The sequence below is a fragment of the Neopelma chrysocephalum genome, unplaced genomic scaffold, assembly GCF_003984885.1.
Source record: "Neopelma chrysocephalum unplaced genomic scaffold, ASM398488v2 Primary Assembly neopelma1_98, whole genome shotgun sequence".
In the NCBI taxonomy this organism is placed as follows: Eukaryota; Metazoa; Chordata; class Aves; order Passeriformes; family Pipridae; genus Neopelma; species Neopelma chrysocephalum.
In genome coordinates, this window is record NW_020897761.1 from 639,328 (window position 1) to 709,064 (window position 69,737).

The 69,737-nt window shown below is 51.2% G+C and overlaps 2 protein-coding genes and 2 long non-coding RNA genes across 4 annotated transcripts in view; 2 read left to right on the plus strand and 2 right to left on the minus strand.

Moving 5' to 3' along the window:
* Positions 1-3,387, minus strand: part of KIAA0040 (KIAA0040 ortholog) — an 8,925-nt gene extending 5,538 nt beyond the window's left edge. Inside the window, exon 1 of the mRNA XM_027694839.1 lies at positions 3,349-3,387. The gene's annotated coding sequence lies outside the window, so the exon portion shown is untranslated. The remainder of the gene's footprint in view (positions 1-3,348) is intronic.
* Positions 3,388-12,160: 8,773 nt separating this feature from the next.
* Positions 12,161-44,932, minus strand: TNR (tenascin R). The gene is made up of 21 exons (XM_027694766.1): positions 44,437-44,932; positions 41,233-41,709; positions 40,518-40,781; positions 39,572-39,687; positions 36,939-37,089; positions 34,085-34,354; positions 32,208-32,393; positions 29,334-29,423; positions 28,958-29,221; positions 28,026-28,292; positions 27,797-27,916; positions 27,134-27,277; positions 26,363-26,482; positions 25,920-26,063; positions 25,204-25,334; positions 24,076-24,208; positions 20,995-21,146; positions 19,949-20,045; positions 18,996-19,157; positions 17,485-17,648; positions 12,161-17,033 (listed from the first exon to the last, which is right to left on the minus strand). Exons 1-21 carry the CDS (start codon positions 44,930-44,932, stop codon positions 16,914-16,916), a joined length of 4,068 nt encoding a protein of 1,355 aa, XP_027550567.1. The 3' UTR covers positions 12,161-16,913.
* On the plus strand, positions 13,145-19,942 carry LOC113973084. Its single transcript, XR_003536127.1, has 4 exons — positions 13,145-13,202; positions 16,112-16,298; positions 19,114-19,298; positions 19,718-19,942. It is a non-coding gene; the product is annotated as an uncharacterized LOC113973084 (long non-coding RNA).
* LOC113973085 lies at positions 22,513-32,195 on the plus strand. The gene is made up of 3 exons (XR_003536128.1): positions 22,513-22,666; positions 31,348-31,466; positions 31,911-32,195. It is a non-coding gene; the product is annotated as an uncharacterized LOC113973085 (long non-coding RNA).
* Positions 44,933-69,737: the final 24,805 nt, after the last annotated feature.

Sequence of the window (69,737 nt, forward strand, 5' to 3'; positions counted from 1 at the left end):
GCCTTTTCCACCCAACTTCTGTTGCTGAGCAGCTTCCCAGCCTTGGGAAAGCAGCTGCTTCCCACATTCCCTCATTCCACTCAACAGAGGACAGTAATATCATCACCATCCCCACCTGAGAAATCATGGGCTACCACTCAGAGACTCAAATCCTGTCCATCCTTTTCCTACCCCCTGCCTGGAGCCAGTGGAGAGCATCCCAGATCTGCTTTTGCTCACAGAGGAGATAAGCAAGAGGCACTTCTTAAAGCTGCTCCCTGTCCTGACCTTCATCCTCTCCGAGGCTTTTTTTTTGGGCAGCTGTAGTAAAGGTTAAACTGCAACACAAACAAACAGAGCAGCTTTTCCTCAGCCTGAATCATCCAAGTGGTGCAGGTTTGCCATTTATCCATAAATACCCTGACAGCTCATTATCCAGGCACGAATACTGGACGCCTATGATACACTTGACTCCAAAAAAGAAGTCAAAAAACCAAACAACCCCAAAACAACAACCGCCTTAATTTCAGACAAAACAGGATGTGCAATTTTATTCCTGCGCAGAGCTGCTTTATATTTATTGCCTCTAAACTTCTGGGGAGGGAAAGAGGGCTGGAACTTCCTTTTAAACTTGTAATTAATTGTTTGCAGAGGAAAAAAAGCAAAAAAAAAAGGCAAAGCCCTTTGAAATGTTTCCACTTTAAACCGGAGCTGAATGTGCCGCAGAGGCCCCAGCTGTTTGTTCCTGGGAAGTGCCCAGCTGGGGACGTGTGGCCACCCCAGGCCAGCCCGGATGTGGCTGAGCATCCCTTGGAAGGGGAAGGTGGAGGTACCTGCCACCACCCTGAGCAAGCAGTGCCCAAACCCCAGGGCCATCTTCCAGCATGGCCATGCAGCTGCTTTTCAAATGCTTTTTCTTTTTGGTGCGTGCATCGCTTTTTGTTTTGTAGATGAAGGGATGTCTGTGTGCTAAAGAAAGGAGTTCTTCATATTTTAAAAAAAAAAAAAAGGTGGGGAGGGGAAAGTAGAAAAACTGGTGTCTTTGGAGCCGGCAGCTCTAAGGGCAGAGGGGTTACCCAAGGCCACCCACTGCCAGCTGAAAGCCCGAGTGCACAGTGAGGAGCTGCATTTAGGAAAAATCCGTGCTGCTGCTCAGTTTGGTGCGACAGCAACATTTCCCCTTAGAGAAGGGATGAACGGGGACAGCTGCCTCCACACTGTGGTCCAGGATGGGTGTGGACCGCCAGCCCAAAGCACATGGAGCTGCCACTGGGAGGCCAGCTGGGTTTTGGGTCAAGATATGGGCCAAAGAAACAGGGCCAGGGAGGCACTGGGAGACAGGGCTGTGTCTTAGGGAGGGCAGTGAAGCGCCCTGCTAAATGAGCTCTTTGTTTTTGGGCAGCCGGTGCTGGCAGAGTCAGGGGAAAGCTGACATGGAAACTCGCTTGGGAACTCCTGTGGCGAGGGATGGACGGCTCCGCCTGACAGCAGCTCTGCATGGTGAGGCTCTGTGCCACTTGTGTAAGTTTTAATCCAACACGAGGTCCTTTAATCCATGTTGGCTTCGAAAGAGCCAGTTTGCAAGGGTGGGGAGCATGTGCCACTCCTCCGGAGTTACGGGCGGCCGTGGGTGGAAAACAAGCTCCCTTTGAGGGCTGGTTTGCGATGGCACCGCAAACCGTCGGAGGCGCACAGGGCTCGCCTGGCTGAGGGGAGGGGTAAAGGCTGCCAGCCCGAGTGTGGGGAAACCAAAACAGAGGGGTTGCCTTGGCAATGCTGGCTTGTCCACATCCTGTGCACTGCAGAGCGACCGCAACCGGGGATGGAGGTAGAGTTTGCAGAAAAGCTGCAGTTTGCTGGAAACTGCTACGCGGGGTCACCATGGCAGAGGGGAGAGAGCTAGACGTGTTTTAGGACCTGATTTTGCTGGTTAAGGTCTTTAGGCTCAACCCTCAACAGGCTCTTATGTTTGTATGAATTTCCCTCCAGCCTAACAAAGCTCAACCTGCTCCTCTCAGCTGAGATGCTGCCTGGCTCAGGCTGCTCTGAGGTGCCCCCTGCACCCATGGTGAGAGCAGGGGTAGCTCCGGGGGACAACTGACAACTTGCTAAGTAGTGCAGAGCAGGAATCACGTTATTAATCACAACCATTTCCTTCTGTTACTGGCTTTATGTCAGCTTTATACCGACTTTCCATGGCACTGACAGCTGTGGGTCAGTCTGGGAGAGGCTAATTTCTCTGTTGCAGCCTGTGAGCTCCCTGATACACCCAGCAGAGACACAGCTATGCTGTCACACGAGTGGCATCTATTTTCCCCACTTGCACCTGCAGACTTAAAGGAAAACTGGATGAAACCTGACACCGAGGGTGTGCAGTTTCCTTAGCAGGGATTGCACGTTGCTGTTTCGGAAATGGTGACTAAGAAGAGTTTTGCCGTCGATCTCCCAGAACCCACAGCAAGCTACGGAGACCTTCCTCAAATGTAAAAAGCAAACACGACCAGCTCATTCCCACCACCATCAAACCTTCCTGCCAGAAGCCACACGTAGATTCTTTCATCCCCTAAGGGGAGCGATTTGGAAAACTACTGATACGGATGTTGGATAAGAGGGTTAAAGTGAAACTATTTTGCAAGCTGCTGCCTGGAGCCCACTCGGCATCACCGGCTGCACAGGCGCGGCTGCCGTCGGCCCGGGATCGCGGCGGCTCTGGCCAAGAGACCAGCTTTGAGTTTAGGTGAGCGCCACTGTCACCCCCGGCAGGACCGGGAGCTCCTCTGAGCCGTCCCGGGCTCCCCCAAACTACGGTACAGGCAGAGCAGGCGGGCAGCAGCCCCCACCCCTGGCCCTCGCTGGGGTGGATCGCGTGTGGTTTTGGTCACAAGAGGCTCAGAGGGCCGTCGGAGAACTTGTGGCTGCCCCATCCCCGGAAATGTTCAGCGCCAGGTTAGACAGCAGGTTGGAGCAACCTGGTCTGGCAGAAGGTGTCCCTGTTCCACGGCAGGGGGGTTGGAACCTGGTGGTCTTTAAGGCCCCGTCCAACCCACACCGTTCTAGGATTCTGTGCTGTTCAAAATGTGTGGATGCAGCCTCCAGCTCCGGTGCCCCGAAACCCCGGTGATGGGCAGGCCGCCCCTGACACACCTTCCCTGAGAACTTGTCGCTCCTCATCGCCATTTCCCCAGTGCCACCGTCCCCACCGCCCCTGCCCAGGTGCCCACCCCACTTCACCCCGCGAAGAGTTGTCCTTAAAAACTTATTAAAAAAAAAAAAAGAGGAAAGCCGTGGATTTGGGTAACGCAAAGCCAAGGATAACGCCCAGGAAAGCCCAGCCCTGGAACCCCCCTCCTGGGTACCCCCTCGACTTACCTCTGTGCCGCAACCCCGTCCCGGCAGCTGCTCCGGCGGTCGGAGGAAATGGGACGGCCCGTCCCGTCCCGTGGAGTCCCGCCCGCCCCCGCCCCCGGCCCGGCCCCGCCGCCCGCCCGGCCCCACCTGGGGCTGCCCCCCCCGCCACGGCCCCGCGTGTCCCATCACGGAACCCCAAAACTGCGAGGGGAAGGGGCACACCCCAGGCGGTGCCAGGCTGGGGGGATTAGGCTGGGAGAGAGGCGGGGAGGGGGCACAAACCGGCCCCGAAGCTGCTGGGGAGAGGGAGGGAACCAAGTGTTTCCCTCGCTGGGCTTTGGTGCAGCGCAGGTTTGCCAAGAAGCGTTTTTGGAGGACAGCAGGGAGGGTTGCGGGGTGGCGATGCTGCTTCTGTAGTGGGGAGGACAGGGTAGAGCTCCAGCTCCCCAAGAGCGGTGACAGGAGTGCCACTCTGTACCCTGTCACCACTGCCACCCTGTACCCCATCACTGCCACCCTGTATCCTATCACCACTGCCACCCTGCATCCTGTCACCACTGCCACCCTGCACCCTGTCACTGCCTTCTTGTACCCTGTACCCACCTGCACCCTGCTGCTGCCACCCTGAACCTGGTCACCCCCCCACACATGTTGTCACCCCCACACTGCCCTGATATCCACCCTCTGTCCCTGGAAGGGGGACACTGCACCCAAGCAGGAGGTGATGGAGCATCCCCATGGGAGGGGACACCCCGGGGGCTGCCCCTACACCCAGCAGCACTATGGGTGCTGTACATCCATGGATAATGAAGGATGTTTCAGCCCAGGAAGGGGGTTAGTGGCGGCCTTGGCAGTGCTGGATAAAGGGTTGGACTCGATGATCTCAGAGGGCTTTTCTGACCTAAATGATTCTATGATTCAATATTTTTAAACTGTCATCCTGGTTCCATTAGGATTTCTAACCCCACCCTTCACTTGCTGCTTTCTCTCCATCTCATTTCTTTTTATCTCCACGTCGGGGATATCCAGGAATCACCGGATCCCATCTGCTTTCCAGTCCGGGGCTGAGCAGCCTCCATGCAGCGTTGTGCTGCTGACAGCTGGGCAAGCTGCGACTAGAAAAATGTTTTACTGGAATTTTTTCTGGTTGGCTCGAATCCTTTTGGATTGCAAAACCCCCACACTTGCCCTCCTTGCCCTCCTTCATGCTCCAGAGCCAGCAGCTTTGCTTTTCTGCTTCAGCCTTGGCGCCGACTTGTCAGGCTGGGGTAGCCAGGGCTGCTTGACCCTTCGAGGCTGCTGGAAAACAGCCCCGTGTTCCCAGCGCTGTGCCTTGGCAGCACCAGGACCAGTGCTGTGGTGGGAATAGGAGGGAAGAGGGACAGAGAGGAGGGTGGAGGGATGGTGGCAAGTTGTCTGCCAGCCTCTGCTGCCCTCCTTCTGGGGCCAGAGGGGTGAGAGACCCCCAGAAACACACCTTGTAGGCTACAGCTTGTGCTAAGCACCAGCTTGTAGCCTTTGGGAAGGTATTTGTGTCCTGTGGGAAGCACCAAACCTTTTTCCCTGAAGAATTGCTGCTTGTTAACGCCGTGAACTTTTCCCTTGGTTCGATGTTGCAGAATGAAGATCCCTGGGCTTTGCATCTTGTTTGTGGCTCATTGCATCCCAGCTTACCTCACTCTGGCTCACCCCATCCCATATCTCCATGTCCCAGCTTCCTGTCCCCTCATCCTACCCCAGCTCACCCCATCCTGTCTGTCCCTGCCCCATCTCACCCCATCTCACCCCATCCCACCTCTTTCCCCCCGCTGAGCTGCAGCCCTTTCCTCGTTTGCAGGTACCAAATCCTTCTATTAAAACCACCTTCCCAGGGCACACAGGAGCCACCTGGGTGCTGACAGTCACCTGAGGGGACACCTGGCCCCTGTACAGCACCAGATGGGATAACAGCACCTCTGAAACCCTGCTCACAGGATCACCTGGAAATCTTTATTATCAGAGCTCTCCAAGGGTGAGCATGGCTGGAAGCACCAGGCTCGGGGTGCCCATCCCTGGGGTTGGGTGTTGAAAGCCTTGTCTGTCCCCAGTGCCTGGGAGATTTGCTTTGTTCCCTGGGCAAACAGCCCTGCTGGGGCTCCGGCTTTCTTGTCACTAATTTAATTTGGCAGGGGCCTCACCGAGGGAGGAGCTGCCGGTCTGGGCACCTTCCCCGGATTTTTGGGGGCCCCTCTGAGCACGGTGCTCCAGCAGCCTCTTGGCTTCAGGCAGGAGCATTGTGGTGATGTGGCAGAGGTGGTGGGCACTGACAGTGCTGATGTCTTGGGATGCTGCTGCCTATAGAGGAGACTCTTGATGCCATCGAGGATAGTGATACCATTAAGCTGAGTTGGGAAGCACTGGATAGACTTTAAGGAAACTTAAAATTAATGCAAGAATATACAAATATAATCAATCAGACCACTGTCTAACCCAGCATGCTCTTCCCCATAACTGACCTTTAAAGGTTGCTTCCAACCCAAACTGTTCTGTGATTCCACAGTGGTCCATAGGAGATGCTTTGAACGAATCTAAACACTATTTGATGCCTGACCTTGTGGATATCTTCTGCAGCAAGGAGTTCCGCGGCTCCTTCCCACGTGGAGTGGATAAAAGGTACGTTTTGGGGGGGATTTTTGAACCTGCCACCTCCTAGTTTTGTTTGGCATGCAGCATATCTGGGCTCCAAGGAATAGTGCTTTGTTTCTCAGAAACTTTACTGGGCGGGAGGAAGCCGTGACTCAGGCGCTGATGAATCACTGCAGCTCCTGACTATGCGTCTCCCTGCTTGCTGGTGCCCCTCAAGCACAGGAGCCCAGTGAGCCCATGCCAGGCCAGCTCCTGTCACATCATGGGATGTCGGTCTGAGCCCAGGCCTGGGACCGGCCGAAAATCAAATCCCACCTCCAGCCAGTTTTCCATCCGTCCTTCCCCAGCTCCTTATTTCCATGTAAGATGAAAGGCTTTTCCATGCTGAAAAGCCCCCCTAATAATTTCCATTTCCTCCCAAGTTCCTTCAACCCCTAATTTAATGTGGAAAACACTACTCATTTTGCACTGAAAATAGAAACACTCTCTTGCTTCCCGCTCGTTTCATTGGATTCAGCTGATTTATTTACCAGTTTGCCCCATTACACAGCTGGGAGCTTCACTCCTGCCTTGAAAACAGTCAGCTGGTACCCAGGGCCAGTTTATTTGGGCTTTTCTCAGCATGGTGGGATGGGAGGAGAAGCAAAGTGACTGCAGACATGATCACACCTTTCTTCCCAGCTGCTTCCTCTGCTCGTGATTTCTGTTTGCAGACACTAGTCTGGCTTAAAGTAAGCAATGGAAAACTCTGCTCCCGGAGAAACATTCCTCTCATTTTTCCCCTATGCTTCTGCTTTTTCCCCTCCCTCTCCCCCTCCCACAAAAAAGGCTGCAGTTTAAACACCAAAAATAACACACGCCTTGTCGTGGGCTGGATAAAAATAGCAGCTCTTGGTATTTACTTTAGCAGCAGCAATGGGTTTTCTGGCTTTGGAGGAGAATGGGGAGTAGGGATGGGATGGGATGGGATGCAATGGGATGGTGACCCTTGGAGGGGGGTGGACGACAAAAACAAAGCTGATATTTTGGGGACAGTTGCTTCATCCTCTCCTCTCCCTTGGTTGGTGCCTGTTGGGCTCTGTCCCCTCTGAGAAGGAGGGAGCTCTGGGGGTGGGTGGGGCTCAGGTGTCCCAGTCCCACCTGAGTCCCACCTTGGGCTAGTTTGGGGCTGCCCTTAAGTGTTGGAGCTCGGTCCCGCGTAAGGAGTGATGTGGAGAAATGCTGCTCTTAGCGGAAATGCCCCAAAACCGGTGAGTTTTTGGGGTGCCTCTTCCCCACCCATCACCTGGGAGGCTTTGCAGCTGGGCTTGCTGAGGTGTGTCGGGATCTGTCGAATCCTCCCTCCCTAGGGGAGAGGAATGCTGGGGTGGGGAGCGAGGTGGGGTCCTCAGGTGCCTTCTCAAATCCTGCTTGATGCTTGTGTTGAGAAAGTTGGGGTGCAGGGACCTGCGAGGGGCTGAGGAGGAGGAGGGTACGTGTCTGCTCAGGGCGTGTTTTGGTGTTCGAGAGGAGAGTGATGGGGCTTTGTGTTGGTTTAGAGCTGATTGTTTTGTGTGTGTGAGCCTTCAGGAACTCCTTCCTGAGGAAATCCTACGGGCAGCACTGGTGGCAGGCGAGGGGGAGAGGAGACACCCCAGGAGGTTGGAAAGCGCCAGGCGTGGACGAGTCCCGGCAGTGTGACGTGGTGCCTTCCCGTTTAGGAATGGCTCAAGGATCCTAAAGGATCCTTGAAGGCCAGGGGAGGAAAAACCCATTGGTGAATGGGAGTGCTCCTTTCCTCAGCATGGAAATGGGGTCACCAGCAGCATCCAGAGGCTGGATTTTGTGGAAGGTGTGAACCAAAGGCAGAGGAGTGAGTGACACTCGGGCACAGCCCGGTGCCCCCAAGGACCAGTGTGTGTGCCCGGCTGTGGGAAGTGGTGGCTCATGCCTCCTCCTGGAGCAGCCGCTCCTAGGGGTGTCCCATGCCCGACGAGTGTCAGATCTGATCTGCCCAGGTTGATTTTTAGGTGAAAAACTAGTGGTGCCAGCTGCCCTCTCTGGCACAGTCCTTCCTTAGGCTCAGCCCCACAATGCTGAGGAGGAATCAGTGGCTGCCCCTTGGTGCTGGCTGAGCCAGGCAGGGAGAGCCAATCCTGCTTTTAAATGATAAGCAGCTGCCAAATTATTGGTAGTATTTTGATTATTTTTATTATCTGTTCCCCTCCATAAGCCACTTCTATGGGGGAAGCTGTTCCCAGGGATCTGTGGTGAGCTGATGTCCCTCGGCTCAGGAGAGCATGAGGATTTTGGCTGGTGGCACTGGAGCGGTTGGGATGTTCTGTGCTGCCCTTGGGGCTTAGCTCCTGCCTGGGAATGGGACTCTTTGACCTTTGCCCTTCACAGTTCAAAGTCTTCCCGCTCCTCATCTTGTTTGCTACCAGGGGCTGCGTGAGGAGGATGCAGCTGGGTGTCAGGGCTTGGTGGGCCCTCTCCCACCCCCCAGGAGGGAACCGAGAGCAAAATGCAAATCGTGGTGGGTGAAAGAGGGGAAAAAACACCCAAGACCTTTCTCCTGGGGTTGTTTGGCCTCTTTCTGCCCCTCTGTGAGGGAGGGAAGGTTCCTGTATTTGGAGGGGAAAAGTCCCCCTCAGGAAGGGGGGGAGAGGCAGCCTTGGGTTGAGGTTGAGGAACCGATACGAGGGGTAAACAGGTGGATGTTGGCTGTTTTTGACATGACTGGAGTGCAGCAAGGGGCTGTGGGACCAGGAGGAGGGACAGAGCCTGTCCCCAGGAGCAGGGGGACAGTGCTGCCAGTGATGCTCCTCCAGCCCCATCCCCTCTGCTGCTCCTCTCCCAGCTGCCTGCTTCCAACGCCTGCTCCTGAAATTCTTACAGGGAGGATTTCCCACTTCATCCCCCTCCTTCTCTTGCTTTTAGGGAGGATTTTTCTCATAACCGTTTGCAGAGTTACTTCCTTCAGCCCCCTCTTTTGTTGTGGTGTCACCAAATGCAGGGGGCAGTGTGAGGACAAGGGTGTGTGTTGTGGTGAACAGAGGCAGCTTGTGTTCCCACCACATCCTGGTGTGCTCTGCCCTGCCGGCCAGCAGCCCTGCTGGGCCCTGCCGAGGAGCAGTGGCGGGGGATAACCTGGCTGGGAGCAAGAGGATTAGCCATGCTGCTGGGAATAAGCCTGCTGTGGGAGGGCTGCAAACCTTGACATCCCTACTGACAGCAGAAAGCAATCCAAAACACTGGGAGGGAGAGAAGTGCTGCTGTAAGGATGTCCCTAATCACAGACAGGATCTTGTCTCAAATATGATGTATTCGATGAGGATTTTTTAGCAGCCTTCCGTTGCCTAACGGGGCTCTTAAGAGAGCTGGAGAGGGACTTTGGACAAGGGCCTGGAATGACAGGACAAGGGGGGATGGCTTCCCACTGACAGAGGGCAGGTTTGGATTGAATATTAGGAAGAAATCCTTCCCTGTGAGGGTGGTGAGGCCCTGGCACAGGTTGCCCAGAGAAGCTGTGGCTGCCCCATCCCTGGAAGTGTCCAAGGCCAGGTTGAATGGAGCTCTGAGCAGCCTGGTCTAATGGAAGGTGTCCCTGCCATGGGCAGGGGCTTGGAACTAGGTGATATTTGAAGGTCCTTCCCAATCCAACTCTAGGATTGATTCTATGCTTATTGAAACAAGTCAGAAGCAGAAAAATTGCTGGCTGTAGTACAGGGAAGGGGGATAAGCCTGTAGGCTGCTACTCACAGCACTCCTCATCCCAGGATGAGGGGACAAATCAATGAAATTTAAAAGCCCCACATTTAGATTTGATTAAAACAGATAATTCATAATTTTTTTTTACACTCTACATGACTAAGCTTTAAAGCCTGTAGCCCCGGGAGTTTAAAATCCTCATTCCCATTTTTATATTTTTAAGGGACGATAAAAACATCCAGTCTTACGAGGAGGAATTAAAATCTGAAAATGTTAAAGATGGTGCTATAAAAATCCCATCCCTCAGGGCATAAAGCAACTGTGAATTTGTGGCACAAGGCTGCCCCTTCATCGACCTGCTCCAGCCTTGCTCCTGCAGGCATTGCCCCTCCTCCTGCTGTGCTCCTGGTTAAGTGTTTCCCTCAGGGTTTTGGGGGCTGAGGTTGCAGGTTGTGTTGTTGGGAACGTGTTGCTCGAGCTCTGGGTTTGGGATGGATGCCCAAGGTCCTTGCTGAGGACCTTTGTTCCACCAGCAAACATCAGCAGGGTGTACAAAGTTCCCGAGCATCGCTCATGCAAGAAGGGGACTTTGTGAGAGGGCTGTGATGAAATATCTCTGTATAAAGTGCAGCTGGGGGGGGGGCTGCGATGCTCTGCAGGGCGTGAAGTGCCCGAGGAGGAGTGTGGTGTGCCTGGCAAGGCATGCTCCTTGGAGAGCCTGGAAATGTGAGATCCCACCACGTGTGGTACTTCAGGACCGTGTCTAGATTATAGCGATGGCTTTGACCTGTGCAAGGGCAGAGGGGGCCAGAGCCATGTGATGGGGCAGGAGCTCCCCATTGTAGGGAGCAAAACACCTTCCTGGCTTAAGTAAAACTTGGGGCACTTAGGAAAGGGCTTGTGCCAGCCCTCACCCCCTTCTCATCCCATCTGAAACGTGGAGTTGGGCTGTGAGTCTCATTTTGGGAGGTGGGTTATGGTCCAGAGGGATGCTCTAGCTCCTCATGCACCTGCCTTCTCTGGGTACCAACCTCTAAATGATATGTGCCCACCTCTTGAGATTGGTTATTGCAATGGGAGGACTGTGTGTCCTCCAGGTGAGCTTTTTTTGGGGTGCTCTGCAGGAAATGGAGGTGCTGGGGGCCTCACTTAGCCCCAGATGTGCTGAATGGGGGGGGTACAGTGGAGGGTACTGCTCTCCTCTAAGGGACCATAAATGAAACCCCCTGAGTTAGGTCAACTGCTTGGCCAAGCTTGGCGAGACTGGGATGACAGGTACTGGTGCAGGTAACCCTTCCTCCCCATCCCAACCCCATCTCCATCCCTCAGCTCCTCCACCCACAGGGGAGAGCCCCTGGGCTTGCCTGAAGGGTCTTCCATGGCATTGACTCCCTTCAGACACAAAGAAGTTCATTTAATCCGGACAGTTGAGTCCATCAGGCTTCAGGCTTGGCTTTGGGTGCACCGAGGGTCGTGACCCCACGGTGGGGGATCCCCAACACCCACAACTTCCCTTCTTTGTGTCTCGCAAATCGGACCGAGAAAGAGAAGTTGAGAAGCTGCTGCAAAGCAAACTCCCCTGTTTTGTCTCTCTGAAATTAAATTTAGAAAATATTGAAGTGATCTGGCGGAAGAGCTTCTTTCAGGCTTTCTCATCCTGTCTGGCTACGTGTCAAACAAGAAAACCTAAGATGAGGAGGTTTAAATAAAGTCTGTGTGTGAAACGAGAGGAGAGTTTCAAAATCTTCTGAAAGTCATACTTGTCCCAGCGAGTTTTGCTAATCAGCTTTGGGGTTTTGTTTGTTTTTTCTTTTTTTGTTTTCCACTGGGATCATGTTCCTCTGGATCTGTTTTTTTGGTGGGGTTTCCATCACGTTGGGAATAGATTGCTGTTTAAATTGGGAGAATGGCTGTGACTGAAGATTTCAGGGTTGTTTCTCTCCACTCCCAAGCATTCATACCACGGCTTTGCTTTCTCTGGCTGGAAACTGCAGAGCCAAGAGCCTCTCTAGCTCGTGGGAGCAGCTAAAATTATTACCAAAACATCTCATGCTGGGCTGAGGCCAAAATGCAGCTTCTTGCCTTCCTGGGGTTAATGGATTGGCTGCACTGACCTGACTTCATGGTCACTTTATTGCTATTTTTTTAACAGGATAGTTGGGGCGGGGGGGACTTGGGAGCCTCTGGTCTTGCCTTCTGCCCAAGACAACCCTGGGGTTGGATGGGGTTGCTCAAGACTTTCTCCAGCCACCTACAAGGATGGAGATGCCAAAGTTGGGCTGCGCCAAAACATCCTCTGTTCTTTTTATCCCACTGCATGTGCTTGGTCTCTCATCTGGCTCTGTTCCTTCAGGTTCGAAGGTGAATCTGTGCCAACAAGCCCCCCACGCTCCTTCTACCATGGGATAACCAAGGATGAGGGACAGGACGTGCATGTCCTCTCTTGGCATGTGATGCTGCTGGGCTTGGATGTACCAGGGCCCTTTTCCCACCCCACTCTCAGACAGGCACACAGCTCACTCCTTCAGTATCTTTTATTAATGTATAGAAAATGCATTAAAAAAAGGAACTATACATAGCCTAAGAGCGGTCAGGACTAAAAATACTAGTTAACAATGGTTAACAAGCGTCGATCCCAATCTCCGAGCTACGTTCTCATTACAGGGTGGGGAGGGTTGTTTAATATATTATTTATTTATATTATTTATTTTATTTATGCATTTATTTGCTTTCCTCTTCCCCCTCATTTGGTTGCATTGGTTTGTGTTTGAGTTCATCAGAACTTGTCCAAGGCATTTCGTTGCCTCTTTTCTCCCTCCGTATTTATGGTTTTAAATTTTTTGTTAACATATTAAATGAGTTTCCAAGGTAACACAGCAGACTGCTTGTTTGTTTGTTTAGGTCTTTGTGTCACCCTCTTTCTGAGAAGCCACAGACATCTGGAGAGCTGCAGGCGGGGTATGGAGGTGGGTCTGGGCATCGGGATCTCCCCAGGGAAGGGCCTTTCCCTTCCCCTTAAGCCAAACCTCCCCTCCGGAAGGGGCAAGGAGCTGCCACCACCATCAGGGTTTAAGGAAGGGGGAAGGTGACCCTGGAGGGTGCTGGTGGTCCCCAGGGGGCTCTCTTGGATTTAATGGCCATCCCAGGGTGCTTGGTTTGAAGAAACAGGGATGGGCTTCTTGCTTGGCCCCGGGACAGAGCCCTTTGTTAGTGGGTGTAAGCATGAATTAAAGGGGATTTTTTGGGTGAGAGCTCTTTGCTGGCAGTGTCTGGTAAAGTCAAAACTTGTGGGTATTTCTGAGGGGCACAGGGCAGGGGGTGTGTGGTCACCCCAAGGTGCAATGGTGGGGACATACCAGGAGGGCAGCTCTGGGTTGGGATGAAGGGCATGTGCTGGTGTGGTGATGCACCAGGCAGGTATTTTGGCTCCTGCTGTATTTTGGCAGGTCACTCTGAGCCTGTTGTGGGCACGGGGACACCATTGGCTGAGCCCTCACCTGCCACACCACAGGGGATGAAGGTATGAGCTGTGCTTTGCACACCCTGGCACTTCACCTGGGGTAAGCATCACTTTGGGAAGGAGGGAAGAGGTTGGGGCAAGGGTGCATTTGATCTGGTACTATGCTTTGAGATGCCCATGGTAAAGTACTGCAAAGATAAGGAGTAGAAGCAAAGGCTTCTCCCCAACCTTTGTGTGGATACTCTTCTAGTAGCCTCCTGCCAAAACCCAGCTACCCTTGGGGAAAGCCTAACCTCTCTCCTCAAAATTATTAATTTATAAATTGCTGTCTTAAGGATCACTTTGCTAAAAGCAGCTTTTCCTTTCAGGACATTTCTTTTTCTCTTTGGTTATGTTTTAGTGCAGTGTGCGTTCGGAAGGAGGGCTTGGAGAAGGGAAACAGAGGGAAATGAAAACTGGGCAAGAGATGAGAAAGTCCCATGGTATTTCCTTGCAGGATTTTGGGGTTAGAAATAAGAGCCAAGAGGGTCCTGGGTGCACGTGGTGTTCTGCTGTGTGGAGGACCTGATGTGCTTCTTCCTGCCTCCTGTTGTGTGAGGTGGCATCTCGTGGTGGATAGAGTGGTTTGGGTGACAGCTTCAGGTTCCTTTTTGGGCTCTGGGACAAGCCTGGGCCACCTGAGCCCAGGATGGCACAGCAGAGCCACCAGAGCCCAGTGATGGTTCACGTGCTGGAGCCAAGGTCTCTCAAGATGAGCACTGCACGGGATCCAGGCTTGGTTTCTGGGAATTTCAAGGCCAGACTTGTCTGATTCGGGAATGAATTCAGAGAAAGAGTGAGGGATGGTGAGGAGAAACTGTACTTAATCACCTGCCGTTCTGTAGCGTCAACACTAAGCACAAATTTGCTTGAAACTGCTGTCAGGAGCTTTGTCCAAAAAAAAAAAAAAAAATTCATCAGGTAGTGATGAAAAAAGAATTTCTGGAAAACTGTGTCTTGTTTGTGGACAATGTGAACAAGGGACAATGGCCCAAATGACTGGGTCGTTGTTGCTGATTGTGTGCCTGGGCTTGGGTGGGGTTATCATCAGGAGAAAACCATGACGTGTAGAAGTCTTTGCTTTAAAAGACTTAAGCAACTGTGTTTCACCAAGATAATGGAAAGACAACACCCTGGAATCACATGTGAGGTCAGGGGCCAGCACTTTATATATGTGGCATTGGAAGGTTGGATATTGTCTCCAAGAGTGTCCTTCATACTCAGCTATGGAGTGGGGTCAACTGGGCCAACTCATCCTGGTTTACAGGACTTGTATCTCTCCCTCCTTCCTTGTGTCTGTCATCCCTTTTATATGTCAGTAAACCTGTGTAGCAAATAATCAGCCTTTTTGAGGATCTCCTTTTGAACCTCCTGGAAAAGCTTGCCATGCTTTGATTTTCTGTTTGAGTCATACTTTTGAGAAGAGAGGTTTCTTGCCTTCAGCTTGTTTATGAATGATGAGCTCCAGTGTTTCCACTGATGTCTCTTCCTTTCACCTGGGTAGGTAAGTAAACAGCACCATCCAAAACAGGTGATGAATGCCATCCACTGCCAATCTCTGCTCCTAGTTATAACCACTGCACTGTGCAGCTTTTCTTAGGACACTTCTTGACTATAAATTCTTGATGGTGTTGGGAAAAATTGCTCTGTTGGTCTACTAGGAGGCTTCTTAGTTTTTAGTCTGTTCCATCTGCTGCTTTTTGTTGGCTCTTGGGACTTAAAACAGGGCTGGGTGCTCAGGATGTGTGACATGCTGCCATCTGTGACACTGGCCATGTCCTGCAAGAGATCCCATCATCTGCAGCCTCTGACTGACCTGTTCATCAGCTGGTTGACTTGTTGCCTGATTTAGTGCTGATGGGAAGTAAGAAGAGATGCCTCATTTACATATGAGATGTTGCTGAGCTGCAGCATCCTCTCTCCAGGTCAGACTGCGGCTTGTAAGCTGGCCACAGAGGGGGCTGGACCCTGTATCTAGTCTTGACCTTGGGGTTAGCAGTGATTCCATGTGCCAGTGCGTGGCACGGACGAGGAGGCTGCATTCCCCACTTAATGCCCCTCTTCAGCTCTGCAGCCGTGGTGAGTAACGTCAGAACATTCAGGAGTGCGGCCGTGAAAGAGACACTGGTCTGAATTATAACCCACTGCAAAGATGCCTTTATGTTGCCATCTGGAAAACGTTTTTGAGACAAAGCAGCTTCAGTGTGATAAAAAGAAAACGCAGTGTTCAGCATTTGTAATGCTCCCTTGGCTGCGAACCCAGTGATGAGCTGCATTGTCCTTGGGCATGGGGACGCGTCCCTTCTCCAGGACCAGACCAGTGACAATGCCCAGCATTGATCAGAGCCCTCGGCAGAGGGGTGACTCGAGCATGGTGGCCATTTGGGCTTTGTGGAGGTGGTGTCAATGACAACAGAGCACAGCCAGAGCTACCTGAAGGGTCCATCTTCCTTGAGGCAGGAGAAGTTAAGGATGGGAAGAGCGAACTCATTAATTCTTCCAAGGGCCTTGAAGTGCTCCAAAATCTGAATGGACTAAGCCTTTCTTCCAGGAGGGGAAACAGTTGATTCCCTGTTAGAGAGATGGCGATACCAAGGCACTGAAATTTGTGTCCCTCTTCTGATGGCATAGAAGAGGGATGCTGTAGGAGAAGGAAGGGAATGTGAATTCCTCAGCTTGCACTTCTCTTCCCTTGGCTGCATTGTCATCATTCCCTGTGTGCGTGGAGGTCCATGAACAGGAGCACCTGGGCTGTGACAGCTGTTGGCTTCAGCCTGGGCTGTGGTTGTGTGGTAACTTTTGGTTGCTGCTCCTTCTCTGAGACCCTTTGGTTTGGGACCAATGACCTTGGTGAGAGAGAGCATGGCAGAAATGTAGAAATAGCAGAGGAAATGGGCCTTAGGCTTTGGGGCCACAAGGAATGATTTTTCTCCCAAGTCTTCTAATTTAAGTCCTTTCTTCTGCATCAAGCTCAGAATAACCCGGGCCAATGTGCACCTGGAGCGGGACGAATTCAGCTCAGAGGAGTGGATAATGCATGTTGGGGCTGGTGGAGCAGCTCTTGTTCCCCTACACCCCATGCCCACAAGGATGACTGTGGCTGTGGTGGGACCAACACATGAGCTGTGGACTCTCTGGAGTTTGCCTACATATGCAGGTATTTGCCAGACCCTCTGGGTGGGATCTGTGAAAACTGGGGAGGGGGTGAGCCTTGCATTTGCTCATCCTCGCTTGGTCTCCGTGTATTCAGAGGCTGCCCACAGGGGAGAGACGGGCCTCTGCCTGCTGGAAGAGTTGTGTCTACAGGATGGCATGAAGCCTGGGACTTCCCTGCCAGGAGGGGACACAAGGCAGGGAGAGGATGGGCACCCCTGGCCATGACTGGGGTGGAAATGGCTGCACCAAGGTCCCTGTGGGGAAGGTTCCTGCCACAAGCCCCATGACAAACATTCTAACAGGGTTTGCTGGGGATTTCTACGTCTTTTAAAAAAATATCAAAAAAATCTGTCTCTTTCTCTTTCTTCTCATGTTAAGGGTCAGAGTATTGGGTTAGGGAGACTGGAAATTTGGTATTTCTCTGGGACAGATGCAAAGCAATGAGGTCTTCCCTTTCCCACGGCCTTTCCTTGTGCCGTGGTTCCCTCCAGCATTTGTGAGGGGCAGGTTGCTATCTCAGACGAGTAGTAATTTTTTTTTCCCTTTTCATATTATAAAATACAAACAAATGACAGAAAAGGTCAGGTGGTGGGAGGCAGGAGGGGGTTCAGCTGGCTCAGAGCTGTAGGGACCGTCGTTTCCTCCCAGAGATGTTACGGTGGTTGTAAGGTCGCATCTTCATTTCCACAAAGGGGATGGAGAACTCGTGGCCTTTCCAATGGTACCAGTTAATCCCCTGGCAAGAGGGAGAGAAAGGCAGAGGGTAAAGAAAGACCCTAAGAAGAGACTAGTTTCTTCTAAGGAAGAAATTAGAGTGGGAGAGGAAGGAAATAAGATTGACTGCTGTAGAGAAGCCAGAAGGAAGAACTTGCTACAGCAGGAGCAAGAAACTCTCCTGCTGCTATGGCTTGATTGGTTTTTTTTCCCTCACTGCTCAAAGGGTCCTGATCAAATTTCACGTAGGTATTTTTTTTTAAGGCAACACAACAAGATGCCACAGCAAATGACCATGGCAGCCACTCTGAGGCACAAAGCATCAGCTCCCTTTGCTCCAGCTGGTGTGGGGCCACCCCAGCAGTGCCCCTGACCCTGGTGCAGTGACCATGCAGCCCCAGCCCTAGCCTAGGCTTGCTGTCTTGCGTCCCTAGAAGAAATGCCCGGGGGTTTCACGGCGGCCCTGCCCTTACCTGGCTGTGCCGGGACTCTCCGTACTTGCCGTTGAGGTTGGTGCGGTGGCAGTTCTTGTACCACCAGGCCCCTTTGTAGGACATGGCACAGTTGGTCACGGCAACGTCATTGTCCCTGTCCTTGGTGGAGAAGGGGCGGCCCTGGTGATAGGTGAGGGAGTCCCCTGTGGAAAGAGCAGCCGTTAAAGGTGATGGATTCCGAGTTATCTGGTCTTTTCACCAGGAAATTAGGATATTCTGGTTACGTGGTAGCCTGCCAATCAATGGCTCAAGCAGCTGACAGTCTGGGGCTAACATTAACTGGAATTGCTCACAACTGGTTCATCTGAGGTCCTCTGCTGTCTGTTTAGGATCAGTGCAGACCATAGCAAATCTCAGAGGCTGCTTGTCTTTGTCAGATAAAGTGCTATATGGGTTTGGATCTGAATTTGAGTGTTCCAGAAATTAATTCAATCCCAGATTTTGGCATCCGTGATTTCCTGAGGCTTGGCTCTGCTATATAATTTCAGGATGCTTTCAGCCTCCTTCCCTCCTGGTAGCCAAAGGGAGTTTTTTTCTCCCAAAGGAGACCCAGCATTTATGTCTTGAACCAAGATGCTTGGCCACCTTTTCTCCCTTTGGATAAGAGGAAGAAGTTTTGGGAAGGTGTGTGATGTCATATTCCACTAAACACACCAACCTCATTTTACCTCTTGGCTAAGGAACTAGAGAGCTGCTTTTGGGTGAAAGAAAAGTCGAAGTAAAATATGGTCATTATTACAACTGGGTGATGTACTTACAGGAGACATTCTTAATACACTCCTTGGTGGTCCTGAAAGTTTCCTGTCACTTCTCTTCCAGTGGCTACAACCAGTTATTGAATAGGAAAATTCCTGCACCTCAGATGTGGTGTGGGGTTCTTTGCTAAGTACATGGTGGTGAAGTTTTGTCGTGGAGGCCTGTGCTGGGCATGTCTATCCCAGCTTAAAGGGCTGCAGTTGTTCCCCTTTCCCCCTTCTTGGGGAAGAAACCCCCCCGTGCTCTTCCTCCATCACCCTCTGTTTTCTGGTGGGCAAAGCCTAACTCTCCTGCATCAACCAAGCAAGCAGGTGTGCCAGTGTCCTTGCAAAGCTGGCCAGTGTTTGGCCTCTACGTGAGGAAATGACGCAGGAGCTTTCAGATTTTTCCATAGCTGTGGAAAGGCGATAAATACACCCTCCAGCATGGCATCAATAGCCAGCTGCCGTTATTGCCAAGTGGGATGACACCTCTGATGACTGACCTGGTTATTTGAACAGCAGTGTCTCTGATATTAAATATCTAATCCCCAATGGAAAATTCCCTTTGTGTACTTAGTGGGATTTATCAGCCTGGTTTACATGATGGACTGCAGGAAGGCAGAAAGGACTGTGGGTTTGTGTCTTGCTGCCCTAAACAAGTCAGCCTTGCAACAACATTTGGGATTTCCTTTACAGTCTCAGACCCATGGGCCCCAGGGTTTCCCCAGATCCTTGCCAGCCGTGAGGCTGTACCTGAAGTGCCATTGTACTCCCCGATTCGCAGCTTGTACAGGCTGCGGGCGTCGCCGATGGAGAACTTGTCGTAGTAGGCGTAGGCGGCTTCCTGGCCGTCCCTCATGTCGATCCGCAGCTCGTAGCGCCCCTGGGACGTGATCTTGTGGATGTTGTCCAAGCCTGTTGAGGCAAACAGTGAAACACCTGGTGAGACCCGGCGCCTGGATCCGCTCCGTGAGCAAACAGGGAAAGCTCTAAGCAAATAAGACAGCTGTGGGAAATGAGAGCGAGGAGAGGAATCAAAGAGCAGCAGCACTTCTGGTGAGTCTGTGTCTCTCCTGGCACTGCTGGGGCCTGAGCTCTCTGTCCTCACTCAAGTTTCACCTCTCTGCGCCTAGGAGACATGAGTTCAAGGCCCAGGTTTAGCTTTCTCCCTGCTGCTGGAGCTGGGAACCTTCAGCTGTGGAGCCCTGGTGCTTCTTATGTTGCTGTTAACCTCCTGCCCAAGCCAGAGTGTGTTTAGGCTGCAGGGCTGGCCTTGGCTCCTGTTCAGGTTTTGGGGGAGCACACTCAATTTTAGAACTGTGCTGTGACTCCCACTCACTCCTTTCCTACTTTCTTTGGAAAATTGGCTTGCTGGCCAAGGCCATGAGCTGTAGATGTCACCAATGCAACCTGTAGTCATGGGATGATGGGGTTTGGTCCATGAAAAGTCCCAGTGTACTCCTCTTCTCTTCTAGGACGAACAAGTTAGGGAGCTGCTGACCTTCACCATGTGCTTTTACGTGACGTGTCCATGAGTGTCTTCTAATGTGAAGGGCAGGGAATGAACAGAAGGAAAACTGTCTGAGGGAGAGCGTAGAGGAATGTGGTGAAAGGCAGGGAGCCAACAGCTGGCACGGGTGAGCAGCACAGTGCACAGGGAGCTTGGGTTTGACACCTCGATGAAAGACAACCAGTGAAGGTCATACCCAGCCAGAACTCATCCTCCAAGTTTCCAAAGCCAACCCGGTAATCTGCCCATTTCCGGAAGAAATCGGTCAGCCCGTTCTGCCGCCGCTGGAAGACCTGAGGTGGAGGAAGACCGGGGGGAAAATCAGTGTGATGGAGATGAGGAATGCCTTTATTTTGTGTGTCCGAAGCCTGATAAAGATTATACTTCATCATTCCATTGTGCCTTTCAGGGGAGAAAATTGCAACGCCCATCCAGTTAGTGTTAATTGCAGCCATGCAATTAATTCATGTGCAGATGGAGAAACAAAAGAGGTGTTAGATAATGTCCAAGGCAAATCAATGTGAGAATAGGAAGGAATTGGCCTTTGAGCTTTCTGCTCTACCCAACACATGGTGCCTCTGGTTTTCCAGCACATGATTCTGCTTTCAGCTGGCTATTTCTGTGATATCCAAGGGGATGCTCTGAAGCAGAGTGAGATGGAGGGAAATCTACTGGCTAGAAATCAGCATTTGAGGAAGTCCATTTTTTTTTTGGTTTTGACTATACATCTAGCAGGGTTTTGTGTAATGTGTGTGTAAGTAAGTGTTTGACATGAATAAGATCAAAGCACCATGGCATTATTTACTTATGCTGTCAGTCCATCTACGTCAAGACAAGCAGTGTTTGTGCAATTCAAAAGCCAAAGAGGCATTTGTTTCTAAAGTGCTCCTGTGCAGACTCAGCCGGGGTGATGCCTGACACCCTCCTACTGCAGGCAGCGTGAATCATTCCCCGTGAAAGCTACCGGCCATTAATTTCATTTCTAGAACAATAAATCAGCTTCAGTCACAGATTTTGCTCTCCAGAAGCACTGCAAACATGTCAAATAAATCAAAGGGCATTTCTCCAAGTGTAACTATTATTACCGGAGCGTGGGCCATTCCCCATGGCGTGGGAAATGAAGCGTGCGATATGAAGCCTGCTGTCGTTCCCGCGCAGCGTGGGGCTTGGCTCTGCTGGTAGGATGAGGCTTGGCTGCTCTGTGATGGGGACAACATGCAGGACAAGCCCACAGCTACTCACAATCCAGCCGCCTCCGTCGGTGGTCATGTCGCAGAACACCGGCACCCTCTGGCTGAGGTCCCCGTTGATGGAGATGGTGTAGACACCGCTCAGGGTGTCTCCGTTCATCAGGTGCTGGGCACAGTCCTGGGGGTTTGCAAACACACGTCCTCCTGCAAAATTTAAAAAGAAAAAAAGGCAAAATTTAAGCAAAGAGATGCCTTTTCCCCATGCCTCAGGCTCCACTGGTTGTGATCCAGGTAAGGCCTAACTTGGCTGCCGTGTCCGGAGTAATTTGGTGAGGCAGTGGGACTTTACACCTGCCATCAACATGAGAGGACTTAATGGAAAAAAATGAGTGCATAAATTAATTATCTCCCATATGTCCTATATTGGAGAGGTGCATGGTAACATCACTATGAATGATGAGGGATGTCACTTCTTGGACCATCTTTGTGCACCATGTCTGAAACCCTGGGGTTTAAGCTGTCACCAGCATATTTAGACAGCTGTGAAAATACCAAAACCTGTTCTCCTCTCAGGATTGCCAGCTCCAATCAAGTTTTATGACTTTACTCATTCCAAGGGGATCCTCCTGATTCTCCATGCCCTTGGAAGTGACGGTGGACTTATGCTGAGCTAATTTTCACTTGCAAGTTGGGCAGGAATTAGGCTGTGTGAGATGCTAGAGACAGGCAGCATGGGCAGTGTGACGGTACTACGGGTGTCCTCTAATGAGGAATCATCTCATTTGAGGGCCAGAGTTTAGGACAGTCTTAATTATGAGACCCCCTCAGTATTGGAATGTCAGCTCTGAGCACAACTTTTTCTTATTTGATGCAAAAGAGGGAAACACATCTTTTTCTTTGCTGTTGTTGCATAAGGATGATGGAGTAAATAAGTGCAGAGCTGGAAATGTGGATGTGGCTTTCAAGGATGTCTCAGTCACACATTGACAAGGTGTGAAGGACCTTCAAATCTTCAATGCTCTGTTTGTCCATCACAATTGTGTGGTGCCCCATAGGACCAAGGTACAACCCTTGTCTCTTGCTTCCCACTTGGGTGTATTCCCCCCTCCTTGTGACCTGAAGACTTGGAGGTCATTGCTTTGTCCAAATGTTGAAGATTCCCTATTTTTTTCCATCTCCATGGTCTGTAGTCCAGTGTCTGGTGAGACATTGTTTACATTTTATAGTATCCAACAATGAAAACTTCTTCAAAGACAATGAGTTTGGGCTCCCCTGAGCTCTGTGGAGATTGCTTGTTTCTTAATTTATATTCATATCTTTAAGAGCCAAGGAGACCTTGAAAGACATTTCAAACCACTATAAATTATAAATACTGTATCTGTTTCTTCCTTTTGTCTCATCTGTGTACAATTCCCCAAGAACCTTATGCAAACATGAAACAAAAGAGGCCGAGCTATTAATATGTCAGAGGGAATAGAAGAACCCCGGGATGTGTACTGTAAGCAGAAGGAAGCAAAACAATTTAAATTAAGCCTGGATGTTTTTCTTTTTTTTAATTTTTTTTAGTGTTTTCTTGAAGACAAGTCCTTGTTCTCAGCAAAGTGTCCTGATGCATTGCCAGAGTAAACTGAATCCCAGATCTTGATGCTTCACTCAGGGGTGTATCCATGGATTGCATTGCCTTGGTGATACTTCCTGGGTGCTTCTGTCTCATTGATATTGGGGTAAGTGGGGAGAAGCTGGTTTCTTGCTGATGCTTTTCTTCGTCTTAAAAGCAAATTGGCTGCTGCATCAGCTGGCAACAGTGACTCTAATGCTGCTGAGGTCTGATGTTTGTGTTTGACGGAAAAGGTGCTCTGCTTGCCTGCTGTGACTGGATTTCTGCTGCTTTATCCCAGCTGAGAAGTCACCCCCGTGCAGCTTCATCCCTGACTCCCAAACAGCCTCAAAGATTAGATGCATATGTCCATCACCTGCCTGAATTGCACTGGCCTTATGTGCCCATGTAAGAGGCAAGAATAACAGGAAAGCCTGTTCAATAGATGCATTAGACCGGAGTCTTTTCTTCTTTTGTTGATGTAAGTAGTTGCTATTATCTCTGAAAAGCAGGTGAAGGGACCTTTGCATGTAACTGAGATGGGGAGGTGTACCCACAGCCGATTCAAAGAAAACTCTCCTAACTGAACTGGCAGTGCAGATCAGAAGAATTTTGGTGGATGTCCTGTATAGGCTTCTCAGTGCTTTTGAAGCCCAGGAGAAATGGGATTGGGTTCAGCCTTACTGTCTGTAAGTGCCCTGGCCTAGCCAGGCTTTTCAAAGAGGGTGAGGGACATTTGCTTTGCACTATTTCTTATGTGAATTGTTGCAGAGGGTGGGAGCGATGGTGACTTTCTTTGTAAGCTTCATTCTTGCCAGTGTAAGTATTCTGTGTGTGAGGGCTGTGGTGACTGTGGATGCCTTTGATTTGGAAATCAAACCATTCCCATTGCCTTAGTGGATTGTGAATTCTCTAGCATTAGAGTGGGGAGGAATAATGCAATTAGATAAAGTCGGTGGATTAGATAAAGTGCTGGCCCTGCTGTCTGTGACCTCACTGGTGATGCTGGAGATGCACCTGCGTGATGTTTCCAGGGATGCTTCATCCCTGGAAACTTTCAAGGTCAAGTTGGACAGGGCTCTGGGCAACCTGATCAAGTCAAAGATGTCCCTGCTTATTGCAGGGGGGTTGGACAAGGTAACCTTTAAAGATCCCTTCCAACCCAAACTATTCTATGATTCTTTGATATTTGTGAGTGATTGGATCATGTCTACAGTGTGGAGAGACCCAGCTGGTCTATTCACTGCAAGAGCTTACCTGTGGATACGTGATGTTGACTATGCATTTGAGGAGGGGCAAGGACAAGGCAAAGGGCCTGGTAAATGGGTTGGGTCTCGTGTTTGTGTTATAGATCCTTCAGCCATTAATGTTTTGTAGCGAGGCAGCACTGTGGGGCATGGCACTGTATGTACCTCTCCGTGGATTGCTATGGGGTGCTGCCTGAGGAGGGAAAGCCCACAGAAGCAGTCTGTGCCTACCAGCATGGTATGTGTGCTGACCTCCACCTTCCCAGGTGGGTGTGGCTCAAGTGCTCACCTGTGGTGAAGGTGGTGGAGATGACGCCGCTCCGCACGGCGTTCTGGGCAGCTTGCAGGCGCACAGTGTACTCCGTGGTCTCCGACAGCCCCTCCAGGCGGATCCACGTGTCCTCGGCATCCACAATCAGCTCCTGTACATGGGTCCCAGAAGGAGGCAGACACCAAGAGCAACAGATGAGAAAAGCGGTGGGGAGCCTAAAGAGCAAGCGAGGAGGGAAGGGAAGCCACAAACTACCGCAGCCCTTGGTGCCTGGCCAAGGAGCGTTGCATGGCTGCTTACACCCCTGGGCTGAGTCAATGAGGGCAACGAACACGGTCAACATTTTGGGATGGTTTGGGTGGGAGAAAGCAAAATGGTTTGGACACAGGCAATTTAAGTGTTTGCAGTCTGTGTGCTCTGTTTACCGACTCCGTTGGGATGTGCGTGCCCTCAGTACGGGGCATGACTGGTGGCCTGAGCAGCACAAGGAGCAGAGCAGGCCAAACCTGGTTACCAGCCAGTTTTGACTCCGTCGATTCCTGTCCTGTTAATTTTTCTGGTTGTTGGCCAGTGCCATGCAAGGTTATCGAACCCCTTCTGCAGAGCCACTGTCCCCTGGCTGCTGTGAGCCAGTCACGCCAGCAAAGGAAATGAGACTGGTGGCAGTGACGTGTTTCTGATGGCATTTGTAGCAGCTCTCCAGACAGGCAGATGTGGACACACTCATTAAATAATCAAATATATTGTATTGTGGGATTAATTAGCTGTCTGTGCCTGTCTTCCTTTTCACGGGAAGGGCAAATGGCATTTTTAGCATCTCTGTTTGCAGGATAATTTTCTCCTGCCTCAGCTTGCTTGTGTTTCACAAGCTGTGAATTTCCCCTGTTCCTCCAAACTTTCCAGGTATCCCCTCTATGCTCAGACCTGCAGGTGTGCATAATCATTTTGCCTTAGGCAATTTCTTCTTGCTTTTTCTTATTATTTATCTAAAGTATCTGCTTATGCAGAAAGTAATGCCTGCCCTTCTGGTCTCCCTGAGCCGGTGAGCACCGTTGTTTTGCTTTGTAGGGTTTCTCCTGGTTGTTTCTCCATAGTCTTGTTATTCCCTGACTTAATGAGCCTGTTTCTTTGTGAGGACTCACTCACCTTCCGGCTGCCGTCAGGGGATCTGTAGGTCATGATGTAGTTCTCGATCTCTCCCACGGGAGGAACCCAGGAGAGCAGGGCGCTCCGTCGGGTGACTTCACTGGCGGTCAGATTTGTTGGAGGATCCAAAACTGCAACAGTGGATAGGGACCCCAGGGAAGGGAATGTTCTCACACACAACCACCCCAGTCCCATTTCCCAGCTCAGTACACTGGGATTCAACCTCGCAACACAGAGCTACAACCCAAAGTCCACCCTCACCCGCAGTTTCAAGACCTCATCACCCCTCCCCAGCCTTGAACAGAGCTCTGCAAACCCTCTAGAAGTCCTCTGCCTGTGTGCCACCTCAAGGGTAACAGCTCTGAAGTTAATGTCAAGCTGCTTGTGAGCAAAAGGGGTTGTAGAGCTCTTCTGGACTATGGCCTTGGGCTAGAGAAAAACCTGGTCAAGGGTATTCTCAGGAAACCACATCCAGGGGAAATCGAAGATAGAAAGGAGTTGATGGATGTTGAAAAAGTGAAAACGATAGCAGATGCTTGTTGATTAAAACTCTGTTCTTGTGTTGTGCCCAGCGCTAGTATTTGGGTGTCCTTTTGGCACGTGGCTACTTCTATGTCCACCGTATGTGAGAAGAGCTTTGGCTCAGCCTGGCTGGCTGCTTGTCCTGGGGTGGGTGCATGGCTGAGGGTGGGAGGTGGGGAGGGGATTGTACGTACGGGTCGTGAAGTTGGTGCTGATGGTCTGGCTGGTGAGAGGCCCGCTGGTGGCGTACATAGAGACCATGTAAGTGGTACTGGGCAGCAGGTTGGTCAGCTGGTACTCCTGGCTGTCTCCATCCACGAGAATAGTTTCTCCTGCAACTGTAAGCCAACAGGGATAGGTTCAGGTAAAAGTTCCATGTAATTCTCCAAAATGTGCCTCTGGGTACGATCTCACGAACAGAAGCACTTCTAATGCTGAAACACCATAAGCTGCAGTGCCACAGCTGAGCTGCAGTGGTGGTGTTCAGCCTGAAGGATAGTCTTATTTTTCCCACTGTCCCTATAAAACCCAGAGTAAGGGCTCCTTCCCTACTCTCTCACCTGAAGGGTGACTGCCAAACCCTGGGCTTTGGGATGGGGGAGAGGTGGAGGTGAGCTGAAACAGAGCCCCAGTGTACCTGCATGGCGGGTGAGGACGAGGATGTAGCTCTCCACCTCTGACAGCGGCGGGTTCCACTGCAGCAGTGCCTCGGTGGGGGTGATGTTGGTGGCCGTGACCCCCAAGGGGACATCCATGGCTGCATGGGGGAGACATTCAGAGAGTCAGAGGCATTAAGAGACTGAGCTATGAACTGGAAGGGCTTCTTGTGGCCCACTGCTCATGGTCTTGCCCTGCTGCCCAGGCACATGGGCCTGCAGGGGAGTGACTGCTGCCTAGGCTGGAGTGCAGAGGGGTCATAGCTTGTGCTACTCTGCTACCTGGGCTGCTCCTCCTCTGTTTTCCTGATGCACAGCCTGGGATATCAGGGATTTTCTTTAGGTTTTGAGGAGTCTGTGGATAGTGGAGGGTTTTATTCTTGCAGCAGATGCTGTTTGTGACAGGGCTTCCCAAGGGATTATTTCTTAAAATCTGCACTCCCTTTAGGAAAGCTTGTCATGGTGGCCCAACATTGTGTTTCTGGCTTCCCTGTGGCTGGTACACAGGTTTATCACTTTCCCCCATGACTACCCATGAATATTCTGGAAAAGCTTTGCTAAGACATATTTCAAAAGCCCACATTGGGCCCTTGTGAGCTTTGCTTATCATCCCGAGCTTGCATCAGGCTGGCATGAGGTCCAGCTTGCTCTCAGTCGCCTGATTACTAAGGCAAGAAGGGATTGCCAGCCCCGCCCGGGGCTGGAGCTGTCACTGTTTGGTTGCTCCCTGCCCACCAGGAGCCCCTTCCCACCTGTGTAGGCGGTGATGGAAGCCAGCTCGCTCTCCTCCCGGCCCCGCACGCTCTTCACCCCAATCTCGTACTTGGTGGCGGGCTCCAGGTGGTGCAGGGCGTGCTCGGTGACATCCTTGGGGAGGGCGGTGCTGTCTGTCCTCCCTGCAGGGATGGAGCCAAGAGCTTTGGCAGCAGGGCTGGCCCCATCCCTGGGGTACAGGAGGTGCTCGGGAGGGGAGGGCAGTGCCACAAGGTATTGGAGATAACTGGTTTTCGTGCCTGCAGGTGCTCAGCACTCTGCTGGCTTGGCCTTTTCAGTATCATAGGCAAAACTGGGGCCAAGGAAGATGAGGTAGTGGAAGCAGATGAGGGAGGTGGGATTTCAGGATTGAGCCCTGAATTAACCGTCCCTGTGAAGCACACACTGCAGGGGGTTGCTCCCTGTGCCCCTCTGTGCCAAGCTGGCCCTTGGCTGCAGTTGTCCCTTCTCATCCCCAACCCTGGCACCCCATCCTCTGTCCCTGTAGCCTTTTGTTCCATGCCAGTTATTGGTGGCTTTTACCAGGGCATGGGATGCTGTCTGGGATGAGGATGACCTGGTGGCTTGTTCATGCCAGCGGATGGAGGGAGGGTTGGCAGCTGGGAGCTCAGGGCATGAACAAGAGTGCTCTGATCCCTTACCTTCAGCAGCACGGTAGGATATTCTGTAGTGGTCGAAGGCAGCGATGGGAGGGCTCCAGTAGACCATCATGGACTCCTGGGTGACGTTGCCCACCCTGAGGTCCTTCGGCGCATCGATCCCTGGAGAGATGGAGCGCAAAGCAAAGCTGTGGGAGGCAGGTCCACTCCTTGTTCCCCTGCCTGCCCTCCCGGTGGGGTCCCGTGCCTGGTGGGGGGTGTCCTGTGGTACCTGTGGTGATGGAGCCCACGACAGGCTCGGAGCTGACGGCGCCGTGCACGGCCACCAGGGACACCAGGTACTCGGTGGAGGGCTGCAGGCCCGTCAGGCCGGCGTGCCGGCGGGTGCCGTCCAGGGTAACCTGCTGCGCCTCCTCCGCGTCCCGAGGGCTGTAGGTGAGGATGAGGCGGTCTGCAGGTGGGGATGGGTCACTCCACGTGACATTGACACTGGAGGACGTCAGCTGGGAGAAGTGGAGCTGTGTGATGGGCCGAACACCTGGAAGGCGGAGAGGAGAGATGCAACTCCAACCATCTGCAGATCCCGGCCTCCACGGTGTTCCCAGTGCTTATTTGGGAAATACCCAAGAGAGGTGGCAAAGCTGGAGCTCTGGGCTCTCCACTGACTTGAAGCTGTGCTGGCGTCAATAGGCAGAACCAGGAGGGGGAAAATGGTGCTTTCATCAACCCTGCCTGCAAACACCCTCCATCCCAGACCCATCTGGTAGGTAATGGAGCTGTCCTACTGCAGATGGTATGTCTGCAGATGGTTGTCTGCACTTCATGACTGCAGACTTTTCAGTCAGAGAACCTTGTGAGTTCCCTCGAGGCTTCATTTCTCCTTCTTTTGGACATACAGACCACCCTGACAACAGAGAACAGCATGGGCTGTCTGTTCCCCCAGTCCTGCCTTGTCCTTTCAGAAGCCTCCAGCCAGGCAAGTGTGCTCAGTGCTGCTGGCCAAGGGGACTGTGCCACCACACTGGTAGGACCATCCTCCTTTTGAGGTCAACAGATCTGCTTCCATGTGGACACACTGACCCCAGCTCTCATCCCCATCACCGCCCAAGGGTTTTGGTGCTGGGGACATGGTGGGCTGGCAGAGGTGACAACACAGGGTAGTGGTCTGTGGCCTTGGCCCCATCCCAACTTGTCTGTCTTTACCTGTGAAGGCATCCACGGTGGCCTCCAGGCTCTGCTGCCGTCCCCTCTCAGCGATGATGGAGATGGTGTACTCCGTCCCCGGCTCCAGCTCTGAGAGGGTGAGCTGTGACTCGTCCCGGGACACTGTCACTTCCGAGGCCATCCCTGAGGCAGGGGTGAAGGTGACACGGTAGTGGTCGATGGGACCCGAGGCTTTGGTCCAGGCCAGTGAGATGGACGTCTCTGTGGAGGCTGTCACCACAAGGTCCCGGGGGCTGTCAAGCTCTGTGGGAGAGGGTTGGTGCAGAGCTTTGTCCCCATGCACAGACTGTCCCGTGGGGACATCTGAGCCACAGGAGCCAGCTGTGTGTGGAGCAGGCAGTGGGGCCAAACTCACCAGTCCTGGCGTTCATGGTGGCCGGCACGCTCTGCTGGCTGTCCATCACGGCCGAAATCCCGATGCCGTACTCTGTTCCCGGCACCAGATCTGCCAGGGAGCGCAAAAGACATGAAGGGGTGTGAGAACAGCACCTGGCAGGGTGACCTCAGGGTGCAACCCCCCCAGCTCCCAGAGCTGGGGACATCCATGGCACCCCTGGGGTGAGCAGCCCTCCCACAGGTCAGCAGTTCCTCCGTGCATTGCAGAAGTGCTGAGCCTTCTTTAAAAACCCTGTGCCTGCCTTTGGACAGGGAATTTGGATTATTTTAGCTCAGAAACAAGACATTTTTAAAAGTTGTTGCTGAGGTCTGCTGTAATTGCTGGCAGTGAGACAGAAGCTCTGTGTGTGCGAGCTGAGATGGGAATGACAAAGTAGCTATATTTGTTTCCAAAGTGATGCAACATCGAATATTGTCACAGGGCTGGTGTCTTGGAAAGAAATAAATTATGCAGAGTAAATGAAATGCACATTAATTAGGAAAGGTGCAGTCTTCCTGGGAGCTGAATCAAGCCCTGCTCCTTGGGGTGGATGTATCCTGCAGTGCCTCTCTTAAGGGACATGGGAGTTGAGTTCATCCAGTTCCTTTCCTGATTGCTGTGATAACCATGTGGGACATCTCCTGCCTCTGCCTGTCACTTCTGCTTGGCTGCTGGTGGCTCTATTCCTCTCCTCCCTGTGCTTCCTGATCTTTCCCACAGAGCTAAAAAAGCCATAAACCCTCCAGCCCAGCCTCACCCTGCCTTGCCCAGGAGCAGCATCCCCTGGAGCCACCAAAACCTTCCTTGAGAGGTCAGGAGAGAGGGAAACCCTCACCCCCTGCTCTTCTCTTGCTACAGTGCAGCCTTGGTGATGGGGGGAAGATGGACCCACATCACTTATAGGCCCTCCCCAGTAAGTGTCAGAAGTATCCTGGAAAGGAGGAGAAGAGCCTGGGAGAAATGGGGAGGAGAAGGAAGAAATGAGCAGGAGCATATAAACCAGTCCTTTTTCTCTGCCATCTCTTCTGGGTAGTGCAATGTTATGGATACTTCTGTGCAAATGCTGATTTTTAAGAGAGACTATGGGGCAGGGCAAGGCTTGCTGTAGCTTAAATCTTTGATAAACTCTGCTCAGTGCCATTCCTCACTGCTTTTCCTGCAGGCAGATGAAGGTGATGGAAGGAATTACTGATTGTTTTCATGTCATGGATCCCATCAGGTCCTGGCTGGCTGGAAACACACCCCAATGTGTTTTGCACCCCATAGAAGACTGGAGGACAGGACTGCTCTGTGCATATCGCAGCTATGGGAGAGCTGAGTGCCATCCACTCTACAGCTCTCCTGGCTTTTTTTTTTGCCAGCAGAATGATTTTTTGGGTTATTTTATGCTATGATTGGATTTTTTTTTAATTGGTTTGTTTATTACCCTGGGAACTGGAAGCAATGCACTTAGGTGATGATGGAGGCACTATGTAAAAATCACTCACTGCTATTGACTTAAGCCTCTGCATCTCTGCAGCTTGCTCTGGCAGGATTTCTTGCAGCCCTGCCTGAGTCTGGCAGAGACTTGGCACCTTTTTTAATTTTACTGAGAAAAACAAGAGCCTTCAGGCTGCCACGTCCTCCAAGGCAAGCTCAGGTTCTGCCATGGGTGTCGTCACAGTTTGTGTCACCGGTGCCGTGTTGTACCTCTGCCCCAGGGAGGGCAGTCTGGCCAGTTTTTAATGCTTCTTCTCACTTGGAAAGCCAATAAATGTCCTAGAGGAAAGCTAGCAGGAGTCCAGCAGCCAGCCTCCGATCTCATCCCACTTCTCCATGTGTGTCCTCATCAGGAACGCAGCAGAAACTGTCCCTAACATTTTTCTTCTTTCCACATACCACGTTTTTCAAGCTATCTGCTCTAATTGCCTTCCTGCCCTCCAGCCTTTCTCGTGACTCTGCTGCTGTGCCTGCAACTTAACATTCGACTTTCCTTCTGGACTTACTCCTATAGCTCCGCGTGGCAGATTCCTGAGCCCTTGAAGGTCCCGGGAGGGCAGAGAGTCAACATGGAGGAACCTGATGTCCTGCCATACTGAAGAGCTTCAAGCTGAATGAGTGAACTTTTTTTGTGTAAGTAAGTCTTTTCTTTGCTCAAAAAGTGCCACCAGAGCAGCAAATCCATCAGGCAAGCAGTTCTGGTAGAGAAAAAAAAAAAGGAAACCAGATCTCACATGGTGCTTCACTGTGTTGCTGCACGAGGTGTTTGGGGCTTTCCTGGCAGTGAGAGGTGGGTGGTGTTTGCAGCCCCTGGTGGCACCCCCTGTGCTGGCCTGAATTGTGTATCACTTAAAGGACTTGCTCAAAAATAGCATCCCTAGGTTTGGGTCTGCTTTGTGCCTGATCTGGAAAAAGGCAACAAATTCTGGCAGCCTGGCTCCCCATCACTGCCCACAGGGCATCATCACCTGTGTCTCTTTCCCAACAAGGAAAAAAAGAGAAGGGTGAAATAATATTTCCCTCTAGATCGGCCTAAAAAGGCTTCTTCTCTCCATTTCTCACTTTGCTCCTTGCCAGCTCTGTTTGGCACCCGGAAAGATCCTTGCTGGAGGTGCATGACTTGGAGGTGCCCGATTTGGAGGTGCGTTACTTGGAGGTGCATCACTTGCGGATAAGCAGCACCCAAATCCAGACCCACACAGGGGAAAATGAGCTACATCCCAAGGAAAACCTTCTCTCCAGTAAGCAGTAAACTCCAAAACAGCCTCAAACACATGCCAGCATAAGGGCAACGGCGTATCAGTGCTGATTTGGGCTCTCCACTGCCCTACCTGCTTGAGAGGAGGAGGAGGGGGAGGAAGGGCGCACACATACCTGCGAGGGTGGCGCGGGTGGTGGGACCGGTGTCGCGTGGCACCAGGACCTCGTGGTAGTGCTCCCCGGCCAGGGTGCTGTAGACCACCCTGTAGCTGTTGGCCTCGGCCTCGCTGTTGTCCCAGGCGAGCTCGAGGCTGGCGGGCGTCCGCGAGCCCACCCGCAGGTTCTTGGGGGCATCGATCTCTGCGCGACACAAGGGAGAGAGGCACCGTCTCACCGCCAGGAATGCACCCCGGAGCCTTGGCACGGCCCGAGGGTGGAGGGGCACCTGGCTGTGATGCCTGGGAGGTCCCATGGGTGGTCCCTCCTCCCCAGGGCACGGGAAGGGCTGGGATATCTGCTCTCACCTGCTGCTCAGCACAGACCAGGAGATGCTGCCCAGGTGAGCGGTGCTGGAGCACTCACAGCATCCTTAGTAAGTTGCTTTGGGAGCTAATTCCATGTTATTTGGAAAACTGTTTTCCGCCCATAGCAGAGTAAGGGAAAGTGAGGCAGTGTGAGGGCTCTGTAGCAGCCATGCACTGGCCTGAACTGCTCTTAGAAGAACCTTGAGCATCTTTACAGGCTCATTCACACCCAGACGTTGCCCAAAGTGTTTGTTTATTAGTGCTGCTGAGGCTGTGCACCAAATCTGCTCTGGTTTGCACAATAAGCCCTCTGGTGAGCGATGGGTTGGGGCTGGGCACCAGCAGACAGCGGGTAATGGTGATGGATCTGAGTTTGGGGGGGATTTTTTGTGTTGCCTTTTAGAAATAAAGCGAGGAAGGCCAACGCAGCAAATCAGTCGGGGCGAACATCTCTTCCGAAATATTTATCTATAGAGATATTTACACACACAATTCACACACCACGGTTATTACAGTAGGAGCCTCGTATCCACCAGTAGCGTACATGACAAGTAATTTATATACCATAAACCAGCATGGAAATACACACTCTGCCTCCTCCTTTATGGCACGGTAAATTAAACCCGTTAGGTGTCTGCAGGCTTAACATTAATTAAAGTTTTACTGACCAGTTAGGCTGTTTAGAGAAGATATAAAATGAGATAACCATGTTTCTGGCTGGGCTGCTTTCAGCTGCTTGACTGCTAATTCCTCAGGCAAGGCATCTGCCTTGGCTCTCAGTGCTGAATGGGAGTGAGCATTGCCTTGAATTCAGACCTGTGCTGAGTGTTTTGGCTCTTTTGAGAACTTTGCATGGAGCTCTGGGTGCTCTTAGGGGTGCTGGGTTTTAGAGTTTTAGCTCAGCTGTGTGTCTAAACGGGCACTGAATCTGGTGGGGATGTGTGTCCCAGGCAGGTTCAGACTTGATGCTGCAGCAGGACACGGCCAAGGTGGAGTTGGCTCAGGGTCTGTCTAAATGTGGGGTTTTGAGTCATCCATGCCTGGTCATTGGCATCTGGGATCACCTGGACTGCCCTGGGGACCATGTGAGCATCCCTGTGGGGCACAAGGCATGAAGACCTGTTGCACTGGAGGTTTAGGGACTAAAAAATGTAGGCATGAGTAAAGGGATCAGAGAACGGTTTTAGGATGTGTATTTTAGGGGCAGCTGAATCATTTGCTCTGCCTTGCTCTATGAGGGATGCAAGGCACCTGCATTCAGGCGTCTCCACTCACACCTGCATCTTAACCATTGTGCCTTCATTCCACTTCTTCCTCCTAGCACACACCACACTAAACCCCAGCTCACTCGTACCAGGGGCAAACCAGGTGCCACCAAATCCCAGACGCAAAAATCCCCTCACTTTGTCTCCGGATACATCCTCGTTGCAGGACAGCCCGTCTGCAGATCGCAGCGAGCCATCTGCCCGTGCCCGTTGCGGGCCTAAGAGCTCACGCCAGTTCTCCCAGCAAAGCCAGTCTAGCTACCTGTGGTGAACTGGGCGAGGGCTGGCCGGCTCTCGTTGGCACCCCGCAGGGCACTGACGGCGAGGTGGTAGCGGGCGCCGGGGCGCAGGGCCTGCAGGGAGTACTGGCTGAGGGGGGGCTGCAGGCGGAAGGTGGTCCTCCCGCCCTCCCCGTCCGCCAGCCCGTACTTCAGCAGGATGGCGTCCACCTTGGCGCGCGGCGGCGTCCACTCCACGAAGGCCACGGTGTCCGAGACGTCCCGCACCAGGATCTGCGTCGGGCCGTCGATGACTGCGGAGCGGGGGGGGGGGAAAGGGGCCCTTGTTTCTTGGGGGGGGTGGGGGGGGGAAAGGGGGAAGCTCTGGGGATGCCAAGCTTCTGGGGTGCTTCAGCCTGGCCTTCAGAGCGGCTGGGATTAGCATTTGGGGACAGGGAGAGTGGTGACATGAGCAAGGCCCCGACCCCAAGGTAGGGAGTTTGGTCCTTGTGGGTTCCCAGTCCCTTGTCCCAATCTCCTGGCTCTTTCCTGAACCTGTTTCTCTCTCTGTGGACCCAGCAGCTCTCTCATTGATACCGTTACAGCTATAATGCAACTCATGCCCTTCTCTCAAGCTAGTTATCAGCAACAATCCTTCCCTGGCTTTTCCAGGTGGTATTTCCCAAGATAAAACCTCCTATATCTAACTGTGGTCCACTTTTTTTGCTCCTAAATAACTGCCCGTACTTTTGCATTGGAAAACGTGTAACTTTGTGCCCAGCTCTTCAAAGCATCCAGACTACTTTTATCGAGGATCTTCCACTCAATTTACTCTTTTCTGGGCCTTTCCATCATTGGTAAAATTTATCAGCAATGATATTATGTCTTTTGAAAGGTGTTGACAATGTGTTAAATAACGTGGGGCCAAGGACAGATCCAAGCATTTAGAACTGAGGAACATCTCTAGAAATGTTCCTGCTTCGGTGCCAGCTCCTGGTTTGTCCTTAAGCTGAGGGATCAGCTTGTAAAGCTGTTGATGTCTTGACTGTGGGGAGAGAGGAGAAAATGCAACTGCTCTGGTGAGTCTTCATAACTAGCTGGGTGTGGGCTATGGCGGGTGTCCAACAAACCCCCTCAGATAAAAGGTTTTTAGGTAAATTCATACCAGGGATCTACTGGGAGACCCTTTCAGACGTTTCTGCTTTCTTCTGCAGAGAATTGGGCCCTCCCCTCCTCCAGAGCCCCCAACACTCAACCTTTGAACATCATGGACTGAAGCCTGGCTGATGGATGCTTGGGGCCCAGCAGGACTTGAACACTGCATGGATGAATGGGGCCAAGCCTGGCCATTGCTCCTGTGCCATGGCACTGCTAATGCCTGCTGGGCAGCCTGTTTTATCACTTGTATGATCACAAGGTGGGTGAGAAAGCCCACTCTGGTTCTGTAATTCAGAATATACTGTATATCTATATACATGTAGTATAGTGAATATAAGAGAAAATGACTATATAATAAGGGTGTGCTGAATGCTGCATGGCAGGGTCGGAGGTTCTGTGGGAGAATCTGTGTGGGCAGGGGTGAGAAGGACCAGGGAGGGTTGGAAAAAGACATGTGGGGGAATTTGGAGCAGTGGGATGAGGTCTGGGGGAGAACAGCAATGGAGGAGGGAGGGCAGCTGGGAAGCACAGTGTTTAGGTAGGAGCTGGGTGTACAGGACCAGGTCACGCTTATCCAAAATCTGAATCTCAAACTACTTCATGTTGTCCAGTCATCCAGGTGATGCATATCTACTTAGCTGTGTGGTGTAAAACCATGGCTTTTCTGCTTGATCCCAGCACAAGGTGTTGAGGCAGAACAAGGATGATGAGGATTAAGCTGTGGGAGCGCTGCAGAGGAAGGCAGACATGCCAGCACAGGGATGCCTTCAGGAAGCAGAAAGCTGGGAGCCACCGCTCCATCTGTGCTCCCTGCAAAGCTCAACCCCGGAGTTCGAAGTACCAGCCTCTGTATTTTGTGCTGACATCCCAGGGAAAGGAAGATTTGGGCTTGACCAGGAGATGTCTCTGTTAAGCCATGTCGAGCTGAGCGTGAAAGCAAAGCAGGAGGAGAGGACTGAGCCGAGGAAGCTCAGACTTGCAGCGAACTGCTGCTGGTGGAGGGACCCTCCCTTCGCTCTCACCACTGCCTCAAATTAGCAGCCTGAAGAGCATCACCTTGTTGCAGCCCTCCAGCAGCTATTTAAGTGCTGTTTCTGTTTGGAACAGCTTGGCTGGAGGTAGGAGACGTCTGCCTGGCTGCCAAGGCAGACTGCAGTAGGTCTGGCGTGGAGAGCCTCTTCTCCCAGGGAGCTCTGCCCATTGCTGTGTCTCCTTCGACGAGGAGAAGACACAGTTTTCTCTGGTCTACAGGATGGACCAGGGACTGGGCAAATAAATCGATTAGGAAGGGACATGCTGTTGTTCCTGGCTCCCGGCCCTGCTGCCTGATTTGCCTGAATAGGTGGGAGTAGAGGGCATCTAGTGGAACAAAAGCAGGTGGGAGTTTTAATCTGTTATATATGAGTAAGTAATACATTTATAGATATTTCTTGAGGGCTTGCAGCCTCTGAAATGTGAGATTAGCAGAGAAGAAGAATCTATCCAGCTATATAATAAAAGCAGACCCAAGTCTTCACTTCCAACCCCATTAACCTCGCCACGGTTTCTGTGCTTGTGGCAATTCAGGAGGGAGAGGGACAAAATACTGCATGAAGAAGCTGGTGCTGCAGTGCTTGGGCACCAGGGTGCTGCTACTTTTATCCCTGCCCATGCAGTGCCAGGCTGCTCTTGCTGACAGGATCTTATTTTTGGGACCAAGCCCTGGGCTCTGTTGTGCTCCCCCAGGTCAGGCTCACTCACGGGTTGAGACGCTGTCGGAGGTGGGAGGGCTCCTGGCTTGTTCCTTCAGGGCCACCACGGTGACAGTGTACTCCTCCCCCGGCTTCAGCCCCGTCTGGTTGAAGGTGGTGACAGTGCTGGGCAGCTGAGCGATCACACCACCCTCGTTATTCTGCCAGGGAGTGGAAATAAGCATTAAAAAACTCCCCACAAAAATGGTGTTTTTGGGGGACTGATGCATGGACAGAGGTGCCCCCCCCTCCATGTCACATCCTTCCATGGCCAGCCCTGCATCCCCAGATCACGTCTCACCATGGAGGTGCAGAAACCCAGGGTGAAGTCACCCACCAAGCATGGAGCACCCATGTTGTTGGGCTGCAAAATCCTTCCCCATCCCTTCCCCCCTCAGCTTCTGTATTTTGCCATCTGTGTATCTGCTGTTCTCCAGAAGGGAAAAGAGGATAAAAACAAAGCCTTGGCTAGACTACTTTTCCCTGCTCTTCAGGTGCCAGGAGCTTTCTGTAGTTGATGTACAGGTATGAAACTGTGAGGTCTTTATTTTGCCATCCCCTGCTTTTTAACCATCTTTATTACACTCATTACGCTTTGCAGTTTTGCCCTGAAAAGCTGTAGGGCTTTAAACAACTGCAAATGTCACCTTTCCTGCCAGTGTTTGGACAAAGGATCTTTTCTTGCTGCTGTCTTCACTAATAACACACTAAACAAATCTTTGCATATAGCTCTCCATTCATATTCATCTCTTTTCTCATTAAACAGGAAATGTTCCATTTTAGCCATCAATTGCCATCTTACCTTTCCTAATTTTCTTTGCTAAATCTGTCTTTGCTTCATTTTTCCCCCATCCCATCCTCAGTGCGGGCAGCGTATGGGCAATACCCACCTGACCTGGATTTTGGGGGGCTGGGGGGTAGGAGCACTGTGGACACCACAGAAGGAGAATTCCTCTGCAGGAAAGTGCAAGCATCCTTGTGGGGATGCTGAGGACCAAATTAGCATCCTCTCACTGAGTTTTTGGGAAGACAGGGAGCTCAGTTTTTCTCACAGAGGTTATTTGTGGCACTGCTGTTATAACTCCATTGTTTTTAGCCTCTGGGACTAGGTTTTGGGTTTATTTGGGTGTGGCACGTTCTCAGGCAAGTATTGCTTGCAGGCAGTGAAGGACACAGCACCCTCTGCCTTATTGTAGGGGAAAAGCTGGTGATGGAGAGTCCAATTTTGGCAGCTGACAGGCAAGAGCATGACTGTGACTTTCTGGTGCAGGACCTTGTACTTGGCCAATGGATGTGAGAACTTCAAAGCCCAGTGAATTATGTCCCTTCTCTACCCAAAACCTTGCATCTGGGAACAGCCAGACTTTTGCATCTTATCTGCCTTTAAATCCCAAAAGACTTCCACGTGTTTTTAAGTTTTAAGATTAAAAATGGAAAGGAGGACCAATGATTTGCATTTTTGGGTGAGCTTGAGCACAAACCTATTGTTGGTGACTCTGTGGGGAGAGGTTTGCTTCTATCCTGGTGATTCCTCACCCTAAAAGGGATATATCCTCATCTATCTGCTTCAGGGGGATGCTGTTGAGCTTAATTCCTGAGTATCAGTGAAATGTTTGAAAGGGAGCTATTTTTTCCCACCAAAAGCTCTTCCCTGATGTTGCCGTATTTTTCAGCTTTTATCCTGATGGTGAGTGAAAATTATCCCAGAGTTTATACCTGCACTACCTGAACTTCAGCTTGCAGTGTTGGCTACGTCCACATGCAAATCGTGTTGCACCAAGAACCTTCCAGCCTCTTTGGAAATGAGGGAATTGAGTTATTTAAAGCAATTGGGCCCCTGCTTTGTGCTGTGTAATGATACTTTACAGTTAAGAGCATTTAAAACTTTGGGGCCAAGTTCTGCAGTTCCCCGCTGCCCAGAGCTGCCTTTGATTCCAGCGAGGGTTTTGTACAAGTGAAAACGTCATAATTGAGCCCTTAATCAGCATTTCTTTTACTGCTGGGGCTTGAATGCTCTTGAAAAGAGGCTCCACATACAATTGAAGCTATACTTATGGCTAAATGGTGTAGAAATTATGAATATAGATGAAATACTTGATGGACAATTTTTGTCGCCGAGCGCAGAAAATACGCGATATTTAGGGCAACATTTTTATCCATCTTTTCTGGCACAATTTCTACCTGTTCATCACTGCGATTAAAATTCCGTGGCAGGAATTAGCTGTGTGTGTGACTCGGGGATGTTGAAGGTTGTTGTCTGAGAGCTGGCAGCTGCTTGGTTTGATCCAGGCAGCTCTGGGGAGCTTAGTGGAGAGAGCAGGGGAGAGGAAGAGGAGGAGGAGGAGGAAGGGTCACGGCAAAGGAGATGGAAGGGAAAGACGGGGTGACAGCAAGAGGCTGGAAGGTTTATTTCTTTATAAGCTTGTCTCTGGATTTTGGAGGGGGGGAACTTCTTTGAGGACATGTATGTCAAAACTACTGGGGAAGTGCAGGCTGGCAGTGTTTGGGGTGTCTGATGTGCAGCAAGCAAATGGCAAACACAGGCTGGGTATTTTGGGAAGGGGGTAATTGGAAGCTGATTTATGATCCGCTCACTTGGTGCTTTGGGTGTACCCCATGATGCCACGAGTGCAGCAGCGGTACCTTGGGAATGAAGCTGATCTCCCAGCCATCGAAGGGGAAGGAGAAGGGCTCCCACTGCACCTCTGCTGTCGTCTCTGTGATGGTCTTGAACTTCAGCCCCTGCGGCGTGGCGAGGTCTGGAAGGGAGCAGGGGCAGGGGTGGTGAGCAGAGTGGGATGGGTGTGTGGGTGCTGCCAGTCCCCACCCTGCTCCCTGTGGGTATTTTGTTATCAGGGCAACAAAAATGGGGAACCTTTTGGTAGCTGTTAGCAAAGTTCCTTTGTCCCCCCTCCAGGTGGGTTGGAGGGAAAAGAGGGAAATGCCTGGGCTGCTGGACACTGAAGCATCCCACTGCACTATCGTGTAAACAGAGTGGATGATGGGGTTGCAAAGGGGTGTCTGATAGTTTCTGTTTTCCCCCTGCCCTCTCTATCCTTAGTTAGTTTCCTAGGATCCTTTCTGGAGGTTGCCATTACAGCTTAATACTCCTGTTTTCCTCTGTGCATCGCAGTCCTGGTCAGGACCATGTAACTCCTGATGCACAGCAGCATCCCCTCTTGCTGCCCATGTCATGGGAATTCTTCATGGAGAACCCATAGAGGAGTGGGAGGAGAACCTGTGACTCCTGTGATATATCTCAGTATTTTCTATCAGCAAAAAGTTGTAATGTTTTGGGTCATATTCTGGGGGCTTCAATGAAGCACTGAAATTTGTTTCTGGTTTTTAGGTATTCAGGTTTTCATCCAGACTCTTTCTGAAGAGGGTGGACACATTTCCCCCTTTCCTGTAACCCCATACAGCCATAAATGGGGATAAAAGTATCCCCAGTTTTGTTTTTTGGTTTTGGTGGGGTTTTTTTAAGACTCAAGTTTCTAATGCTAGAAGGTTTTTATGGAAAATGTGAGCCAGCTTGAGCGTCCCCTCTGGATACACGGGTACCCAGCGACAAGTGCAGTTGGATACTTACTGGTCATCACCCTGGAGGTAACAGGGACGCTCAAGACATCGCTGATGACTGCGTAGATGCTGACGTTGTAGGCAACACCAGGCTCCAGATCCGTGATGGTGATGCTGCTCCAGTCCCCGGGCACCCGCTGCTGGAGCTGGGTGCCCCCTGGCACCGCCGGCTGGTACGACACCACGTACTCGGTGGCTGCCCCGGCGCTGTCCCACGCCAGCTCCACGGAGCTGTCGCTGATCCCTGTCACTCGCAGGTTTTCAGGAGGAGCCACTGGCGGGAAGGGCAGAGGGAGAGGAGAGTGTCAGGCTGTGCGTGGCTTATCCTTGCACGTGGCTGTGTGGGAGGGTGTGTGGGTCTGCTGGTGGGACACGGGCTCTGGGCTGGGGGTTACGTGCTCTCTGTGGGTGTATGAACAGCTACAGCAAGGAAAAGGCTCAGGAGAACTTGACTGCAGCCGCAGTTGCACCAGGGGTTTAGCCCCCATTTTGGGATGAACCTCGCTGGCTTTTTGCTTGCCTCCCAGACATTTAACTGTCATGTCCTTGGAGACAGAGACAACAGGGAGGCACTCAAACTGTGGGGCCTGAGTGTGTCCTCCGTGATGTGCTCTGCTGGGTATGGGTTTCTCCCAGGCTTCGTGGTGCTCCTACGGGACTCTGGGCACCTCGAAACCCTCGCTTGTACACTCATGCCTGGCTCTCCCCGTGCATGCCCCCACTACCTGCTGAGCAGTCCTGCCCTCCGTAGCCTTCCTCGCAGACGCAGAGCCCGTCCCTGCAGAGCCCGCGGCCGCTGCAGGCGTTGGGGCAGTGCAGCCACCCGCAGTCCTCGCCGGCGAAGCCCTCCTGGCACACACACGTGCCGTTCACGCAGTACCCCCGCCCCGAGCAGTCGCGGGGGCACCGCAGCTGCGAACAGTCCTCGCCGGTGAAACCCTCCTCACAGACACACTCTCCGTCCACGCAGAGCCCGCGGGAGCCGCAGCCGGCGGGGCAGCGGAGCTGGGAGCAGTCCTCGCCCCCGTAGTCGTTGTCGCAGATGCACTGGCCCTCCAGGCACACGCCGCGGCTGGAGCAGCCCCGCGGGCAGAGCGGCTCGGAGCAGTTGCTGCCCGCCCAGCCCTCCATGCACACGCAGCTGCACGACTCCAGGCTGAAGTTCCCGTGGCCGCTGCACTGCGGGATGTAATCCAGCTGCCCTGCAAGGATGCAGGACCGAGGGTCAGAGCCCACCGCGGGGGAGGTGGAGAAAGGTCGGTGCTGGTCTCAGGTCAGCCCTTTGATGGGCTGGGGAGGGGAGGGGAGGTGTGAGGCAAGCAGGGAAGGCAAGTCCTTTGTTTGAGCACGCCCAACTCTGGGAGCTGGTGGCTGCAGGGCTGGAAGGGGCAGAATTGGTGATACAGGGTCGTAGTGGGGTTTGGGTAGATCTCCAGGAGGTTATCTTTCCCTAGGGAGCAGTGGCTTCAATAACTATGGGTGCCATCAGCCTTGTTGTGATGTGAGTGCTCCCTTTGGTTTCTCTTCAACTCAGCGCTCAGTTGATAGGAACATCCCTAACCCTCTTCCTGGAAAAAAAACCTTCCCTGGCCAAACCCTCTGTGCCAGCCATGGCTGCTCTGGTCTCATCTCCACTTTTTTACAGGAAAGAGATCCTGGTCTGCTCACTCTCTCTCCTATGAGAAGCAGATATGTGCCCAAAGACATCATCTTCATCCCTATCCTGGTGAGCCTGGTTAAGACAGAGCTGTTGGCTTTGCACAAAGTGTCAGGGGTTTGGGCATGCTGGGGCTGTGGAAAAGCAGGGAAACCACATGGACACCATGGCCACGACAGCTAATGTCCCCTCTTTACCTGGCAGCCTTGTACAGGATGCTCTGGTGTGAGGAGGGATGCATAGGGACCAAGGCACCAGTCACTGATATTGCCAATGCTCCCCTGTTTTCCCAAAAAGGGACCAATTGCTGCAGCTTAGGGTTTGTCCCACCAGGCTAATTTTTCCTTGCTGATTTTTACTGCTTTTCTTCCTTATGTAAACTGAGTAAGAACAGAAACCCTTCTGTGATTCCTCCAACCCATGGGAAACCTCTGCATCAGGAAGAACCCCAAGCCCCAGGACTCTTTGTCCCCCATATAAATTGTCCATCCTAGCTGACCCATCCGAGCAGCTCCTCCTATGTGGGGTGAGCAAATGCACTTTTATAAGGGGCTCAGTTGCACGCTGTGCCAGACAGACCCCTTTGGGGTACTTTGCAGGACAATTCCCATCCAAACTGCAAATACTGGGAATGCCAATCAGGATCTGCTCAGATCTCAGCCTCTAGTTAAGTTATCAAGAGGAGAGAGGATGCTTGTAAGTAAGTGTGCTGGAGGAAAGAGGCTTTCCTTGGGGAAATGCCTCAGGCAGTGGGGTAGGGATCCTGATCTCCTTTGCAGTGCAGTGAATTGAAAGCAACTCCGGTAAAAATAAATGAAAGTACTCCAGTTTTAGCTCGGCATCTGCGATGGGAGTGGAGACTCCACCGAGCAATGAATGTTTAATGGGACTGTCTGCGTGTTTGCAAGTAACCCAAATAGGCCCATCAGAGTTTCAAATGAATTCCAGAAAAACAGGTTTTTCCCATAGCATTTCCTACACGATTTTAACCCTCGCTTTGCACACACCAGTGTTTTCTGTTTTAATTGTTAATGCAGCTGCTGACTTTCACGTGTTGGGGGGATGTGAGCTGAACCTAGAGCTGGGAATGCACTGACTTCCACTTGAGATTCCAGCCCCAGCCATCCTGCTGCATGGCCATCCTAGTTTCTCCCTCCCCAGCCCACACGCCCTTGGTCCAACTCTGTTAACCTGAGTGTGGGTTGCACCCATTTCATCTTAGTGTGTTCTACACACAGAGGAATTGGGGTACCACCAGAAAAGTCACACTAATAGCTGCAAAACTTAAAAAAAAACAGTAGGCACTGGGGGGGGAAAGGGTTACTTTAAATTTCTCTTCCTCCCTGTTGTTCTTGGTGTGAGAAGCAGTTTCCCCCTGGAAAGATGCCCTGTATGTTTGTCCCTTTTGGTGTTTTCTTCCCTGCAAGGACCCCTGGTGTGTCAGAGCCATGAGCTGTGCTTCATTTGGGATGGATGGCCTTAGGGACAGCCCCTCTTCCTCAAGACATAAGGAAAACTATCAGTGTGCTGGCTCCTGTGCCATGGAAATGCATCTTCTAGCCCAAACCTTCCCTAACCCATCTCATTTCAGCTCTGTGCTACTTCCCTGGCTCTGAAGGGCAGCTTAGGTGAAACAAGGGGATGTCTTTGACTCTAATGGGGGCTCTTGGAGAGCTTCACAAAAGCACATATTTTTATTCAGATGAAATATCCTGTTGATAGTTTTTCACCTTTTTTATAGGTTTTGTTTGCATCTTTCATGGCAACAGGAGCTCTTCTCTGTATTTTTAATTCCTTTTTTTTTTAAACTCAGCTTTTCAGATGCAATCACTCCTCTTACAGAGAACATGAAGGGGTTTATTGCCAGCTCCCATGGTGCTGCCTTCAGCCCTGGGACAGCTTAGGAGAGCAGCAGCTCTGTCTCTGCTCCCTGTCCCACGAGCAGTGGCTGATGTCTAACAGCATCTGAGGGACTGCAGGGTTGGGAAATCCTCCTGCTCCCACCTCACCAGCTACAGTTTTATCCATCATGGGACTTAAACTTTGGCTGTTATGCAGCGAGCGGGGCATCCAAACTCAAGTGACCAAATCCCTCCCGGGGGTTCTCCTGCCCTAGAGGACCTGAGCCAAGCTTTTCCACTAAAGCAGAGCCCCATCATGGGTGAACCTCCATCACCACTCTGAGTGGCACCACCAGGTTTTGTATTTCTCTCTCCTGCCTCTCTCTCGAGCCCTCAGTCCCCAGCAAGAGCGAACAGGATGTCGTTACTACCTGTGGCTGCATTTTCTTGGCAGCAATTGGAGGTGCATTGGTCCCGGAGGATGGAGACCTCCCTCTCCAGCATCTCAATCCTGCTCAGCAGCTCCTGCAGGGACGGGAGGGAGGTGGAGCACTTGCAGGCCTGCTTGGGCATGTTTATCCTGTGGGTGAAGGTGACCTGGCTCTCGCTGTCGGAGGTCTGCTCCGTGTACTCCGCCAGCCGGTCGTCTTCTGAACTCACCTCCTCGCCCGAAGACTTGAACATGGATGAGCAGCAGCTGTCCAGCGGGATGTTGATGTTGTAGATGTGGTGGAAGACCATGGGCTGCTCTTTGATGGGTGGGCTGCAGTTGGCAAGGCCCCCTGCCTCATCCACCGCTGTCCTCTCAGCCGGCTCTGTCGTCGCCTCCAGCCGGCACTCAAAAGGCTTGAGGACAGCACCCAGCAGGAGCAAGTTGAAGCTGATGAGCACATTCCTCAGGACTGGGTTTTCACTATCAGTCCCCATTTTCCCTGGAGAGGGAACAGCCTTCTAAGCCAGCCTTGGTCAGCTGAGAGCAGGGAGGACCTGGGGACACAGAAGGAAAAGAGCATGGTTGGCGTTAGCCCTGAAACTCTGCTCAGCACAGAGAGGCAAGTCCTTCTGGGCAGTTGTCCAGACACATGTGGGGCTCACTCGACCCCCACACAGTCCTGCTGGCTTTGGTGGAGCCTAAATCAACCCATGGATGAGGGGGGGGACCCTTTGTCACCCTTGAACAGTCACAAAGACAGATTCTTGTTGCTATTAGTTTTTGATTCAGGAAACAGTTAATCTGGTACTAACAAAGCACCAAATACTCTGCTCGAGGCCACTCACCATGTCTGACTTTGCCATTATCTGCCAGTGCCATAATCTTGAGCAATTGCCATCCCTTACTTCTAATGGCTCTCCTGATCTGTAGCTCCTCTCTGGTTCCCCAGGGAACAGCCCTGCCTTCTCCCTTCCCCTGCTGCTGAATGACAATATTTGTTTGCTGATTTCTCTCCTACAATAACACGCTACTCCAGAAAACATCACTATTCAGCCACCTGATAGCATTTGCAGGGTTATCATCCCATATTACTGCAATGTTTCTGCTGCACTTTTCTTCTTGGCTCCCTGTTTAATACCTGCTTCTCATGATCAGGCACTTGGGACTCCTTTAGTAGGCTCTCCTTGTTTTCCTAGTTTTAGGAAAAGCAAGAAAAATGGAAATAACTCTGCAGTGGAGTGGCAAGAAGGAGGGCACCGGACATGACAATGGGAAGGAGTGAGAGGGGTGGGATCAGTGCTCCCAAAGTGGCAATTCAGGGCTGCACTCTCAGACTGACTCCCTCAAATCCTCCTCTGCCCTTTGGGCTCTCCGGTGGCTCCTGGGTGGCCCTGGCTGACCCACGGAGAGACTTCTTGTCCCTGCGTAATGGGGCGGCTGTGACAGAGAATGGCACAGGGACTAATTAGCGCCGGCTGCCTCTGTTTGACTCGTTCCAAGCTGACTACCCACTCCTTGGCCTCTCGCTCGGCTTTTTGTGTGTGCTCGCAGTGGAAGTAATTGTGGCCATGAGCCAGCTGTGCCGAGCCGGGCCAGAGCTTCAAAGCAGGACTCCTTGCAGCATTACAGGAACAGCTTAGACGTGGGGAAATGAAATCCTTCCCCTCCTCGCTCTTCGGATCCAGCCTGGCTCAACAGAGACGCCAGAGCCTGTCTGCGAGCACAACTGGATGGGGAGAGAAGGGTCCTGTGTGGATGCAGGAAGGAGGGAGCGAGAGATAGGTCGGTAAATAAAGCAGAGCTGAGCAGATACACGGCGGAGATCGCTCGTTAATGACAGCGATCGGGTTGGGTAGTTAACGACTCTCTAACCCATAGAGTGAAAGCCATTCATTTGCTGGTAGGAGCTGGCAGGCTCATCGATCCGAGTCTCCTTATCGGTCCATCCATCACAGCTGCCCAGCTCTCGGCTCTGAGAGGCAAACCCCGGCACCCCCCTCCAGTCCCTCGGACAGGGCGTGAAGCTGTGGGAAAGGTGGCATCCCTGTGGGATGATGCTAGGGAGCTTTCTCTTGTTTATTATTATTAGAAAAAGGATCAGGGAATGGAAAAAAAATGAAAGAAAAAATAATCCTGCATTGATTAGGTGCTGGGTCGGGCTTAGTGCCGCTGGTCAGGCTCTTTGTTGTGAAATGGTGGAAAGTCACCACGGTTTGGGCTGACTCCGGCTCAGACCAGGCTGAATCCACAGGTCCTGCAGGGCAGGTGGATGCTCCTTGGTGTCCTTCAGCCTGGAGCAGACCATTCGAGCCATATATCCCTGTTAATCCTCAACTTCCTCCTGGAGGCTTGGGCTGACAGCTCTGAAGCCCTGCTGAATTTGTGGATGCATTCCCAGGGGCTGTCATCTCCATTCCCTGTCTGGTCCCGCTCGTCTCCTTCTCCTCCTGTCAATGATTTGCTTTTCCCCGGAGGAGCCATCATGCTGAGCTCAGCCAAGGTGGGTCAGTGCAGGGGTTTGGCTGGCAGAGCTCCCGAGCTGTGTGCATGCTCTGACAGCTCGGGACTTGTCTGCCTGGGAAGAGAAGCTGCATGAACAGTCCTCCTTTGGGTTCCCCGTTTCCATGTGCTCCTGGAGCTTCCCAGTCCGGCTCACGCTGCAGTGACAGAACCATTAGAAACCCTTGACTGAGTGAATAGATCCAGGATTATATATTTTTTTCCTTCTCATATGATGAATAGAAGCCAATTTCTGTGGTCGTTTCAACCCAGGATGGGACGGTTGACCTCCGGTTGCCTCTGGCACAGCACAAGCTTCTGGCTGCTGCTTTATTTTACCAGAACTGGTTACACTTGGTTTGCTTTGCTTTATTTTTTTTTTCCCTCCAGTCCCCCAGAAACATGGGTGTTTGAATTAAAGTTCAAATTAAAGAGTTATTACAGTTAATTATGAAGTTTGGCAGGCACTGAGCTCTCGGCTCCAAAGCATTTCAACTTTGGGGAGCTGTGAAAGAATCAATCTGCTGCAATTTCTGTGTGGTGCTCAATAAAAACCACAGACAATATAAAACTGAGGAAAATATTTGAGGGTTTTGCCAAACACATTCCACAGCAAAGCGCTCCCTTTCCCTCCCCAGTGGCCTCCCTCCATCCAGGATTTGTGTCTAATGGGCCAGCGAAGGAAGAAATAGAAAAACCCTATTAAGTCCACAGTGCATCCACGCTAATTATATATTTTCAGCTATTTTTACATTTTGCTGATGGGCTGTATCTGTGTGAGCAGCTCAGTGCTGGGAATGCAAAAGGGAACCTGTGTGTGGTGATGCTTGGAGCAGCTGTGCTGAGAAAGTCATTAATGGTGTGGCAGCAGTCTGGGGGGGGGCAAAATCCCCCCAAAATGCAGCACCGTGTCCCCCAGCAGCATCTGCAGCCCTGTTTTTATTACTTAGCAATATGAACGCAGCAAATGCAAACTGTGCCCCAGGGGCTGCTGCAGGATGGGTGCAGAGACATCAGATCTGCACAGTGGGATCACGGCAGTGGTGTTATCTCTGGCATTTTTGTGGGGAAAATGTAATTTTTGGATGGTCCAACAATATTTCTATTTTCATGCCGGTTTTGGTCAATTGCTTTGGTTAAAAAGATAAAAAGAAAGAAGCCCAATTCTGCCTGGGAAGATGCTTGAAAAATGAAAACATTTGTTTCTTCAGCCAGATATTGTGTATTAAAATGTCTTTGAAATCACTAAAAATGTGAAAATGAAGTGAACATTTTGTTTTGGGTGAGAAACCTTTTAATCTACCCAGAGCACATAGAGATGTATGCGTGTATATATATATATATATACCTATTTATATGCATTTATTGCATTACTTTTTCCTGAACACCAGATAAACCCCAAGCCCTACTTTTTGATGCAGATGACAGACTGGACAATCAGATCTACCTGGAGTTCAGCCCTGCTCTCATCCTTGATGCTGACCAACAAACCATCAAGAAATGGAGTTTTCTGCCCGATTCCTCGGCACGGCAGGAGCAGGCAGGTATTTGCTAACACCCAGCAGTCCCTGAGTCGTGCCCAGGCTGGCTGATTGGAGCTGTGATGTGTTCCCTGTCGGAGCTCAGCTGGCAGGAGCCAGACCTCTGTGATGGATTTGCTCCCACTGCTGCTAAGGGTGGGAGCGAGCCCAGGGTACGGATGTGCGGGAAGCCCCCGAGTGTATTATTTGGACTTCTCTCTTGAAAAGTGTCTTGGAGGTTTCCCATATTCCAAAAAAACCCCACCTGATGGATGGTTTTCAAGGCTTCCAAAACCACCCTGGAGATACCCAAGTGCTCAGTGCAGATGGTGCCTGCTCCATGTTAGGGTGAGATGCAGCTCGTGCCACTTTCCTCCTGGGCTCGTGGGGAAGGAAATTCAGCTCCATGGTGTCCCTGGTTGGCTTCCCAGCCATACACTTCCCACTCCATGGTGATCAGACAGCTGGGTAGCTGAAGTGGATTGCATTGCAAGCTCTGAAGCCCAACTCTGGAGTTTTTTAGGATCTCCAAAAAGAGGCTGCAGTACTCGCTGGTTTAGGGCAACTCACAGCTCCTGTCCCTCAGCCTCGTTATTGGATCGATGTTGAAATGGCTCCTGGGTGCCACGGTCCTCCAGCTGTGGCAGGTGGGGATGTGCCCATGGGGGAAGCACGTGTTGCCAAGCACTGACACCCAAGGAAGTGGTGAGTCCCCATCCCTGGAGGGATTTAAAAAATATGTAGATGTGGCCCCTTGGGGCCATGGTTTGGTGGTGAGCATGGCAGTGCTGGGGGAATGGTTAAACCTCGATCTTTGAGGTCTTTTCCAACCTGAATGATTTTAGGATTCTACGGTGGATGCCTTGCTTTTGCTTTGCTTTGTGATTCAGCAAGAAACTCTTGTGATTTTTCCTGTCTCACTGGAAAGAATTTGCGTTGCATCAGCTGCTAACGGAGAAATAGCGGAAATAATTGGGTCAGCTCCTCAGCAGCTTGAAACTGCTGCAAATTTGGTGTCACGAGACTGGTCTGCACCAGTAGGACCCTCCTGAGCAGATGTAGAGATGCAGCGTGTCCTGCAGACCCCTCCTGCAGCTTTCTGAGGGGATAAAGCACTGGCTCCCAGTTATTACTGATCTACTGATGTGTAGTTTATCTGTTTGAAAAGGTTTTCATTGCAGTAGTTCCCTGAGCTTCGTGGCAGAACAAAGGTCCTTGTGCAAGCAAACAGAGCCCTGTCCCTGATCAACTCCTTCTGCACCCCCTGCTTAACTGCAATCCTTATCACTGCTCCAAACACAGCCTGCTGCAGGATTTTGGGGGAATTAAAGGAGATGGAAAGCTTAGAGGAGCAAAGCATGCCCCATGACACTGGTTACTTGAAGGCCAGGCCCTGTGGACTCCTGGGGCCAGAGCTGAGGACCAACAGGGATACCTGCACCATGCTGGAGAAACAACTGAGTCATTCCATGCTGTCGCCGAGCAGCCTTTGGAGAGGGAATGATTTTCACCCTGCTGACTGATTACATGATTAAGGATGAAATACTCTGTTGCTTTTACCAGTGTTCCCTAACTATATGTGGAGGAAGAAATCTATAGTTCCTCCAACTGACTGTGAATGCTGCCAGCTTAATAATTCACACAAGCCTCTGTCATTGCAGCCTACGTTCTGTCTTGCTTCCATTACATATTCTTTTATTGCATTGCTATGGAATGTATCAATAGCCTCTATAAACTCCCACAGGAAAGCAGGCAGCAGCTTAGCACAAAGGTTTTGGGGGAATCTCCTTTCATTTTCCCATTAACAGGTAAAGCCTGGATCTGGCGTGTCTTGCTTCATGTCACCTCATTCAGCTGCTGCCTCCCACCCACTCCCCTGTAAGGTCTGGCAATCACTGGGTTAAGTCTCATATTAGCAAGGGTGCCAGCTCTAATCTGAGCCCATTCCAGCATTTTACTGAGCAAACTGTGGTGCTGACTGTCTGCATTTATATATATATTTGCAGATCCGTTGTCAGCTCCCCCTTCAAAGCAACTGTGCTCAACCACACATCACAAAAACCCACGTGATTAGTGCAAAATTCACTCACGTGATGGGCTTGCAAAGGTGGGCACCTAATTTTGCACTGAAAGCCCAGGTGGACACCTGGTTTCATAATGAAAGCCACGAGCAGTGAGCTTGGGCATGGCCTGGCTGCTGCCTGCACCTCTTTGGCCACAGTGCTCTGTGGGCAATGCTGGGATGCAGCACATCACAGCTCGTGTTCAGACAGCCTCCATCCTCTAATGACAATACAAAGGCCCACGGTGTTCCGTGTACTGGAGGAGGGTGTCCTGCTCCCTCCTGGGTCCATATGTGACACCCTGGCCTGGTGATGCCTGAACTCCCAGCTCCTGATGGCAGTTTCTGGCTATTAAAACTGAGCTGTTCCGTACCTCCTTATGTGATTTGAGTTGTGGCAGGTGAGTATTTGGTAACCTGGCCCCTTAAGCACTAAGATTTGATGTCTGTTGGAGATGGCCTCAGCTGCCCTGCTGCCAGGACAGCCCCGTCCTCCGGGACTCCCTTCCTGTGAAAAGTCATCACATCCTGCACTTCACACCATATATTCATTCACACTCAGCTATGAAATAAATCCCCCCTCAGCAGGCCTGCATGTTGCAGAAGGGTTTATTTCATCCTTACATGGTGTTTCTGGGAGTTAGAGCAGTTTTACCAGGGGGAGCTGGGGGCAGAGGCTGGGATATCTTGCTCTCATCGGCAACCTCATTCGCCACTAACAATGCTCCTGGGCCATCGCTCCTCCCCTGTGCCTGGGGAGGGATTAAATTTCTAAAGAAAGATTTTGGGATGGGGCCAGACCTTTCCAAGATGCTGCCCTTCAGTGCTAAAGCTCTGCACTGTGTTTCCAAGCCCGTGATGGCCACTTTCCCTGCCCCGGTGGCTCCCAGAGCTCCACCTGAGATGCTCGGGAGCCGTAAAGGAGAAATTAACTGTAATTATGGAGCATTGCAGGGCATAAATATCCTCTAAATCCTCTTTAATTACGTGGTAGCACTTAATTACATGGCAACTAGAATGTAAGCACAAAAATAAATATGATTTCAGTTTTATCTTCAGCAGGGGCACTGATAATTAATTTTGGAGGGTACTGTAGGACCTGCACAGTGTGGACTCTGCTAAAACAGTATTGCAGTGGTGCTGCTGCCCCGGACAGACAAACCTCCCTTCTTCTCCCTCCCCAACAGCCACGACTTTATCACACCTTCCCATTCCCCCCTCAGCATCATGCCTCTGTCTGTATGTCTGTCTAATCACAGGCAGGGACTTGTGGATGTCAGGATAAGGCAGTGTCATATCCACTGATCCTCCTGCCCAGAGAAAACCAGGCGTGAGAGCCTCCACGGTTCTCTCATCCCACCCCAATTACGCTGTGAACCCACAGCCCGTAACCAGCCGGCGGGATCGGGATCACTCTCAGCCCTGGGCACGAGGCTTTTTTCCCTGTTTGCTCCCAGCACTCAGCCCGGGCGCCGGCAGCAAGTCCTCGCGCTCGTCTGGCTAGTGCTGGGCTGTCATGTTGCATTAGAGTCGTCGAGTCAACCCAGACCTCCTCGGGGCTGAGCCGAAGGGGATGCAAACAGCCCGGCCTGGGATGTTCCGCCACCAAAATGCTGCCTCCCGTCACCCCCAGCACACATGGAGCACAAGGCTTGATGAAGAGGAGGGAGGGTGAGATGAAGTGCAAAGTCACGTTGAAGAAATTGGATGCACCTTAACCTCTGTCACCCCGTATAATCACCCCGACCACGTTTAAATGGGTAACGGACCAGCAGAGGAAAATCTGCTGCGGACCAGCAGAGGAAAATCACTGCTACTATCCTGGCTTTTTTTCCAACCATAATTAGTATATTGCAGCATTTTTGCCTGGGAGCCCTGAGCAGAAGCGCCCAAGAACTCAGTTTGCCTTCTGTAAAAGCAGAACCAGCTGCTGAAGTCAAATGAGCACAGTTTTTCTAACTCGCTTTCTGGTTTGCCGTGTCATTTATACCCTGACACAGAGTTAGGGGGGTGGAAAAGAAATGCTCATCTGGTGAGTTTTCGCATTAATTTTCCCCCCAGATGTGTAATTTTACACCACAGAGATGAAGCAGAGCTGATGTGATCAGGGTTGTGCGTGCTGTGACTTTCCCCCACCTGCTTTATAACCCCCCATACAGGAAACAAATCAGATTTTCCTTCTTTTCTAATAAAGTGCTCAAACTAAACGGCATGTTACGGCTGATTTACACACATATGCAACCTGGCAGGTAGTAGCGGTGTTTGCGCTGTTTGAACCCTCCAGTAATTGATATTTTCTACTTGCTTTACCATTGTTATTTCCCTGGAATATTCAGAGCAGCAGCAAATACTCGTGGAACAGATTTGAGGCTGGAGCAAAGCTGCCACAGTGGAGCTGGCTGTTGTTAGAGGGTGATTTTCCTTGGGCAAAGCTTGTCCCAGGTCACTTTTGGGGACCTGCAGTTGCTCCTGAAGAGGGGAACAGCCTTGGGTCAGTGACCTCAAGGAGCCTGCAAAGATTTTCTATCATTTCCCATTGAAAAGACATCCAAAGAGAGCATGAGGAAGCCAGAGCAGAGCAATGAATCGTAGTCCTGCTGCAGAGACTTCATTTGATAAATAATGTATATAGAGTTTGCAGTAATAACTGCTTTTTTCCAACCCCGGCAGCCAGGCTGGGTTTGACACATCCAGGATGTATTCCTCCTTCCAGGTGGTGAGACAGGCTCTGTTGTGTCAGATGGGTTAATCTGGGGCTTTTCTCACTGCTGATGAGCCTCCCGTGTGTGTGGGGAGGGGAGGCGGAGTTCCCGGGCACAGCACGAGGAAAGAGATGCGCTGGGGATGCAGGGTTTAGGAAATCTCCCAAGGTTAACACATGCCACAGACATATGGATGAGAGGGGATATATAGCCCTGGGTCTGCACGTGGGTATCATCGTTCCCCACACCAGGATGCTGCTCCCTGACCTGCCTGCCAGACCTGGTCCAGTCTGATGCTGGAGATGTGGCTTCCCCATCCCCGGACCAAGTCCTTCATCCCTTTCCTAAAATCTCTTTTTTTGGCTTCAAGCATGCTTCCCAAAGAGCACATGGCATTGCCCACAGGTGGGCTTCCACAGGAAAGATGGGACCTTGGAAGTGACCAGATAGATCACCCCTGGTTATCCCTGCAAGTGCTAGAGCAAGGATCATCCTTTGCAATCCCATGCTGCTGTTACAACAGCCTGAAGTATTCCCATCACTTTCCATTCCCAGTTTTCCATCCCTTTTGACCCTAACAGCCATCACAGTGGGGCAACCCAACCTCTTCTGACCTCTCAAGATGTGGAGGTGGTTAAATGGGAGCTGAAAGTGGGTCCCTTTAGGAAGCCAAAAAATGGGGGGAGAAATATCCTCCTGCCTCTCTCCATTTTTGGGCTCCTGAAGAAGGGCGAGGGGGGATAGGGGAGGAGAGAGGAGGACTGTGACCACCCCTGAGCCTTGGAGACCCTGGTGACTCAAAGATCTCCCAACCTGTCCAGCCCCAGGTAGCGAGAGAGGCTCACAGGTGTAGGACAGAGCTGGTCTGGGCTTTTAGGGTGGGGATCCTGTACAATAAGTCATGCTGAGGTGGGTGCAGGCAGTCCAAATCCCAAATTTCCTTAGGTTATGCTTTCCTGCCAGCTGGGATAGCCTCCACAGGCACGTCTGGGGCTGAGGAGCTGGCTGGGCGCCTGCACGGACCCGCCGGTGCCATGGGAGGAATATAAAAGGGCTTTAATCAAGGCACGCCAGAGATAACACTCCTTAGTCATTTTTATTGCGGGCCTCGAAGGCTTCGACTGGAGCCATCTGGTTAAAAATAGATTTGCTTCTGTTGGACTTTGGTGGAAAACCTGGGCTACCATGTCAGTGAAGGTAAGTGGGAAAACCCATCTCTCTCCCCGTTTTACACCCCTGTGGAAGAACTGGAAACAGCCTCGGTGCTTTTACTGCAGAGATAAACAAGAAGGGAAAACAGCTCTAGTCATCGTGGGCTCGCATCCGCTGAGGATCTGAGTCAAGTTGGGGTTTTATTGCCCTATAATAGGCAAATACCTCATTAAGGAGTGAATATAAACATGTAGCATAATTTCATTGAGCCTGGAGCCGGTGTGGGGCGTGGCAGCCTGGAAGCCAGCCCACTGCTTTGCTGTGTTGTTTTAAGTGACAGCTTGGTTTTGCTCACTTTAGTTCTCCCACTAGTACTGTAAGTGTTGGGGTTAGACAGTTCACAAGCAAGCACTTATAATCAATTTTAAGGCTGCTTTTATGCTGAAGAACTGCATGGAGATGTAAGGCTCAGGATGCAGGAGACCCCTTCAGTCTTGTGACAGTGATCTGATATAACCCCTGTCATGAACGGGTCAATATTCATCTTTGAATTGACTTCTTTGGATTGACTTTGAATTGACTCTAAGGATTGACTGCTGTGGTCCCCAGTGTCCCAGAAGGCTGTCTCAGCACCTAGTATTTCTGACTGACTTATAATTCCTAAGCCAAAATTAACCAGACTCAGTTAAAACACACTTTCTTGCCCTGCCTTTGCTGCCCCCCTTCACTTCTGATCAAAGCTATAGATAAATAATGATAGATAACATGCTGTGGCCATCTGAGCAGGGCTTGCTGAACTGAGAAACGAGATTGCTTGGGCAGCAACTGCAGCACTGTGGGAAGACAGGAAACAGCCAGAAATACTTGCAGACTTGTAGAGCAGTGATTTGAAATTGAGGAATTACTGGCTGCATCTTATTCCTGCAGAAAGTGAGGAGCAAATGCCCCTTGATGCCTGCTGGGAGCAGGACAGTCCTGTCAAATTAGGCAAGCTCACCCTGCTAATTAAGGTGGACTTGGACTGCTTCCCACTCAGGTGAAACAGAACAAATGGGAGAGGGTTCAGAGAGTTTTCATCCAGAGGGACCTGGGCAAGCTCGAGGAGTGGGCCTGTGGGAACCTCATGAGGTCCAACAAGGTCCTGCACCTGGGTTGGGGCAACCCCGGTATCAACACAAGCTGGAGGAAGAAGGGATAGGGAGCAGCCCTGAGAAGTAATTCTTGGAGGTACTGGCAGATGAAAGGCTGGACATGAGCTGACAATGTGTGTTCACAGCCCAGAGAGCCACTCCCACCCTGGGTGCATCACCAGCAGCGTGGACAGCAGGCCAGGGAGGCGATGCCCCCCTCGACTCTCATGAGACCCCACCCCTGGAGTGCTGTGTCCATCCTCGGGGTCCTCAGCACCAGACAGATGTGAACCTCTTGGAGCAGGTCCAGAGGAGGCCATGAAGAAGCTCCTAGGGCTGGAGCACCTCTGCCATGGAGACAGGCTGAGGGAGCTGGGGGTGTTCAGCCTGGAGAAGGGAAGGCTTTGGGGAGACCTCGGAGCACCTTCCAGTACCTAACGGGGCTCAAAAGAGCTGGACAGGAGCTTTGGACAAGGGACAGAGTGACAGGACAAGGGGGAATGGCTTCAAACTGCAAGAACAATTTCCTGTGAAATGCTGAAATCCCAGCCTAAAGAATAGTACCATGGGCTGGTGGAAGTTCACTTCTGTGCAGTGGTGCCAGTTTGATTTTCCACTCTAGACAGATATTTAGGAATCCAAAGTCCTCTTACTTCAGTGGGATTATCTATGTAGTACTTTTCTGCCCCAAAGTCCAAAATACTCTGTTAAAATGAAACAGAAGCCCGGTGAGAGACCCCTCAGTCATGTGCTTGGCTGGGTGGGTGACAGGGACAACTCCACTGCCCAGACTGTGGAAAATAATTAATTGTACAGCCTGGGCTGAAATGTGTGGGGGTTCTCTTACTATCTTGGCTGGCCTTGCCCACATCTAATGTGGTGTTTGGCTGGTCTCTAGGAGATACAACTGAGCTGTGATGTCTCTGATATGTAGTCTTTTAGAAGTGCGGTAAGCGGAAAAAAATGTCCTTTCAACACAAGCCTTGGCTGGAAGATCAATAGCAGCTTCACATGTATTTTTGTCCAGTATTCAGTTTTGTAGGGGTTTGGGGAGGGAAAAAAACCTGTTACTTTTTGTGCAGCACATGGACATGAGGAGCTCTGCTGTCAGGTTCTGGGCTTTTATCACAAATTGCCTCCCCAACCCAAGCCACTGGGGCTAAAACCACATAGCCAGGGGCAGGCAGTGAGCCAGGACTGCCTGTACTTATCCCAGACCTTCTCCTGCCCAAGTAGATGGACACCCTAAAGCCAGTTGGTGTTTAGCCTCTGGTGTCCTGGTGTGCCTCACAGGGGGGCTTTCACTCATTACTGCTTGTGCAGTGCCACAAGATGTTCCAACAGAAGATTTTCTGATTGCAAACCATTATAATAATTTTTGTACATGATTATGTTTCCTGGCAGGGGATGGAGTCTGCCAGGCACACACCTGCTCTGGAGAAAACAAAAAAACCAGTTATTTTGAAATTCCACTTTCTTCTCCCTGGGCTTCTCCTTTCTGAAGCTGCTGCAGCTGTGGCAGGTGAGATGGGTGATTGGAGGGGTGGTACCAGCCACAGCTAATTGGGCTGGTGGATCAACTCCTTTGAGCCTACATGGCTCTGCTGATTTCTGTGCTTTTTTATTTCAGCTGAGATCAGGCCAGGAGGGGGGGATCTGTGATGCTCTGGACAGGCAGGAGATGTAGGTAAGAAGGAGAAGAAAGGGAGCTGGGTGTTTTTGTGTTTTCGAGAGGAACATCCCAAGTTTGATGTGGTGCCCATGGGAAGTTGCCATTGACACCGAGCAGAAGAAGTGCTCAGCAGTGCTACTTCTCTCTTGTTCCAGGGTGTGCATTAACATGCTGCTGGCCTGCTGCCTTCCTGGGAGTCTTGGAGGAGGAAATGCATCAATCTTCTGTGACCTGGATCCTGTGCTCTGGAGTTCAGGTGTGCTGCTTGTGTTGATTTTCTGCCGTGTCTCATTTTCCACAATGCTGTGCCCTGTGCCCTCTTCTGTATCTCACATTTATATAAAATACCAGCATATATATATGTGTTCCATTTTTCTGATGTGTGGTGGGCCCCTGGCCTATGTAAAGCTGGGATGGTAGAAGGGACATAGCAGTTAATCATCAGGAAAGTTGCATGTTTGGAGAAGATTCAAGTATTGTCTTAAATCTTCATACACTGAGAAGAATGACATTTAAAATCCAACATCCAGCCTTAAACTCCTCACAGCTGCCTATCAAGCATGGATGGGAGAAGGCAGGGTGGGAAGGTCTCATCACATCCCCTGTCTCCCCACTCCATGTTTCCCCATCAGTGGTTTTGAGGGGCACTTGGTTCATGCCAGGACTTCATGGTGTGCCCAGCTGGTGCTCTGCCTCTGAGCTGCTTTTGTATCTCCTCTGAGCTGTTCCTGCAGCTCTGAGTGTGCCACTGCCTGTCACCAGCTTTTCTGCCCCTCCTGGGTGACCTGAGAGCCTTCCTACCCCCCAAACAGGGGTGCTTTGGAGCATACAGAGTTTGACATGGTCTAAACAAAATTTGGAGGAACAGTTGAATGCAGTGAGATGCTTTTTGTTTGCCAAACTCAGGAGGAACAACTGTCAAGAGGCAACAGGGCTGTCCCCAGCTGGGGTTGCTGGAAATACTGGAAACTTCTGCCCAGAACAAATTAGGCAAACACAATCCTCATGCCCTGGGGCTTCTTCTGGGTGTTGTGCCTGGATTATTGCCCTGGGAAATGGCGAGTGTGGCTGTTAAAGATGGAAGAAGGATCTTGTTCCAGCTGGAAGCAGTGCATCTGGATAGGGAGGAACTCCTGGACACTGAGAACAGGGAACTGCTTCCCCTGAGCTGCCATGCTCCCTCTCCCTCTCCTCATTTAAAACCCAGTCAGCAGCTCAACAAAACTCTGTTTTTCCTTGCTGGATATCATGTTTTGCATCTTCACTATGCTTAAACCACAGGATAATGCTTCTGTACATGATTATAAACCTGATAGAGCCCCCACTGAAGCACCTGCCTTTCCAAGGAGCTTAAGTACTATTTTTTGAAAAGCACTCCAGTGACCTTTGTATTCCCATGGAGCTCTTGAGTATGTGTGACCTGAGGCTTTGGTGGTGTGAATCCAATTCTGAAAAAGCCTGGAAACTGATCTATGGCTGAGTGAGATGCAGGAAGGCTATGGAGACACGGGAGAGATGATGGCTCGTTATCTGGAAGGGCTTCAACATGGGACCATATCCATGGGTGCACCCGTGGTGGGTCCATCCATCCCACAGCAGACATGGTCATGGTCTCACTGGGCACTTTCCACCACAGGAAAATGCAAATTCACGTTGAGCTAAGGTTAAAAATAAGGGGTTTTGCTAGTTTGAAGAGCCCAAAACGTTGAAGTAAAAAGTGTTGATGCCAATGGGATCCATCCATCCAACACTTGTGGTGGCTCTGCTGTGTTCACACAGCTCCAGCTCTCGACTTCAGGTCTATAGTTCTGGTCTTGTTAGCACAGGATTTTCATACAATAATAGAATGGTTTGGCTTGGAAGGGACCTTAAAGCTCATCTAATCCAACCCCCTGCCATGGGCAGGGATACTTTCCACTAGATCAGGTTGCTCTAAGCCCCATCCAGGCCTGACCTTGAATGTTTCCAGGGATGGAGCAGCCACAGCTTCTCTGGGCAACCTGTGCCTCACCAGCCTTATTGTAAAAAAAAAAAAACTTCCTTATATCTAGTCAAAGTTGGGGTTTTTTGGGGGGGATAAGTGATGGAAACTTGCCTGCATTTCATGTCAGCCTTCCTTGGCATGTTAAAAATTATTTTTTTTATTTGCTGTGACAGCAGGAGCTTAAATCAAATCTTAAATAGCCATAAAAGTGTATTAGTTGTGGAAGTCCCTGCTTCCCAGGGCTGGGAGGCAGTACCATGGCTGCTGGAATGGGGACCATCACATATTGCCAAATGCACAGAAAAATGGGACCTGAGACAAAGTAAGACATTGAGGGAGCAAATCTGCTCTGAGCAGCAGGTCTGTGAGCCCTGTGAGTGCTGTCAGTGGCAGTGGAGCATCCTGTGGGCACCGTTCCAGCTCCTGGCTCTGGTCCAGGTCTGCCTGCTGGAGTAATGTGTTAGTTGGTGAAGGCAAATTGAGGCATATCAAAACAGCTCACAAACTTGTATGTAGTTAAACTTTGTTTGGCTTTAGTTGAAAAATGGCCTTGAAGCCTGAATGTTTATTTGAAAGGAAACTTGGTATAACTTGGTTTCCTCAGTTTGCACTAAGGGGAGGGAGGAGAAATTACTTCAAAGCCAAATTTTGGTGGGTCTTGGTGCCCTGCTGCCAAAACTGGCTGGAGGGCTGATGCTCAGAAAGCAGAGTGACCTTTGCAGAGAGCCAGATGCTGCCTGTGAGCTGAGCTTGCCAGGGGAGAATAAATTACCAAATATACTGCTCTGGAGAGTGCGGCCGAGCCTGCAAGGTGGCAGCGCCAGCACAGAAGCTGAGGGATGTGGGTGAGGATTTACAGTGTCGTGATCACAGCCCTATGTACCAGCTACCTGGGGCTTGGCATGGCCTTTTGGGTGCTTCCTTTGCTTCGTTTTTCTTTCCTCCCTAAAAACGAGGGAGGGAGGTGGCATCAGTGGGAGCTCCCTCTCTGCTGTGGGAGGCAGATGCTGCTGCAGCTGCACACCCAGCACGAGTGTCTAGAGCTGTGCTTCCAACCTCCTGGGCTTTGCCATCTCCTCTCCCCTCAGTCCCAATGTCCCCTGGGGGGACTCTGGGACAGAGTTGAGGCTAAGAATACCTTTTTCCTTTCTAATTTTATTTTTATACCCAGCCCTGGCGCTGCAACGTCAGAGCTGCTGCTGCTGCCCGAAGGCTGACTCAGACTGGGCTGATGCCCAGGTGAAACAGCTCATGACTCCACTCCTGGTGTTTGTCTGCCATGGGCAATGATGTCATGGCCCTGGGCTCATCAGCAGGCTTTGGAGAGGACAGCCTCTTCCCCAGCTGTGCACAGGGTACGTCCCGGTGGGGACAGACACTCTGCAGTCCCTGTGTATCACTCCTTCTGCACAAGGTGGAGGAAAATCACATTCCCTGAAGACAGGGGTGGCCAAGGGCAGCAAGGATGCCTTGACTGCACCGAAACCAGCTTCTGTGGTGTCTCCACTCGGCTCAGACCCAGCACCTGCACCCCTGACACCCCTGCTTGGGGCTGTAGGGTGGTCATGCTGATGGTGGGAGGGAGTCAGGACATTGCTGCAGCGTCTATTCTATGCTCCTAAGTGAGGAGGCTGCCAAGGAGCATCCCTTGGAGGAGGAGGTGTGTGGGGGTGACTGGGGTGGCTGCTCAGTTTAAATCTGACCAAGCAGCTTCAAGCCAGAGATGTCAAACCCAATAGCCAAGTGTCCCCCCCACATGTGCCATCACACTGTCCCCTATGAGAAGACCTGTGAAGCTGCAGGACCTGGACAAGGCAGCCTGTTCTCTACAGGACTCCTCTCTGGATCAGAGAACCCCCTTTTTCTTCCTCCTCCAAGCCTTTAATCCTAGGGACTGGTTTGACTCCCTTTTTTGTCAGGGATACCAGTAAATTTTTGCCCATTTCTCACTGACTGGGTGTTTTATAAAAAAAGTTGTCTCTCTCACTACTTGGACACCACAGCAATGGCTGTGAAAACCCTTCTGTTAGTTTTTATGGGAAACCCTGGACTGGAAACTGTGCATTTGGGTTCAGCCCAAAGCTGGGCCCCAGTGAGACCCACGAGCTCCTTGGCTGTGACATACCTGATTTCTATTCCAAACTAAATGACCATGGATGCCAAGAGTGGAGAGTCCAACTCTCAAATCCTTATTTAAACTAAGAATTAAGAAGAAACCATAACTTTGGGAAATGTATCTTGAGTTATGTTTCCTGGCCTTTTTTACCCCCTTGAAAGCAATAGAGCTTAATAGAAAATGGCTTTCTTACAGGTTTTTGTGGATCATGCTCTATGAAAAGGCAAGAATAATTCTCCCTGCCATAAGAAAACCTGTGTTGGGTGGTTAAAACCACTATTAGAAAGAGCATCCTGAGCTATTAAATCCTGCAGGTTTCAGGGTAGCTCCACTGGCTGCATTGCTATTGCATCCTGTAGGATTTTCCCACAGGGTACATACAGTTTCTCAGGGAGTTTGAACCATGTATACCAACACTCAGGCATCTACGAAATCCAAAAGAACATCATTTCCTCTCCTACACGATGGGGATTTTATCTCCCTTCAGCAGCAGGAGCTGGTCCCATTGCTGCAGACACCCCAGTGCCTCTGGGTCCCAGCACAGCACCTCACCCACAAGCCTTGCACCCAAGCACCCAAACTTGCCCCTCCTGGGTTACCTCGAGCCTGGAGGGGCTTTGGCTGGTGCCTGGAGGCTCTGAAGACAAAAGAACTTAGTGAAAAGCAGGTGGCAGAGAGCAATAGCAGAGTTCAGCCTTTACTCTGTGGGGTTTCCCTTAACTAGGAAGGGAAGTCCTGCTCTGAGTTTCCCTCTGGCAGCCAGCATCAGGTCAGCCTCACTTTTTCCCGCCCCCAGCCTTTACTTTTGTTCTTTGTCTCTATCTTGCCATCCCTAAAGGGCAGTCACAGCCATTCATGCACAGGCTGGGGGGAGCCCTCAGCCCTGGGCTTTGCTCAGTGTGGGTGAGATTGCTGCAGCACTCACAGGCCAGCTGAGCAGAGAGCTCTGTGGGAAAGCAGGCTCCAAACAGCTTAAATGCTTTATCCCAGGGTGGGTGGACAAGGCATTGATCCCTTCCAGCTCTGTGTCCCGGTGCCTTCCCACAAACTACCATAGATTTAGCATATTTTTTTCCTCTGCTCTGGCTTCTTTCATGTTTTTCTCTTATATCAGGCAGTGTAAGCAGCTCTGTTTCAAAATAACCTGCAAATATCCTGATCCCCTGAAATCCTTGTGAAAACTCCTGGTGCTCCCTGTACTAGAGATAAGGGACATCTTCCCTGTGCAAACCTCCCAAGCAGCATGTGAAAGCCAACTATTATGGTTTCTCTTCGGGGCTCCATTGCCTTCCTTGATTTCTGTTGCATGACAGCGCTCACAAAGCTTCCAATTTGTTATTTTTCAGGGCTGGAGCCTCTGGTGATGACAAAAATGAGAGGTTTTTCTGCAAACTTCCCCAGGCAGCCACAGCTGGTTAGTCAGTAAGGGCTCTGTGCACAAGTTCATCCTGAAGTCGAGCAGAGCTTCTCTTCCAATTTCCCTTCCTATCCTTCACCCTCGTCCTGTTTTCCCTGTGGGAGACCTGTTGTAGTGTATTTTTTTTTCATTCCCCCTGTATCTAGGAGAGTTTGATTTGGCAACCATCCAGGAGAGAAAGGACTTGCAATTGCTTTGTCCTTTGGTGAGTTGGGTTATTGTGACTTCATGGTTTGCTGTTGGGAAAGCGATTAAGAGGAAAAAGTCCCATCTGTGACTGAAAATGGACTTCTCGTTATAAAAACATCCCTGGGTCATCTCTGAGACTGGTGCAATCTCCTGCATTCTTCCTTTTCCATTTTTTCCCCCACCTTTAGTATTTTTTTCAAGCTCTTCTATTTATTTCCCAGGTCCTTTGCATTTGAAGGATACTTCTTCTCCCCTTCTGCTTGGACATGTGCAGATGGTACTTTGAGTCCCTTAAACCCTGTGTGCTGGAAACGCTTGGATACTTCCAGGGGCAGAATCCAAAGGTTTTGGAGAGCTCTGGGGTAAATGAGCTGAGAGGTGGCTGATGCAGATGGGTTGGGGGCCAGCAGAGCCTGAGACACTTTATATTTATGGGGTGTCCTCACTGGTTGGGATCCCCTTGATAAGGAAAGGCACCTGGTCATGCCAACAGGCTGTCAAAGTAAGGAGGTACAACATATCCACAGGTGAACTGAAGAAATTCTAACAAATGGCAGGAAAAATTGAGGGGGGGAGGTCAGAAAAGGGATGAGAAAACAAATAACAGGGTGATTGTTTCTGTAAACACGTGGCTGAGTGTTGGCAAATAAAAAGGCTGATGTAAAAAACCTTTGTACCTTTCTCAGACTAGGGCTTAAATAGCATTACAGGGATTTGGTGGGATGAACAGGACTTGCTGGGGGCAGGGGAGCAAGTGAGGAATGAAGGAAAGGAGTGTAACCAAGAACGGGGTGCACTCGTCCTGTAGGTGAGCAAGGGGCTGGGAACAGGCAACTTCACTGTGAGCAGCTTAAAAGGGGTGAAACTGGTGGGACAGACCTCATGTGAGTTAGCAGGAGCAGGTGGGCAAATGTGAGGGACTCCTAAAACCCAGAGTACCTCCAGCTTGGTGGTAAATGGCATCTTAAACTCCCCCATCAAGGGATACAGCAGGACAGGGCCGTTCAGTTCCCTGGGTGTGTTAGTGCAACACCTCCTTTCTAATGGTGATGAGAGCTACTGGAAAAGCTGCTCTTTTGGGCTTGATTTGGGCTAATAGAGCAGTACTGGCTGAAAAGAGTGGAAGGTAATTTCAGGGAGTAAGTCATGAAATAGCAGAGCCCAGAATGCCACGAGAAAGGCAGTGAGAACAGCAGAGTAAGGATAATGGGCTGCAAAAATCTCAGGGAATCAGTAGGTAGCATCTCCAGGGAAGGTAATCCAAGGGCTTAAGGAGCGCAGGGAAGTTGGCAATTACTTCAAGTGACTGCATTAGGGGCACCACAACAACCCATCCGGATGCACAGGAAAAAGAGGAAGATGATACAGAGACCCGATGGAGCTCAGACACAAAGAAGAGCTGCAGAAAAGGGGACCTGATGCCAGAGACCTGGAAACAGGGACAACGGAGCAGTGGCTTCACAGCTACAAGTTGGAGATGCAAAGGTGTGGGACAAGCTCCAGCAGGTTGTCCCTTTTAAGGCTGGGCAAAACCCTTTTGTAAATGCATAAGAAGGAGGGGGGCTGAGAAAAGCCCCAGCATATTGCTTAAAGGAAGGAGGAAAACTAAGGGATTCACTGTAGAATTCACTTCAGCCTTTCCTTGCACCCTGCTATTTAGGACAGGGTGATTAAGCTGGGCAGGAGCCCAACTTGGACAGGGGAGAGAAGACCTTCCAGGGTATTTAGAGCAGTCAGGTGTGCTGGTGTTGGCAGGACCTGCTGAGAACCCCCTTGGGCATACTTCCAGAGCTAAACCAACCTTGGAAGTGTTCAGGGATTTTCCAACACTGCAGGAGCCCAGGACGGGCTGGGATCTGCAGCGGGGCAACCCCAAGAGTTAGAGGCTTCAAAACAGGGAGCAGTGCAAGATGTTATTAAGCAATCAGTCTGTAAGAACCTGAAGGATAATGAGGTTAGACTGTGACAACTGACATGGGTTTGTCAAGTGAAAGTCAAGTGAAATGAATGTCATTTTCTCCTCTGACAGGATAACTGGGCAGGTGGATGGGGAGCAGTGGTGGGTGGGGTGGAGCTTGGCTAGTGGTGTGGGGCAAGCAGCTGCTTGCAGAAAGGCTTGGGGACGTTGGGCTGGCCCTCAGGGGGAGGTGAAGAGCTGAGTTAAAACAAACAGGAGTTAAAACAAACACCTCAGTGCATGATGCCATCAGCTGCTTTCTGAATTTCCCCCTGCGGTAATGCCTGTATTGCTGCACGTTGATGTGCTCACTTGTGTGTCCCCATCCTGCAGGGACCAACTCTGGCCTTTCTAATTCCTCCTTCTGGTCATCAGCCTGTCCCAACCACCATCATCTCTGCTGCAGTGGCTCCTCATCCTCAGCCTTGTGGTGGGCTGCCCTCACTGGGGGCACGTGGCCATCACTGGCTGCTGCTCTCCCCCACCCCATCCCAGTCTCCCAGGTTCGAGACTGAAGGGCAGCCCTGCCCTAATAAGCAAACCTTGCAGAACTTGACCAGGTCATTTGTCACGGTGCTTTTTATTGTCTCCTCTGCCCTGTAGCTCGTGCTGCAGCTCAGGATCCTCTTCCACCTTGCATCTCCAGGGACTGCGGTCCTGCCGCGCTCATGGCATGGCTGCATTTGTCTTAAGGATTGACCCTTCAGTTATTATTAGCTTCATGGTCACCTCCAGCACTGCCTGTCATGATGAATCAGAAATAGAATCCTCTCTGCATCACAGTCCTCGTTAAACCGACCATCCCCTTCTACCTGCTGCAGTCTTCGCCTCATTATAACTCCATTACCTTTAGCAACAACCCCATTACCATCCATTATCTTTCTTATCTCCTTTACAAGGCTGTTATTTGCACCTCCTCCTTTACAGCCATCCCCTCCTCAATTACGATTCCATTATCTTTATTACCACCCCATTACAGTCATAATTATTCCCATTACAATTTTGAGATCTGCATCTCCATCCAGACAAGTCGGTGTCTCCATCAGCCCCATCACCAGCCTCTCTTGCTCAGTGTTCCTCATTGCCTTCATCCACCTTCCCTGCACTCCTAACTATCCCCATACCAATGGTTCTATTCTAATTATTTTTCATTATGGTTTTATAGTCTTTTGCTGTTATTGCTTCCTTTATCAGCCATTCTCCTCTCCCTGAAGTATCATAGTTGGAATGGGTACCGGGGTGGGAGCTGAGACGCAGGTCAGTGATATTACACTGATTTGCACCAGCCCTGAGCAGGTACTTACACCCCATCCCTGTCCTCCTTTGCAATTCCAGCACTTCATCTTCATTGCAGCCCTAATTACTGACGTTATCTTTCCGTTATCCTTCAGCTCATCTCCCTTGCAGCTTCCCTGGCTGCCATGATCACCTCCTCCAACCGGTGGTGCCCCTCCTCCTCCTTCCTCGGTGGAGGAGCATCCCTGACCCTTTGAGTTTTCCATACCTAGAGCTGGACAACGGCTCTAGGGACATTGTTTTCTTTTAAATGAAAAGAGTATCTGTGTGATATTAGTAGAAATGCTTCCGTTTCAAAGACTCATAAATTCTTAAGGTGCAGCCCAGAGCGCTGCATCCCAGAGGGGTTGTGGAGTTTCATTCCCTGGGGATACTCAAAAGTCATCTGGACACATTGTGAGTCATGTGCTCCGGAAGTCCCTGCTCGAGCTGGGAGGCTGGACTAGCTGACCCCCAGTGCTCCCTCCTGACCTGAACCATCCTGTGATGCCGCTGGTGTTGCTCTCCCTGTAGTTCCAGCTGTGTGCCCGCCCCAGGCTCTGCCAGACCTGCCTGCGCTGCCTCCACGCCGCTGTCATCTTCCAGAAGCCACCCTGGGAACTCGGGGGCAGCCCTTGGAAGCTTTTTCATCAGCAGTAAGAGGAGAAAAAAAGGCTTCTTGGCTGGCACGGGGTGGGTTGCACCCTTTAAGGTGCCGTGGAGGAGTAGGGTACCGTGCTATCCCCTGTATATACTCGGCTATCCCGTATATATCCCTGGTGCAGCCGAGGACAAGCGCCCTGCCGGCGGGTCTGGTGCCAACGCTCCTCCAGAGGACAGTGAGAGATTGGAGTGGTTACAGAGAGAGTCACAAAACTCCCCAAGGATGGGGGAACTGCCAGCTCTAGAGAGCTCGGGCTGCTTAGTTTATCACAAAGATTGAGAGGTGACTTCATGGCTTCCTATAAGAACTGTCAAGGCAGGGAAATACTAAAGAAGGTACTAAAGAGCCCTTTACGGCGGGGAAAGGCAGCGCGGGAGCGATGGCTGGGAGCTGAGGCAGGCAAATTTGGATGAGTGATGCACCGTGTGGGGTTTAAGTGAGAGCGATGCCCATCTCCAGGAGACTGCGAGGGGGGTGTGATATTCCTTACATCCCTAAACCTAGCCGAGGGGCTGGCGGCAGCTTGCAGGTAATTAGCAGCTCTGGTGTAAGAGGGGATGTAGCTCATGTCAGAACGCCCCTGGGTTGTTTCCCACAATCGATAAGCTTCGTAAATAATGCATCCCCCAGGGGGAAAACCCGCTGCCTTGCGCTTATCAGATTTTGTACTCGTTTGGCTTAGCAACGCCAAGAGGGAATAGGGCTCAGAGGGAAAAACAGAGGCTATAAATGAGTGCGGGGGTGTGGGGGTGGCCCCGGCACAGCCAGGGAGCTGCGCAGCCCCCGCCGAGATGCCACTGGGGAGCCCCGGGAGGGGAAAGCTGATTAAAAGCTAATGAAGGGGGGTGAGCTGCCATGCAGGGGCAGAAAACAGCTCCCAGCACCACACTGTGACCCCCCTGCAAAACTTGGGGGAGTTTTCCCCCAATTCTGGCTTGGTTAAACGCTGCCGAAGAAAGGGAGATGAAGCAGTCAGCATCTCTCTCCTATTATTCCTTTGCTTTGCTGATTGCAAGGGCACCTGACAGAGCTGAGATTGGTGCAAACCACGGGGCAGTGCCCTCCCTGAGGGAGGGATAGCTGGCACTCTTGCTCTGCCACTCCCACAGGGATTTGGGGAGAGCATTTAAACACTCACTGACGCCCTCTCCACATCTCGGAGAGGGCCTGAGGAAGGCTGAATATAAAACAGGGTGGCAGGAAACTTAAGCCCTTTTGGGGTCAAGGAGAAGGATTTGACTGAAGAATTGAGAAGCAGCACCAGGATGGAGACTGGTGCTTTTGGGTTTTAATCTGTAGCCACAAGTTTCATTCATCTTAAAAAAGAATAACCTGGGATTGCCTGAGAGCAGAGGAAGAGCTGCTTGCCTGCCACCTGTACTCTGGGATTTAAAGTAAATAAAAGCAAGGAGCTGGCAGAAAGCAGGCAGCGTGGTGGAAAACACCTTTGGGATTAAAACAGCCCCCTCAGTGGGTTTGTGCTGCCCAGGCTGCTCGCTGCACAGCTGGGGGGTTTAATAAATTAAAAGAAAACACAGGTTTCCTCGCTGTAAAACACAGAGTTACGAGGGGCAGTGGAGCACAGAGGTTCTTATGAGCTTCAAGGAGATGGAAATTTTTGGCCAGGTCAGTGAGTAATCCCAGGATTGAAGCGGGGTAGCACCGTTTTCCACAGAGCCCGCTGCTTGGCAGCCCACGCTCCCTGACAGTGGGTGATTTCCACCCTGCACGGGCAACCTTGGACTGCAAATAATCCATCACCTCCTGGCTGGGACCCGGACCGGGCAGAATGGCTTTTATCACCCCCTCCTTGCAAACCAGTTGCGAAGGGGAGCTAGGGGTACCGGTTCTCCGGGAGGGAGGTGCTGGGCCGTGCTTAGGAGCGAGCACGCTGCGAACTGCCGGGCTGAGAAGGGAGTGCCTTGGGGAGTCTTTAGCTGCACTCAATTACATTAGTGATACACCAGCCGAGGGGATAATTTACCGTCTCCAGACAGATGCTTTACTCCTTGCAACGAGGCAAACCCAAAAGCCAGCACAGCCCCACGCAGGCGCCGCCCACGCCGGGGACTCTCCGGTCCCCGAGCATCTCTGACGGGTCAAGAGCTGCTGATCTTTCCTTGCAAAGCATCAGCCCCAGGGGCTTTGCTGACAAGTGGTTTTCCATGTGTGCCCGGCCCAGGATTACCCATGTAAAGCCCTACCTGTTGGAGTAGATTAATATTTGCTCAGCTGCTCTGGAGGGGTTGGGTTTGCTCCCTGCTGCCTCGGGCAGGATGTTTTTTTTGAGGTGGGATGGATGCTCGCTGGTCTCCATCAGCTGGAAAGCTTTGCTCTGGAGCTTGGCTGCTGGATTGTTCCGTTGTTTCATGGTTTAAATTTCAAGTTTTGTGGGGCTGGCACCATCTCCTGGTCTAATTTTGCCCCTAAACCACCACAGCAAACCTCAACACTCGCCCCAGGGACTAAACCTTGCTCACCTCTGGGAGATGCTGAACCGAGAGCAGTGTTGCATTGCAAGGGCAAACAGGAGCCAGCACATCCCCATCGAGGTATGTCTCCACCTCCAAAAAAATCCCAGCTTTCCCAGGCTCATGTGGCTGGGGCTTGTTAAAGCTTTCCATCCCCCCCAGGGCTGCTCTGGGAGCTGGAGCCCAGATGGTCTGAACAGATTACTGCAGCCTCCTGGGCTATCCATCCCGGGCACTTTGGCAGGCCTGAATTTCCTCCAAATGACAAAAATAAATAAAATCTCTCAGCATTAAATGCCGGGAAGCCCATGAAAAAGCTGTGTACACAATGAAAACAAATATATGGTTAAATAACCTCTCTAACAGTATTTCTATAAAATGCCTCTCTAAATAACGCCGAGTGAGAGGCTCACTCCGTCCTGATTAACCTCAGTTGGGGAAGATTGTCTGCATCAAATCATTACCATCAGCCGATTAAAAATGAATTAA

Excerpts from the sequence above, each read along its gene's own strand:
- TNR (XM_027694766.1), bottom strand. The coding sequence starts at position 44,932 with ATGGGGACTGATAGTGAAAACCCAGTCCTGAGGAATGTGCTCATCAGC. Across the intron at positions 27,278-27,796 it reads ATCCTACCGTGCTGCTGAAG|GGAGGACAGACAGCACCGCC; the intron begins GTAAGGGATCAG and ends CCATCCCTGCAG. Across the intron at positions 20,046-20,994 it reads CCGACGGAGGCGGCTGGATT|GTCTTCCAGCGGCGGCAGAA; the intron begins GTGAGTAGCTGT and ends CCTCCACCTCAG.